Below are 72,089 nucleotides of genomic sequence, written 5' to 3' on the forward strand. Positions count from 1 at the left end.
ACAGTCTAGCTGATACACACAGACACATCGTGGTGGATCTGGACAGAGAAAAGTCTTGCTGATACACACAGACACATCGTGGTGGAACTGGACAGAGAACAGTCTAGCTGATACACACAGACACATCGTGGTGGAACTGGACAGAGAACAGTCTAGTTGATACACACAGACACATCATGGTGGAACTGGACAGAGAACAGTCTAGCTGATACACACAGACACATCGTGGTGGAACTGGACAGAGAACAGTCTAGCTGATACACACAGACACATCGTGGTTGGAATTGCGTGTGTGTGTGTGTGTGTGTGTGTGTGTGTGTGTGTGTGTGTGTGTGTGTGTGTGTGTGTGTGTGTGTGTGTCAAATCAAACTTTATTAGTCAAAGGGGCCGAATACAACAGGTTTAGACCTTACAGTGTAATGTTTACTTACGAGACACTAGCCAAGAATGCAGTTTCAAAAAATATGGATAAGAGATAAAAGTAACAAGTAATTAAAGAGCGTCAGCGTGTGTGTGTGTGTGTATCTGTCAGCGCGTGTGTGTGTGTGTCTGTCAGCGTTCAGTTGCAAACCGTAGTCTGGCTTTTTTATGGCGGTTTTGGAGCAGTGGCTTCTTCCTTGCTGAGCGGCCTTTCAGTTTATGTCGATATAGGACTCGTTTTACTGTGGATATAGATACTTTTGTACCTGTTTCCTCCAGCATCTTCACAAGGTCCTTTGCTGTTGTTCTGGGATTGATTTGCACTTTTCGCACCAAAGTACGTTAATCTCTAGAAGAAAGAACGTGTCTCCTTCCTGAGCGGTATGACGGCTGTGTGGTCCCATGGTGTTTATACTTGCATACTATTGTTTGTTCAGATGAACGTGGTACCTTCAGGTATTTGGAAATTTCTCCCAAGGATGAACCAGACTTGTGGAGGTCTACAATTTTTTTTCTGAGGTCTTGGCTGATTTCTTTAGACTTTCCCATGATGGCAAGCAAAGAGGCACTGAGTTTGAAGGCCTTGAAATACATCCACAGGTACACCTCCAATTGATTCAAATGATGTCAATTAGCCTATCAGATGCTTCTAAAGCCATGAAATCATTTTCTGGAATTTTCCAAGCTGTTTAAAGGCACAGTCAACTTAGTGTATGTGTCACGTCCTGACCAGCAGGTGGAGTAGGTGTATAAGTTTGAGTCAGGGCGTGGCAGAAGGAGTTGTGTTTTGTATGTTCTGTCTAGGTTTGGTTGTTCTTATGTATAGTTAATTGGGGTGGACTTCCAATTGAAGGCAGGTGTGTGGTGTTGCCTTTGATTGGGAGTCCTATATTAGTTGGGTGTGTTTGTCTGTGTGTTTGTGAGCACTGCATTGATTGAGCCTGCTACACTGTCTAGTCGTGAGTACTGTTTATTGTTTTGTTCTGTAGATGCTTTACATTTTTCCATTAAAAGAATGCGTATCCACATACCCGCTGCATTTTGGTCCTCCCTTCAACACCACGACGAATCTCGTGACAGTATGCAAACTTCTGACCCACTGGAATTGTGATACAGTGAATTAAAATGAAATAATCTGTCTGTAAACAATTGTTGGAAAAATTACTTGTGTCATGCACAAAGTAGATGTCCTAACCGACCTGCCAAAGCTATATTTTGTTAACAAGAAATTTGTGGAGTGGTTGAAAAACAAGTTTTAATGACTCCAACCTAAGTGTATGTAAACCTCCGACTTCGACTGTATATAGGGAATAGTGTTCCAGTAGTGCACTAGCTATATAGTGTTCCAGTAGTGCCCTAGTGTAACCGATGTGAAATGGCTAGTTAGTTAGCGGTGGTGCGTGCTAATAGCGTTTCTATCGGGTGACGTCACTCGCTTTGAGACCTGAAGTAGGGTTTCCCCTTGCGTTGCAAGGGCCACGGCTTTTGTGGCGCGATGGGTAACGATGCTTCGTGGGTGTCAGTTGTTGATGTGTGCAGAGGGTCCCTGGTTCAAGCCCAGGTTGGGGCGAAGAGAGGGACGGAACCTACACTGTTACACTAGCTATATAGGGAATAGTGGTCCAGTATTACACTAGCTATATAGGGAACAGTGTTCCAGTATTACACTAACTATATAGTGTTCCAGTAGTGCCCTAGCTATATAGGGAACAGTGTTCCAGTGGTGCACTAGCTATATAGGGAATAGTGTTCCAGTAGTGCCCTAGCTATATAGGGAACAGTGTTCCAGTAGTGCACTAGCTATATAGGGAATAGTGTTCCAGTAGTGCACTAGCTATATAGTGTTCCAGTAGTGCCCTAGCTATATAGGGAACAGTGTTCCAGTAGTACACTAGCTATATAGGGAATAGTGTTTCAGTAGTACACTAACTATATACAGTCCAGGCTAAATGTTTTGAGAATGACACAAATATTAATTTTCACAAAGTCTGCTGCCTCAGTTTGTATGATGGCAATTTGCATATACTCCAGAATGTTATGAAGAGTGATCAGATGAATTGCAATTAATTACAAAGTCCCTATAATGAAATGAATCCCCCAAAAACATTTCCCTGCATTTCAGCCCTGCCACAAAGGACCAGCTGACATCATGTCAGTGATTCTCTCATTAACACAGGTGTGAGTGTTGACGAGAACAAGGCTGGAGATCACTCTGTCATGCTGATTGAGTTCGAATAACAGACTGGAAGCTTCAAAAGGAGGGTGGTGCTTGGAATCATTGTTCTTCCTCTGTCAACCATGGTTACCTGCAAGGAAACACGTGCCGGCATCATTGCTTTGCACAAAAAGGGTTTCACAGGCAAGGATATTGCTGCCAGTAAGATTGCACCTAAATCAACCATTTATCGGATCATCAAGAACTTCAAGAAGAGTGGTTCAATTGTTGTGAAGAAGGCTTTTAGGGCGCCCAAGAAAGTCCAGCAAGCGCCAGGACCGTCTCCTAAAGTTGATTCAGCTGCGGGATCGGGGCACCACCAGTACAGAGCTTGCTCAGGAATGGCAGCATGCAGGTGTGAGTGCATCTGCACGCACAGTGAGGCGAAGACTTTTGGAGGATGGCCTGGTGTCAAGAAGGGCAGCAAAGAAGCCACTTTTCTCCAGGAAAAACATCAGGGACAGACTGATATTCTGCAAAAGGTACAGAAATAGGACTGGTGAGGACTGGGGTAAAGTCATTTTCTCTGATGAATCCCCTTTCTGATTCTTTGGGGCATCCGGAAAAAAGCTTGTCCGGAGAAGACAAGGTGAGCGCTACCATCAGTCCTGTGTCATGCCAACAGTAAAGCATCCTGAGACCATTCATGTGTGGGGTTGCTTCTCAGCCAAGGGAGTGGGCTCACTCACAATTTTGCCTAAGAACAGAGCCATGAATAAAGAATGGTACCAACACATCATCCGAGAGCAACTTCTCCCAACCATCCAGGAACAGTTTGGTGACGAACAATGTATTTTCCAGCATGATAGAGCACCTTGCCATTAGGCAAAAGTGATAACTAAGTGGCTCGGGGAACAAAACATCGATATTTTGGGTCCATGGCCAGGAAACTCCCCAGACCTTAATCCCATTGAGAACTTGTGGTCAATCCTGAAGAGGCGGGTGGACAAACAAAAACCCACAAATTCTGACAAACTCCAAGAATTGATTATGCAAGAATGGGCAGCCATCAGTCAGGATGTGGCCCAGAAGATAATTGACAGCATGCCAGGATGGATTGCAGAGGTCTTGAAAAAGAAGGTTCAACACTGCAAATATTGACTCTTTTCATCAACTTCATGTAATTGTCAATAAAAGCCTTTGACAGTTATACTTCAGTATTACACAGTAACATCTGACAAAAATATCTAAAGACACTGAAGCTGCAAACTTTGTGAAAATGAATATTTGTGTCATTCTCAAAACTTTTGGCCATGACTGTAGTGTTCCAGTAGTGCACTAGCTATATAGGGAATAGTGTTCCAGTAGTGCACTAGCTATATAGTGTTCCAGTAGTGCCCTAGCTATATAGGGAATAGTGTTCCAGTAGTGCACTAGCTATATAGGGAATAGTGTTCCAGTAGTGCACTAGCTATATAGGGAATAGTGTTCCAGTAGTGCACTAGCTATATAGGGAATAGTGTTCCAGTAGTACACTAGCTATATAGGGAATAGTGTTCCAGTAGTACACTAGCTATATAGGGAATAGTGTTCCAGTATTACACTAGCTACATAGGGAATAGTGTTGAAGTACTACACTAGCTATATAGGGAATAGTGTTCCAGTAGTGCACTAGCTATTTAGGGAATAGTGTACCAGTAGTGCACTAGCTATATAGGGAATAGTGTACCAGTAGTGCACTAGCTATATAGGGATTAGTGTTCCAGTAGGGACACAAACAGAGTCAAGTGGCCACTCCTTCTCAAGAACACTCATCTGTAGTACAAAAGTGTTTTTGAGTGTTGAGGTCTTTCTTTCACATATAGTCCTCCTGAGTGGATTTCATCTGTATAGCTCTCCTGTGGCCTTGATGGGATGGAGAGAGAGAGAGAGAAAGAGATTAAAGGAAAACCTTGACACCTTTTCTTTGAGAAATAAAGAATGGCAGATAAAAAATGCATAACGATACAGAGAGAGAGAGAGGGAGGGAGACTGCACTTCAATTCCAACATCACTTACCATCTTAAAGGCCGACCCAGCAGTTGTTTTGGTAAACAGCTGGGCAATGGGGCTGGAGAAATGAAATGACTCTCAGAGCTATGGGCACAAGGACTGACTATGTTTCATTTATGGATAAATGGATGTAACAAACACCGGATTGCCCCTTTACGTACATTACCCAATATCCACACACACTGCAGCATTAATCTCTCATTAATAAAATAACTGCTACAAGTTCAGAGCAAAACAATTATAAATAATTATAAAATATTAATGTACATTTTGAATAATTATAAAAAATTATACTGTAAATTATAATTACAAAAATTGAGTGTAAATTGTAAGTAATTATAAAAAAATAATGTAAATTGTAAATAATTTTTATTTTTTTATTCTTCATTAGTTGTTTTTTATTTTATATAAAGGATTTATAAACAAGACCCCTTACTCTCTGGGCTCCACACATACATCTTCCAACACGACCTCTAACCTCTATGTCTCTCTGTTTAACCCTGTCGATAATGTGTTATTTCACACTTAAAAGCTACGGCCCTGAAGATCAAGGATGAGTCCTAAAAGGCACCATTTCCCTAGATACTGTATAGTGCTCTACTTTTGACCAGAGCCCTATGGGCCTTGGTCAAAAGTAGTGCACTAAATAGGGAATAGGCTGCAATTTGGAGTGTAGAACAAATCTATAGCCACAATAGTATTACATTAATAGGTTTTATTCGTCAAGGCAAGGACTGGGTAGTTTATAACGTTATCACTCTTTTAGCAGAAGAAAATAAATAATATGAGCAGTTATTGGTCAAATCAATTTAGTCAGGAGAATTACTGTTAATGGAACTAATCTCTTTCATCTATCATGTTGTTTATTCCCAGTTAGTTGTGAATAGAGACAGAGATGTGAAAACAGAGAGAGATACCGACAGAGATAGATGTTGTGAATAGAGACAGAGATGTTGTGAAAACAGAGAGAGATACCGACAGAGATAGATGTTGTGAATAGTGACAGAGATGTTGTGAAAACAGAGAGAGATACAGACAGAGATAGATGTTGTGAATAGAGACAGACAGACAGAGATGTTGTGAAAACAGAGAGAGATACAGATAGTGATAGATGTTGTGAATAGAGACAGACAGACAGAGATGTTGTGAAAACAAAGAGAGATACAGATAGAGATAGATGTTGTGAATAGAGACAGACAGACAGAGATGTTGTGAAAACAGAGAGAGATACAGACAGAGATAGATGTTGTGAATAGAGATAGACACACAAAAAAGCCGTTGTGAAAACAGAGAGAGATACAGACAGAGATAGATGTTGTGAATAGAGACAGACAGACAGAGATGTTGTGAAAACAGAGAGAGATACAGACAGATAGATGTTGTGAATAGAGATAGACACAGACAGAGCCGTTGTGAAAACAGAGAGAGATACAGACACAGACAGAGATGTTGTGAATAGAGACAGAGACGTTGTGAAAACAGAGAGAGATACAGACAGAGATAGATGTTGTGAATAGAGACAGACAGAGATGTTGTGAAAACAGAGAGAGATACAGACAGAGATAGATGTTGTAAATAGAGACAGACAGAGACAGAGATGTTGTGAAAACAGAGAGAGATACAGACAGAGATAGATGTTGTGAATAGAGACAGACACAGACAGAGCCGTTGTGAAAACAGAGAGAGATACAGACACAGACAAAGATGTTGTGAATAGAGACAGAGACGTTGTGAAAACAGAGAGAGATACAGACAGAGATAGATGTTGTGAATAGAGACAGACAGAGACAGAGATGTTGTGAAAACAGAGAGAGATACAGATAGAGACAGATGTTGTGAATAGAGACAGACAGAGATGTTGTGAAAACAGAGAGAGATACAGACAGAGATAGATGTTGTAAATAGAGACAGACAGAGACAGAGATGTTGTGAAAACAGAGAGAGATACAGACAGAGATAGATGTTGTGAATAGAGACAGACACAGACAGAGCCGTTGTGAAAACAGAGAGAGATACAGACACAGACAAAGATGTTGTGAATAGAGACAGAGACGTTGTGAAAACAGAGAGAGATACAGACAGAGATAGATGTTGTGAATAGAGACAGACAGAGACAGAGATGTTGTGAAAACAGAGAGAGATACAGATAGAGACAGATGTTGTGAATAGAGACAGACAGAGACAGAGATGTTGTGAAAACAGAGAGAGATACAGATAGAGACAGATGTTGTGAATAGAGACAGACAGAGATGTTGTGAAAACAGAGAGAGATACAGACAGAGATAGATGTTGTGAATAGAGACAGACAGAGACAGAGATGTTGTGAAAACAGAGAGAGATACAGATAGAGACAGATGTTGTGAATAGAGACAGACAGACAGATACGTTGTGAAAACAGAGAGAGATACAGATAGAGACAGATGTTGTGAATAGAGACGGACAGAGATGTTGTGAAAACAGAGAGAGATACAGACAGAGATAGATGTTGTAAATAGAGACAGACAGAGACAGAGATGTTGTGAAAACAGAGAGAGATACAGACAGAGATAGATGTTGTGAATAGAGACAGACAGAGACAGAGATGTTGTGAAAACAGAGAGAGATACAGACAGAGATAGATGTTGTGAATAGAGACAGACAGAGACAGATATGTTGTGAAACAGAGAGAGATACAGACAGAGATAGATGTTGTGAATAGAGACAGACAGAGATGTTGTGAAACAGAGAGAGATACAGACAGAGATAGATGTTGTGAATAGAGACAGACAGAGATGTTGTGAAAACAGAGAGAGATACAGACAGAGATAGATGTTGTGAAAATAGAGACAGACAGAGAAGTTGTGAAAACAGAGAGAGATACAGACAGAGATAGATGTTGTGAATAGAGACAGACAGAGACAGAGATGTTGTGAAAACTTAGAGAGATACAGATAGAGATAGATGGTGTGAATAGAGACAGACACAGACAGAGATGTGAAAACAGAGAGAGATACAGATAGAGATAGATGTTGTGAATAGAGACAGACAGACACAGATGTTGTGAAAACAGAGAGATACAGACATAGATAGATGTTGTGAATAGAGAGAGATACAGACAGAGATATGTAGTGAATAGAGAGACAGAGATATGTAGTGAATAGAGATAGACAGAGATATGTAGTGAATAGAGATAGACAGAGATATGTAGTGAATAGAGATAGACAGAGATATGTAGTGAATAGAGATAGACAGAGATATGTAGTGAATAGAGATAGACAGAGATATGTAGTGAATAGAGATACAGAGATATGTAGTGAATAGAGATAGACAGAGATATGTAGTGAATAGAGATACAGAGATATGTAGTGAATAGAGATAGACAGAGATATGTAGTGAATAGAGATACAGAGATATGTAGTGAATAGAGATAGACAGAGATGTGTAGTGAATAGAGATACAGAGATATGTAGTGAATAGAGAGAGACAGAGATATGTAGTGAATAGAGATAGACAGAGATATGTACTGTCGTGTCTTTGGGTACCATTAAACTGAAGATAGGTTTATCAATTAACTCCCTGTAATTATTATCACGCAATTAAACTGATTAATCGTTTAATTGTAATTAACTAGGAGATCGGGGCACCAAGAAAAATATTCAGATTACAAAGTTATAATTTTCCTAATATAACTTAACCTATATTATAATATAGGCCGATTATCTTCTGGTTTGAATGGCATATTTTACCTCTCGTCCAGTCTCATTCCAAACGTCGTAAATTGTTGTATCTGCACGAACCCAGTCTTTACTAAAATCATCCATACATCAATTGTCTTAAAATCATTTATTTACTACACTAAGTAATTAACAGAAAACATACAAACAGTAATTATCGTCACAAAGGATTGGTATAGTAATGTGCCCTAATGGCTAACAAGCATGGCTGGTCTGTTAGACAATGGGTCATAAACGGTCAGCTGAGAAGGTACACAGAGTTCATTAATATTAACAATTGACAATTGAAGGCTCACTCATTCGGGAACAATTGCAATCAATATATATTTACGCTCAGTGTGTCGTCGGGATCCTTGTTGAAGAGTTCTGTTCTGATGGAGAGTTTTGTCCACGTTCTCTCTCTCTCTCCCTCGGTTAGAATGGATCTTTCAGAGCGACATTCATTAATGTCGTCATAGAATGGATGTTTCGTTGGTCTTCGCGTTCGATGATATAATTTACTTAGCTGCAGACTAATAATTAATATCAAAGACTTGTTCTTATTCTGTCGGTCTCGATAGTAAAAGTTAACCACGTGGTGTAGTTCACTTTCAGTAGAGTACTTGGATGGTCAAACCTATGGGCCAACTCGCAATGGAGTGGAGGCCTGGTCTGAAGAAATGTAAATCAGGGGGTGTTTTATAGTGCCCATAGAACAGGCTTGTCAAATGACGCCTGGTCCTGTCTGTGTCCCTGGGGGCGTGCCTATGACTGAGTTAGACTTGGTTACAGAAATACAATTCTATCACATTAACATCAGTACATAGCATCTCAATGTATTACAAATAGCTTTATCCTTATTAATACATTTTATACAACCATGTGGATTCAAGTCTCATCGCTGAGGCTATTATATAAACAGTTTTATGGTAATATGGCTATATTGTCTCTAATGAGTATCACAAAATTGTACCAAGCGGACCAGTTCGTAGCTGGAGTCTTCATCAATCTTCCATATCTTCTCCAGAACACACCTGTCTCTCGGTTCTCCAATTCTATGAGTTGGAATAATTTCCTTTGTCTCTCTATGAAACATGTTGTAGTAGATTCTCCTCTTGGAATTTTTACAACCCTGGGTTGGGGGGGAAGGTAGGTTGGGTGATGGTACAAAGGGGAGGGGGTCAACTGATAGCCCTGTACCCAAAGAGGCCAACGTCATGACAGTAGTAAATAGAGATACAGACAGAGAAATGTAGTTAATAGAGAGATACAGAGAGATATGTAGTGAATAGAGATAGACAGAGATATGTAGTGAATAGAGATACAGAGATATTTAGTGAATAGAGATAGACAGAGATATGTAGTGAATAGAGATAGACAGAGATATGTAGTGAAAAGAGATACAGAGAAACGGCCAGGGAGATGCTAACAAAATGTAAAAAAGAGGAGACTGTCTCTCTCTTTCTCCATCGGTCTCTATCCCTCTTCTCTCCTTCCTCGTCTGTCTTCCCCCTCTCCTCCTGCTCTCAGTGGATGTATGTATGTCAGAGACACTACACACAGTCAAACTAATGAAGCACCATTCTCTGTCTGCAGCCCTGCCATTCAAACACCATAACACAGTCAAACTAATGACACAACACCATTCTCTGTCTGCTGCCCTGCCATTCAAACACCATAACACAGTCAAACTAATGAAACACCATTCTCTGTCTGCTGCCCTGCCATTCAAACACCATAACACAGTCAAACTAATGACACACCACCATTCTCTGTCTGCTGCCCTGCCATTCAAACACTATAACACAGTCAAACTAATGAAGCACCATTCTCTGTCTGCTGCCCTGCCATTCAAACACCATAACACAGTCAAACTAATGACACAACACCATTCTCTGTCTGCTGCCCTGCCATTCAAACACCATAACACAGTCAAACTAATGACACAACACCATTCTCTGTCTGCAGCCCTGCCATTCAAACACCATAACACAGTCAAACTAATTAAACACCATTCTCTGTCTGCTGCCCTGCCATTCAAACACCATAACACAGTCAAACTAATGAAACACCATTCTCTGTCTGCAGCCCTGCCATTCAAACACCATAACACAGTCAAACTAATGACACAACACCATTCTCTGTCTGCTGCCCTGCCATTCAAACACCATAACACAGTCAAACTAATGAAGCACCATTCTCTGTCTGCAGCCCTGCCATTCAAACACCATAACACAGTCAAACTAATGAAGCACCATTCTCTGTGTGCAGCCCTGCCATTCAAACACCATAACACAGTCAAACTAATGACACAACACCATTCTCTGTCTGCAGCCCTGCCATTCAAACACCATAACACAGTCAAACTAATGAAGCACCATTCTCTGTCTGCTGCCCTGCCATTCAAACACCATAACACAGTCAAACTAATGACACAACACCATTCTCTGTCTGCAGCCCTGCCATTCAAACACCATAACACAGTCAAACTAATGACACAACACCATTCTCTGTCTGCTGCCCTGCCATTCAAACACCATAACACAGTCAAACTAATGAAGCACCATTCTCTGTCTGCAGCCCTGCCATTCAAACACCATAACACAGTCAAACTAATGAAGCACCATTCTCTGTCTGCTGCCCTGCCATTCAAACACCATAACACAGTCAGGGGATAATCGCAACAAACAGCTGTTGATGTTTGGAAAATCAACAGGCACATTGTCTTCTTAACTCAGTCACGTTGTTGTTTTTTCAAATCCCTGATTGCCTCTTTAACCCTCCAAACAGCCCACGGCTACAGAGATTTCTGTAAACTAACCTCCACTTGCGTCATGAGAGCAGAAACATCTGGGCTATGAGTGAATGTGAGTGAGAGAATAACGAACATATCCTCGCTATTGAGAAAGGCCGCCGAAGGCAGACCTGGCTCTCAAGAGAAGACAGGCTATGTGCAACACTGCCCACAAAATGAGGTGGAAACTGAGCTGCACTTCCTAACCTCCTGCCCAATGTATGACCATATTAGAGACACATATTCCCCTCAGATTACACAGATCCACAAAGAATTTGAAAACAAATCCAATTTTGATAAACTCCCATATCTACTGGGTGAAATACTACAGTGTGACATCACAGCAGCAAGATGTGTGACCTGTTGCAACACACACGTACGTCCGTATGCACAGTTTGCCCTTTCCTGTATAGGCTTGCAGTCTGGCCTGTGTGGGAGACAAACGGCCTGTGTGTGTTTTACATGTTAGTCATTTAGCAGACGCTCTTATCCAGAGAGACTTACAGTAGTGAGTGGATACGTGTTCATACTGGTCCCTGGTCTGAGACCAGCCACCCAAACAGCTGGTGGGACCAGACACCCAAACAGCTGGTGAGACCAGCCACCCAAACAGCTGGTGAGACCAGCCACCCAAACAGCTGGTGAGACCAGCCACCAAAACAGCTGATGTGACCAGCCACCCAAACAGCTGATGAGACCAGCCACCCAAACAGCTGATGAGACCAGCCACCCAAACAGCTGATGAGACCAGCCACCCAAACCGCTGGTGAGACCAGCCACCCAAACAGCTGATGAGACCAGCCACCCAAACAGCTGATGAGACCAGCCACCCAAACAGCTGATGAGACCAGCCACCCAAACAGCTGATGAGACCAGCCACCCAAACCGCTGGTGAGACCAGCCACCCAAACAGCTGATGAGACCAGCCACCCAAACAGCTGATGAGACCAGCCACCCAAACAGCTGATGAGACCAGCCACCCAAACCGCTGGTGAGACCAGCCACCCAAACAGCTGATGAGACCAGCCACCCAAACCGCTGGTGAGACCAGCCACCCAAACAGCTGATGAGACCAGCCACCCAAACAGCTGATGAGACCAGCCACTCAAACAGCTGGTGAGACCAGCCACCCAAACAGCTGATGAGACCAGCCACCCAAACAGCTGGTGAGACCAGCCACCCAAACAGCTGATGAGACCAGCCACCCAAACCGCTGGTGAGACCAGCCACCCAAACAGCGATGAGACCAGCCACCCAAACAGCTGATGAGACCAGCCACCCAAACAGCTGATGAGACCAGCCACCCAAACCGCTGGTGAGACCAGCCACCCAAACAGCGATGAGACCAGCCACCCAAACAGCTGATGAGACCAGCCACCCAAACAGCTGATGAGACCAGCCACCCAAACCGCTGGTGAGACCAGCCACCCAAACAGCTGATGAGACCAGCCACCCAAACAGCTGATGAGACCAGCCACCCAAACCGCTGGTGAGACCAGCCACCCAAACAGCTGATGAGACCAGCCACCCAAACAGCTGATGAGACCAGCCACCCAAACAGCTGATGAGACCAGCCACCCAAACCGCTGGTGAGACCAGCCACCCAAACAGCTGATGAGACCAGCCACCCAAACCGCTGATGAGACCAGCCACCCAAACAGCTGATGAGACCAGCCACCCAAACAGCTGATGAGACCAGCCACCCAAACAGCTGATGAGACCAGCCACCCAAACAGCTGATGAGACCAGCCACCCAAACCGCTGGTGAGACCAGCCACCCAAACAGCTGATGAGACCAGCCACCCAAACAGCTGATCAGACTGTGGCTTTGCACAACCAAAGAATTTCTGCACAAACTGTCAGAGTCCATCTCGGGGAAGCTCATCTGCGTGCTCGTCATCCTTGTTACGTTCCCCAACATGAAAACCAAACATTGTTGCTCAAACAGAAAAGGGAACTAACAGAGTCACTGACCAACAACCCAAATGAAACAGGTGGGTTTTAGGAGGGGGGGGGTCCACTGAGAGTTGACTAGCAACAACAACTGGTTAAATCAGTGTGCCCAACGTGCTAACGAGCTACATGTGGGAAAGTCCAGCCTCAAAACAGAAATGGAAAAAAACTAAAGCTGTAGCATCCAGGGTCTTAACAGCATCATTACTGACTTCAGTGGACAGATGCCCTGATGGCCACTGGCTCGCTGGAGAAGACCGCTCTTCACGGATTCATCTCGGTTTCAACTGTACCGGGCAGATGGCAGATGTATGGCTGAGCAGTTTGCTGATGTGAACACAGTGCCCTGTGGTGGAAGTGGGGTTATGGTATGGGCAGGCATAAACTACAGACAACAAACACAATTTATCAACGGCACTTTGAATGCACAGAGACACCATGACAGCATCCTGAGGCCCGTTGTCGTGCCATTCATCATTTAACCTTTATTTAACTAGGCAAGTCAGTTCAGAACAAATTCTTATTTACAATGACAGCCTAGGAACAGTGGGTTTACTGTCTTATTCAGGGGCAGAATGACAGATTTTTACCTTGTCAGCTCGGGGATTCAATCTTGCAACCTTTCGGTTACTGGCCCAACGCTCTAACCACTAGGCTACCTGCCTCTCTAACCACTAGGCTACCTGCCTCTCTAACCACTAGGCTACCCGCCTCTCTAACCACTAGGCTACCTGCCTCTCTAACCACTAGGCTACCTGCCTCTCTAACCACTAGGCTACCTGCCACCCCAATGCACGGCCCCATGTCGTAAGGATCTGTGCACAATTCCTGGAAGCTGAAAATGTCCAAGTTCTTCCATGGCCTGCATACTTACAAGACATGCCACCCATTGAGCATGTTTGGGATGCTCTGGATTGACGTGTACGACAGTGTGTTCTAGTTCCCGCCAATATCCAGCAACTTCACACAGCTATTGAAGAGGAGTGGGACAACATTCCACAGGCCACAATCAACAGCCTGATCAACTCTATGTGAAGGAGATGTGTCACGCTGCATGAGGAAAATGGTGGTCACACCAGATACGGACTGGTTTGCTGATCCACACTCTTACCTTCAACATGCAATAATTTCCAACATGTTACTGAGTTACAGTTCAGGAAATCCATGTATTAGGGCCTAATGAATTTATTTCAAGTGACTGATTTCCTTATATGAACTGTAACTCAGTAAAATCTTGGAAATTGTTGCATGTTGCCTTTACATTGTGTGTGTGTCTGTCTGTCTGTCTGTCTGTCTGTCTGTCTGTCTGTCTGTCTGTCTGTCTGTCTGTCTGTCTGTCTGTCTGTCTGTGTGTGTGTGTGTGTGTGTGTGTGTGTGTGTGTGTGTGTGTGTCTTGGGTTACTGCCTTGGGTTACAGTGGGTTACTGCCTTGTTCAGGTGCAGAACGATACATTTGTACCTTGTCAGCTCGGGCATTCGATCCAGAAACCTTTCGGTTACTGGCACAAGCTCTAACCACTAGGCTACCTGCTGCTTCAAGCTATTTCATTAAAACGTCTGGAAAAAAATGTTAAATAAAACTGATACAATTCCATTGTTATTCTGACACCAGGGCCCATATTAATAAAGCATCTCAGAGCAGGAGAGCTGATCTGGGATCAGATCCCATCTGTCCATATAGTCTTATTCATTATGAACTAAAAGGCAACACTGATCCTACTCTGAACCATCTCATGGTCTATCCACACATTAATAATGTCAAATGAGAATGAGATAGAGGGATATCCTGAGGTGTAAAAATACAGTCTAGACAGCCAGCTATATAATATTTCATTACTAAACAGGTAGAGCCTTTAAAGCTGCAATATGTACCTTTTTGGGGTGACCCGACCAAACCCACATAGAAATGTGAGTTATAGATCTGTCCTTCTCATTGAAAAGCGAGTATAAGAAGTGGTAGATATTTTCTATGCGCACTATTTCTATGCCTCCTGTTAACTTTCCTTCTTGCGCGTTTTCCTTTGGGTTTTGTACACCAGCTTCAAACAGCTGAAAACACAATATTTGGGGTTATTGAAAATATATCTCACAGTGGTTTAGCTGGTACAATGATCTCTACACTCTGGCTGCTTGTTTTGTCAGATAAATGTGAAATTCGTTAGAATCTTAGAATTTTAGCATCCAGGAAATGAGGGAATCATTTCTGCATATTGCACCTTTAACTATCAGTAGACGAGCAATAAGGTGAGAGACAGCAGAAGGATAAGATATTATTGAAATGCTCTGGAGATTATGGAGATTAGTTCTTCTTGTTCTACTACGATCTGCTTTCTCTCCTCTTTCTCCCTCTCTCTACCTCACCCTTTCTCCCTCCCTCTCCCTATTTCTCTCTCTCTCCCTCTCTCCCAATCTCTTCTCTGTCTCCATGCGTTTCTTTCACTTTTAGATTTGTTTGTTTTTGGTTCAAGCAGACAAATGGAGGTAAAGTTAGAAAACCCAACTAGAAAAAAGAGTTGCGGGCAGACCGATCACGGATGACTAGAAATAGAGAGAACATTAAATAAATGAGGTTCCTTGAGAGAGAGAGAGAGGTCAGACAAGACTCTACAAAGTTTTAATGGTGAAAATGGATAAGGAAAGTGGGAAGGGACAAAGAGGACAAGGGATGAGAGTTGGTGGCAGTGATGGGAGAGGAGAGGAGAGAAAGAGCTGGGAGACACCTGTTGACTAGAAAACACTGACTGAATGACTGACTGGCTGACTGGTTGATTGACTGGCCAACTGGCTGATTGACTGGCTGACTGAATGCCTGACTGGTTGATTGACTGGCTGAATGAATGCCTGACTGGTTGATTGACTGGCTGAATGACTGGCTGAATGACTGGCTGACTGGATGGTGTGTCATGATAGAAGTAGTTGTGAACAGCTACATTCTGGTTTAGACAGAACAGGTTCACAACCTGTTGCCTGTGTCCCAATTGGCACACTATTCCCTATATACTGCACACTCCAGTGTGGTATGTCAGAGGGTTTATCCCATCCTTCGTAGTGCAGTGCATACGTATATACAGTACCAATCAAAAGTTTGGACACACCTACTCATTCAAGGGTTTTTCTTTATTTCTATTATTTTCTACATTGTAGAATAATAGGGAAGACATCAAAACCATAAAATAACACATATGGAATCATATACTGTAGTAACCAAAAAAAAGTGTTAAACAAATCAAAATATATTTTATATATTTCAAAGTAGCCACCCTTTGCCTTGATGACAGCTTTACACACTCTTGGCATTCTCTCAAATAGATTCATGAGGAATGCTTTTTCAACAGTTTTGAAGGAGTTCCCACATATGCTGAGCACTTGTTGACTGCTTTTCCTTCACTCTGCAGTCCAAGTCACCCCAAACCATCTCAATTGGGTTGAGGTCAGGTGATTTTGGAGGTCAGGTCATCTGATGCAGCACTCCATCACTCTCCTTCTTGGTCAAATAGCCCTTACACAGCCTGGAGGTGTGTTGGGTCATTGTCCTGTTGAAAAACAAATGATAGTCCCACTAAGCCCAAACCAGATGGGATGGCGTATCGCTGCAGAATGCTGTGATGGCCATGCTGGTTAAGTGTGCCTTGAATTCTAAATAAATCACCCCCACACAATCACACCTCCTCCTCCATGCTTCACGGTGGGAACCACAAGTGCGGAGATCCGTTCACCTACTCTGCGTCTCACAAAGACACGGCGGTTGGAAGCCAAAATCTCAAATTTGGAATCATCAGACCAAAGGACAGATTTCCACCAGTCTAATGTCCATTGCTCGTATTTCTTGGCCCAAGCAAATCTCTTCTTATTGGTGTCTTTTAGTAGTGGTTTCTTGGGCATCCTCTCTTCCACCTCTGCCTACGCTCTTCCTCCTCCACCTCCTCTCTTCCTCCTCCCCTTCCTCTCCTCTCCACCTCTCCACCACCTCTGCCTCCACTCTTCCTCCTCCTTTCTTCCTCCTCCACCTCCTCTCTTCCTCCTCCGCCACCTCTCTTCCTCCTCCGCTTCCTCCTCTCGTCCTCTGCCTCCTCTCGTCCTCTGCCTCCTCATCCTCTCTTCCCCCTCCTCCGCCTCCTCTCTTCCTCCTCCGCCTCCTCTCTTCCTCCTCCACCTCTTCTCTTCCTCCTCCGCTTCCTCTCCTCTCCTCTCTTCCTCTCCTCTAGTCCACTGCCTCCTCTCTTCCTCTCCTCTCGTCCTCTGCCCCCTCTTGTCCTCTGCCCCCTCTTGTCCTCTGCCTCCTCGTCTCCTCTCCTCCTCCTCTCTTCCCCCTCCTCCACCTCCTCTCCTCTCCTCCGCCTCCTCCTCCGCCTCCTCTCCTCTGCCGCCTCTCCTCTTCACAGTAAAACTATTTAATTGCTAACTTGAATGTGTGTATTTTTGGGATTTGTCTAAAATACCAAATATCCTGCCCACCATAACTTTGCTCTTATTTTATAGAATTTATTTTATATTTCACACAAAGAATAGAATTTGATACACAGATACACAGTAGCATGATAGAGGACCATGGGTCAAGCCCAGTCAGAGGCTGGTTCAGGGAGATGGAGGACCCTGGGTCAAGCCCAGTCAGAGGCTGGTTCAGGGAGATGGAGGACCCTGGGTCAAGCCCAGTCAGAGGCTGGTTCGGGGAGATGGAGGACCCTGGGTCAAGCCCAGTCAGAGGCTGGTTCGGGAAGATGGAGGACCCGGGGTCAAGCCCAGTCAGAGGCTGGTTCAGGGAGATGGAGGACACTGGGTCAAGCCCAGTCAGAGGCTGGTTTGGGGAGATGGAAGACCCTGGGTCAAGCCCAGTCAGAGGCTGGTTCAGGAAGATGGAGGACCCTGGGTCAAGCCCAGTCAGAGGCTTGTTCAGGGAGATGGAGGACCCTGGGTCAAGCCCAGTCAGAGGCTGGTTCAGGGAGGTAGCACTACATGCTAAGTTGGAACACTGACTGCAGTTATATGCGCATGTAGGCTACAGGATACACAGGTCAACGTGCAGTAGTCTGTAGAGGATACACAGGTCAACATGCAGTAGTCTGTAGAGGATACACAGGTCAACATGCAGTAGTCTGTCTGGAGGATACACAGGTCAACATGCAGTAGTCTGTAGAGGATACACAGGTCAACATGCAGTAGTCTGTAGAGGATACACAGGTCAACATGCAGTAGTCTGTCTGGAGGATACACAGGTCAACATGCAGTAGTCTGTAGAGGATACACAGGTCAACATGCAGTAGTCTGTAGAAGATACACAGGTCAACATGCAGTAGTCTGTAGAAGATACACAGGTCAAAATGCAGTAGTCTGTAGAGGATACACAGGTCAACATGCAGTAGTCTGTCTAGAGGATACACAGGTCAACATGCAGTAGTCTGTCTAGAGGATACACAGGTCAACATGCAGTAGTCTGTCTAGAGGATACACAGGTTAACATGCAGTAGGCTGTCTGGAGGATACACAGGTCAACATGCAGTAGTCTGTAGAGGATACACAGGTCAACATGCAGTAGTCTGTCTGGAGGATACACAGGTCAACATGCAGTAGTCTGTAGAGGATACACAGGTCAACATGCAGTAGTCTGTAGAGGATACACAGGTCAACATGCACTAGTCTGTAGAGGATACACAGATCAACATGCAGTAGTCTGTAGAGGATACACAGGTCAACATGCAGTAGTCTGTCTAGAGGATACACAGGTCAACATGCAGTAGTCTGTAGAGGATACACAGGTCAACACGCAATAGTCTGTAGAGGATACACAGGTCAACATGCAGTAGTCAGTAGAGGATTCACAGGTCAACATGCAGTAGTCTGTCTAGAGGATTCACAGGTCAACATGCAGTAGTCTGTAGAGGATACACAGGTCAACATGCAGTAGTCTGTCTAGAGGATTCACAGGTCAACATGCAGTAGTCTGTAGAGGATACACAGGTCAACATGTGGTAGTCTGTAGAGGATACACAGGTCAACATGCAGTAGTCTGTCTAGAGGATACACAGGTCAACATGCAGTAGTCTGTAGAGGATACACAGGTCAACATGCAGTAGTCTGTAGAGGATACATAGGTCAACATGCAGTAGTCTGTAGAGGATACACAGGTCAACATGCACTAGTCTGTAGAGGATACACAGATCAACATGCAGTAGTCTGTAGAGGATACACAGGTCAACATGCAGTAGTCTGTCTAGAGGATACACAGGTCAACATGCAGTAGTCTGTAGAGGATACACAGGTCAACACGCAATAGTCTGTAGAGGATACACAGGTCAACATGCAGTAGTCTGTAGAGGATACACAGGTCAACACGCAATAGTCTGTAGAGGATACACAGGTCAACATGCAGTAGTCAGTAGAGGATACACAGGTCAACATGCAGTAGTCTGTCTAGAGGATTCACAGGTCAACATGCAGTAGTCTGTAGAGGATACACAGGTCAACATGCAGTAGTCTGTAGAAGATACACAGGTCAACATGCAGTAGTCTGTAGAGGATACACAGGTCAACATGCAGTAGTCTGTCTAGAGGATACACAGGTCAACATGCAGTAGTCTGTCTAGAGGATACACAGGTCAACATGCAGTAGTCTGTCTAGAGGATACACAGGTTAACATGCAGTAGGCTGTCTGGAGGATACACAGGTCAACATGCAGTAGTCTGTAGAGGATACACAGGTCAACATGCAGTAGTCTGTCTGGAGGATACACAGGTCAACATGCAGTAGTCTGTAGAGGATACACAGGTCAACATGCAGTAGTCTGTAGAGGATACACAGGTCAACATACAGTAGTCTGTAGAGGATACACAGGTCAACATGCAGTAGTCTGTAGAGGATACACAGGTCAACATGCAGTAGTCTGTCTGGAGGATACACAGGTCAACATGCAGTAGTCTGTAGAGGATACACAGGTCAACACGCAATAGTCTGTAGAGGATACACAGGTCAACATGCAGTAGTCTGTCTAGAGGATTCACAGGTCAACATGCAGTAGTCTGTAGAGGATACACAGGTCAACATGCGGTAGTCTGTCTAGAGGATTCACAGGTCAACATGCAGTAGTCTGTAGAGGATACACAGGTCAACATGCGGTAGTCTGTAGAGGATACACAGGTCAACATGCAGTAGTCTGTCTAGAGGATACACAGGTCAACATGCAGTAGTCTGTAGTGGATACACAGGTCAACATGCAGTAGTCTGTAGAGGATACACAGGTCAACATGCAGTAGTCTGTCTAGAGGATACACAGGTCAACATGCAGTAGTCTGTAGAGGATACACAGGTCAACATGCAGTAGTCTGTCTAGAGGATACACAGGTCAACATGCAGTAGTCTGTAGAGGATACACAGGTCAACACGCAATAGTCTGTAGAGGATACACAGGTCAACATGCAGTAGTCAGTAGAGGATACACAGGTCAACATGCAGTAGTCTGTCTAGAGGATTCACAGGTCAACATGCAGTAGTCTGTAGAGGATACACAGGTCAACATGCAGTAGTCTGTCTAGAGGATTCACAGGTCAACATGCAGTAGTCTGTAGAGGATACACAGGTCAACATGCGGTAGTCTGTCTAGAGGATTCACAGGTCAACATGCAGTAGTCTGTAGAGGATACACAGGTCAACATGCGGTAGTCTGTAGAGGATACACAGGTCAACATGCAGTAGTCTGTCTAGAGGATACACAGGTCAACATGCAGTAGTCTGTAGTGGATACACAGGTCAACATGCAGTAGTCTGTAGAGGATACACAGGTCAACATGCAGTAGTCTGTCTAGAGGATACACAGGTCAACATGCAGTAGTCTGTAGAGGATACACAGGTCAACATGCAGTAGTCTGTAGAGGATACACAGGTCAACATACAGTAGTCTGTAGAGGATACACAGGTCAACATGCAGTAGTCTGTAGAGGATACACAGGTCAACATGCAGTAGTCTGTCTGGAGGATACACAGGTCAACATGCAGTAGTCTGTAGAGGATACACAGGTCAACACGCAATAGTCTGTAGAGGATACACAGGTCAACATGCAGTAGTCTGTCTAGAGGATTCACAGGTCAACATGCAGTAGTCTGTAGAGGATACACAGGTCAACATGCGGTAGTCTGTCTAGAGGATTCACAGGTCAACATGCAGTAGTCTGTAGAGGATACACAGGTCAACATGCGGTAGTCTGTAGAGGATACACAGGTCAACATGCAGTAGTCTGTCTAGAGGATACACAGGTCAACATGCAGTAGTCTGTAGAGGATACACAGGTCAACATGCAGTAGTCTGTAGAGGATACACAGGTCAACATGCAGTAGTCTGTCTAGAGGATACACAGGTCAACATGCAGTAGTCTGTAGAGGATACACAGGTCAACATGCAGTAGTCTGTCTAGAGGATACACAGGTCAACATGCAGTAGTCTGTAGAGGATACACAGGTCAACACGCAATAGTCTGTAGAGGATACACAGGTCAACATGCAGTAGTCAGTAGAGGATACACAGGTCAACATGCAGTAGTCTGTCTAGAGGATTCACAGGTCAACATGCAGTAGTCTGTAGAGGATACACAGGTCAACATGCAGTAGTCTGTCTAGAGGATTCACAGGTCAACATGCAGTAGTCTGTAGAGGATACACAGGTCAACACGCAATAGTCTGTAGAGGATACACAGGTCAACATGCAGTAGTCTGTAGAGGATACACAGGTCAACATGCAGTAGTCTGTCTAGAGGATTCACAGGTCAACATGCAGTAGTCTGTAGAGGATACACAGGTCAACATGCAGTAGTCTGTCTAGAGGATTCACAGGTCAACATGCAGTAGTCTGTAGAGGATACACAGGTCAACATGCAGTAGTCTGTAGAGGATACACAGGTCAACATGCGGTAGTCTGTCTAGAGGATTCACAGGTCAACATGCAGTAGTCTGTAGAGGATACACAGGTCAACATGCGGTAGTCTGTAGAGGATACACAGGTCAACATGCAGTAGTCTGTCTAGAGGATACACAGGTCAACATGCAGTAGTCTGTAGTGGATACACAGGTCAACATGCAGTAGTCTGTAGAGGATACACAGGTCAACATGCAGTAGTCTGTCTAGAGGATACACAGGTCAACATGCAGTAGTCTGTAGAGGATACACAGGTCAACATGCAGTAGTCTGTCTAGAGGATACACAGGTCAACATGCAGTAGTCTGTAGAGGATACACAGGTCAACACGCAATAGTCTGTAGAGGATACACAGGTCAACATGCAGTAGTCAGTAGAGGATACACAGGTCAACATGCAGTAGTCTGTCTAGAGGATTCACAGGTCAACATGCAGTAGTCTGTAGAGGATACACAGGTCAACATGCAGTAGTCTGTCTAGAGGATTCACAGGTCAACATGCAGTAGTCTGTAGAGGATACACAGGTCAACACGCAATAGTCTGTAGAGGATACACAGGTCAACATGCAGTAGTCTGTAGAGGATACACAGGTCAACATGCAGTAGTCTGTCTAGAGGATTCACAGGTCAACATGCAGTAGTCTGTAGAGGATACACAGGTCAACATGCAGTAGTCTGTCTAGAGGATTCACAGGTCAACATGCAGTAGTCTGTAGAGGATACACAGGTCAACATGCAGTAGTCTGTAGAAGATACACAGGTCAACATGCAGTAGTCTGTAGAGGATACACAGGTCAACATGCAGTAGTCTGTCTAGAGGATACACAGGTCAACATGCAGTAGTCTGTCTAGAGGATACACAGGTCAACATGCAGTAGTCTGTCTAGAGGATACACAGGTTAACATGCAGTAGGCTGTCTGGAGGATACACAGGTCAACATGCAGTAGTCTGTAGAGGATACACAGGTCAACATGCAGTAGTCTGTCTGGAGGATACACAGGTCAACATGCAGTAGTCTGTCTGGAGGATACACAGGTCAACATGCAGTAGTCTGTAGAGGATACACAGGTCAACATGCAGTAGTCTGTAGAGGATACACAGGTCAACATACAGTAGTCTGTAGAGGATACACAGGTCAACATGCAGTAGTCTGTAGAGGATACACAGGTCAACATGCAGTAGTCTGTCTGGAGGATACACAGGTCAACATGCAGTAGTCTGTAGAGGATACACAGGTCAACATGCAGTAGTCTGTCTAGAGGATTCACAGGTCAACATGCAGTAGTCTGTAGAGGATACACAGGTCAACATGCGGTAGTCTGTCTAGAGGATTCACAGGTCAACATGCAGTAGTCTGTAGAGGATACACAGGTCAACATGCGGTAGTCTGTAGAGGATACACAGGTCAACATGCAGTAGTCTGTCTAGAGGATACACAGGTCAACATGCAGTAGTCTGTAGTGGATACACAGGTCAACATGCAGTAGTCTGTAGAGGATACACAGGTCAACATGCAGTAGTCTGTCTAGAGGATACACAGGTCAACATGCAGTAGTCTGTAGAGGATACACAGGTCAACATGCAGTAGTCTGTCTAGAGGATACACAGGTCAACATGCAGTAGTCTGTAGAGGATACACAGGTCAACACGCAATAGTCTGTAGAGGATACACAGGTCAACATGCAGTAGTCTGTAGAGGATACACAGGTCAACATGCAGTAGTCTGTCTAGAGGATACACAGGTCAACATGCAGTAGTCTGTAGAGGATACACAGGTCAACATGCAGTAGTCTGTCTGGAGGATACACAGGTCAACAGGCAGTAGTCTGTCTGGAGGATACACAGGTCAACATGCAGTAGTCTGTAGAGGATACACAGGTCAACATGCAGTAGTCTGTAGAGGATACACAGGTCAACATGCAGTAGTCTGTAGAGGATACACAGGTCAACATGCAGTAGTCTGTAGAGGATACACAGGTCAACATGCAGTAGTCTGTCTAGAGGATACACAGGTCAACATGCAGTAGTCTGTAGAGGATACACAGGTCAACATGCAGTAGTCTGTAGAGGATACACAGGTCAACATGCAGTAGTCTGTCTAGAGGATACACAGGTCAACATGCAGTAGTCTGTCTAGAGGATACACAGGTCAACATGCAGTAGTCTGTAGAGGATACACAGGTCAACATGCAGTAGTCTGTAGAGGATACACAGGTCAACATGCAGTAGTCTGTAGAGGATACACAGGTCAACATGCAGTAGTCTGTAGAGGATACACAGGTCAACATGCAGTAGTCTGTAGAGGATACACAGGTCACCCTTGGGTCATGGCTTAATACTGGATCCTGACCCATCAGTCCTGTCTGATTTCCCTCAGGTCATGGCTTAATACTGGATCCTGACCCGGAAAATTGATCTGTGTGTTTACTTGTGGATCATAGGATGTCCCAAATGCCACCCTATTGCCTAATACTCTGGTCAGAAGTAAAGTACTACGTCAGTGGAGGCTGCTGAGGGGAGGACGGTTCATAATAGTGTCTGAGAGAGAATGGAATGGAATCAAACACATAGAAACCATGTGTTTTATACCATCACCACAAGCCCGTCCTCCCCAACTAAGATGCCACCAACCTCCTGTGCTATAAAGGGAGCATTTGTGCCATTTGGGATGCTAGGTGCTTTATGAAACACAAGGGTGGTGGGACATACAGCTAGAGGTAGTAAACCAGAGGGAGAGGAGGCTGTGTTGGTGGGACATACAGCTAGAGGTAGTAAACCAGAGGTAGAGGAGGCTCTGTTGGTGGGACATACAGCTAGAGGTAGTAAACCAGAGGTAGAGGAGGCTGTGTTGGAGTACAGGGGTGGTGGGACATACAGCTAGAGGTAGTAAACCAGAGGTAGAGGAGGCTGTGTTGGAGTACAGGGGTGGTGGGACATACAGCTAGAGGTAGTAAACCAGAGGTAGAGGAGGCTGTGTTGGAGTACAGGGGTGGTGGGACATACAGCTAGAGGTAGTAAACCAGAGGGAGAGGAGGCTGTGTTGGAGTACAGGGGTGGTGGGACATACAGCTAGAGGTAGTAAACCAGAGGTAGAGGAGGCTGTGTTGGAGTACAGGGGTGGTGGGACATACAGCTAGAGGTAGTAAACCAGAGGGAGAGGAGGCTGTGTTGGAGTACAGGGGTGGTGGGACATACAGCTAGAGGTAGTAAACCAGAGGGAGAGGAGGCTGTGTTGGAGTACAGGGGTGGTGGGACATACAGCTAGAGGTAGTAAACCAGAGGGAGAGGATGCTGTGTTGGAGTACAGGGGTGGTGGGACATACAGCTAGAGGTAGTAAACCAGAGGTAGAGGAGGCTGTGTTGGAGTACAGGGGTGGTGGGACATACAGCTAGAGGTAGTAAACCAGAGGGAGAGGAGGCTGTGTTGGAGTACAGGGGTGGTGGGACATACAGCTAGAGGTAGTAAACCAGAGGTAGAGGAGGCTGTGTTGGAGTACAGGGGTGGTGGGACATACAGCTAGAGGTAGTAAACCAGAGGTAGAGGAGGCTGTGTTGGAGTACAGGGGTGGTGGGACATACAGCTAGAGGTAGTAAACCAGAGGTAGAGGAGGCTGTGTTGGAGTACAGGGGTGGTGGGACATACAGCTAGAGGTAGTAAACCAGAGGTAGAGGAGGCTGTGTATCTAATTGAGCAGGGTGTTTCCCCCCTGGGTGCACATTTAGTTTTTAGCCCCAGCACTACACAGCTGATTCAAATGATCAAAGCTTGATGATGAATTGGTTATTTGAATCAGCTGTGTAGTGCTAGGAAAACCCCCAAAACGTGCACCCAGGAGGGGGCCCTAGGACCGAGTTCAGAAACCCTGCAATATAGGACTAACGCCTTGATCACACAGAGGGTTTTAGCGAAAAATAGTACGAAGCATCATCTAGATATGTGCGCAACAAAAGTTCAACACTCACCTTCTGCTACCATTTCTGTCAAGCCGTCCACGCATACAGTTTGACGCATACAGTTTGACGCATACGTCACCGTAACGCCACAAAGAACGCACTGCAAGGCAAACGCAACGTTCCATTGGACATGAAGGTACTTATGTTGTACCAAAATGCAATACACTGTCGGTGTGATCGAGGAAGCAAATTAAACTAAGACCCCATGCAGTATTTATTTTTAGGGATTTAAAATGTAATTGTATGCCTTGAATTTGCCCAAGTACCACGATATGCGTTTTATACGGTTGCCAGTGTAAAGAGAGTAACGTTGCTTTCAGAATAGTTTTTCTTTCAGAATCTGAAGTGGTTCCAAAACCTCTGTACTAAGTGACACGCTGCCAACCCGCTTGGCAGGCCTTGTTATTACGAAAGGAGAAGCGGAGTCCCTAGTTACGAAAGAGTGACGGGAAGTGTCATTTTTCTGAAGCTGGAGAATTTAGGTTTCGTTTTTTGCCCAATCTCACAAGGCTCAAGACGACTAAAGAGACTTTAACATCGTTTTTGAATACCTTTTAACCGGTAATCCGATCCGCGACATGCACGCACACAGGGAGATAAACGGTAATTACCCCACAGGTGGGCAGAGCCCCGGTGAAAAAGAGATGGAACCACCACCGGCAAACGCAGCAATCGCCATGTATCGTCAAAGTCCTGCGGCGTCACGGCTGTCAAGGAGTCTACTGACGCTGCCTAAAGAGTTACCGGCTTTCTGTGCGTCCACCCACCGCATGCTGGTGATGAACCCGGGGTTGCTCAATTCACGGGCCGGTTCTCCTTATTATTCGGTGACACACATCGGCAATCTTAACAATAAACGGAAGAAACATGCGATCCAAACATGGCAGCAATGCTCCGCAGGTTCCGTAACCGGTGAGTTGGTTTTGTAACAATTTTACAGCACAATCACTCAACGAGTCAGATAACATGTGTATCTACTCTTAACTATCCAAGACTAATGCTAAAGTTTGAAATGTTCTCTTACTGATTTCAAGATGGGCATCTTGTAAAGGTATAATTTAGATATTGTAGCAAATTCGGGGGGTGGCCCCGACTGGGACTCGAAACCAGGTCAAATCAAAACCGTTACGCAAACAGGTCCAAACCTTTTGACGAGGTCGCTAAGTGTTGGGTTCAAGTCACTACAATATAGTTAATTGCGCTGTTGTTGAGATAAGCCAAACTGGTAACATTTCTTTGGGCTGACACTGCTCTAAAAGCATCATTAGAAAATGCAACAATGTTATGATTCATGTCAGGGGTATTGTATCAGGGGTAATCTCGTTTAAACATTTACATTTTAGTCATTTAGCAGACGCTCTTATCCAGAGCGACTTACAGTAGTGAATGCATACATTTCATGCATTTTTTTTTTCTTCTTCTGGCCCCCCGTGGGAACCGAACCCACAACCCTGGCGTTGCACACACATACACACACATATACATAAATGCCTCCATTTATGCACGTTGGGAATGTGCATGTTTGTTCCACAAATTCCAAAAGTCATTCCAATTATTTAATTAACCACCAAAGCGCTGGCATTACTTCAAAGGCTCTCCTCCTCCTTTCAGACAGCAACTGCAGGCTTTTGCTCCAGCCCTACTCTAACACCAGGAGCTTGATTCATAGATTTGAGTCGGGTATGTTCGAGAAGGGCTGGAGAAAAAGCAGACATCCATCCAGCACAGCCTCCGATTAGAAAAGGCTACCCCTGGTTGTCTACCTCGCCTTTGCGTGTGGAGGCTTTTGCTCTGGCCCTGCGCCAACATGCCTGAACGTCATTTACATAGCTGCTGTTTCTCCAGTTCACCAGTAGGTGGCAGTAGAACCCATGTTTTCACACTGACTCATTCCAATGACCTTGTAGTGCAGCTGTTGAAAAGCACAGCGCTACCACGCTTCTCCACACACACACAGCACACGGTTACACACACATACTGGACACACACAGCACGGCAGGAGTAAGAAACGCGCACACACAGTGAATCTGCTGAGGATACAGCTGCAACGATAGCTCCAGTCTGGTAAGATAACGTTTCAACAGTAGCCTGGCTACCAGGATTCTAACCATGTTTTAAAGAACGTTTCAACAGTAGCCTGGCTACCAGGATTCTAACCATGTTTTAAAGAACGTTTCAACAGTAGCCTGGCTACCAGGATTCTAACCATGTTTTAAAAAACGTTTCAACAGTAGCCTGGCTACCAGGATTCTAACCATGTTTTAAAGAACGTTTCAACAGTAGCCTGGCTACCAGGATTCTAACCATGTTTTAAAGAACGTTTCAACAGTAGCCTGTCCACCAGGATTCTAACCATGTTTTAAAGAACGTTTCAACAGTAGCCTGGCTACCAGGATTCTAACCATGTTTTAAAGAACGTTTCAACAGTAGCCTGGCTACCAGGATTCTAACCATGTTTTAAAGAACGTTTCAACAGTAGCCTGGCTACCAGGATTCTAACCATGTTTTTGAAGTTTAACCTCTTCTACTGTTGGTCCGTTGCTCAACTCTTTCATTATCTCTATCTTTTTTCATGCGCTCTGGAATAGTTATATAATAATACCCTACTCTCAAGCAAACTGTTTTATTCTTGCTCTCTCTCTGGGGATTGTGGGTAAGATTATGTAATGTTTGATGTACATTGGCTTGTCAAAGTATTTACCCCCTTGGCATTTTTCCTATTTTGTTGCCTTATAACCTGAAATTAAAATAGATTTGTTTGGGGGGGTTTTATCATTTTAATTTACACAACATGCCTACCACTTTGAAGATGCACAATATTTTTTTTGAAGCAAACAAGAAATAAGACAAAAAAAATGAACTTGAGCAACTGATTAATTGGAATGGCCGATTTAATTAGGGCCGATTTCAAGTTTTCATAGTCGGCATTTTTGGACACCGATTATGGCCGATTACATTGCACTGCACGAGGAGACTGCGTGGCTGGCTGACTTCCTGTTACGCAAGGAGCCAAGGTAAGTTGCTAGCTAGCATTAAACTTAGAAAAAACTATCAATCTTAACATAATCACTAATTAACTACACATGGTTGATGATATTACTAGTTTATCTAACTTGTCCTGCGTTGCATATAATCGATGTGGTGCCTGTTAATTTATCATTGAATCACAGCCTACTTCGACAAACGGGTGATGATTTAACAAGCGCATTCGTGAAAAAAGCACTGTCGTTGCACCAATGTGTACCTAACCATAAACATCAATGCCTTTCTTAAAATCAATACACAAGTATATATTTTTAAACCTGCATATTTAGTTAATATTGCCTTCTAACATGAATTTCTTTTAACTAGGGAAAATGTGTCACTTCTCTTGCAAACAGAGTCAGGGTATATGCAGCATTTTGGGCCGCCTGGCTCGTTGCGAACTGTGAAGACTTTCTTCCTAACAAAGACAGCCGACTTCGCAAAACGGGGGATGATTTAACAAAAGCGCATTTGCGAAAAAAGCACAATCGTTGCACGACTGTACCTAACCATAAACATCTATGCCTTTCTTAAAATCAATACACAGAAGTATATATTTTTAAACCTGCATATTTAGCTAAAAGAAATCCAGGTTAGCAGGCAATATTAACCAGGTGAAATTGTCATTTTGCGTTCATTGCACTCAGTCAGGGTATATGCAACAGTTTGGGCCGCCTGGCTCGTTGCAAACTAATTTGCCAGAATTTTACGTAATTATGACATAACATTGAAGGTTGTGCAATGTAACAGGAATAACGTTTTGTTTTCGAGATGATAGTTTCCGGATTCGACCATATTAATGACCTAAGGCTCGTATTTCTATGTGTTATTATGTTATAATTAAGTCTATGATTTGATAGAGCAGTCTGACTGAGCGATGGTAGGCAGCAGCAGGCTCGTAAGCATTCATTCAAAATAGCACTTTCGTGCGTTTTGCCAGCAGCCCTTCGCAATGCATTGTGCCGTTTTTGACTTCAAGCCTGTCAACTCCCAAGATTAGGCTGGTGTAACCGATGTGAAATGGCTAGTTAGCCGGGTGCGCGCTAATAGCGTTTCAAACGTCACTCGCTCTGAGACTTGGAGTAGTTGTTCCCCTTGCTCTACATGGGTAACGCTGCTTCGAGGGTGGCTGTTGTCGATGTGTTCCTGGTTCGAGCCCAGGTAGGAGCGAGGAGAGGGACGGAAGCTATACTATTACACTGGCAATACTAAAGTGCCTATAAGAACATCCAATAGTCAAAGGTATATGAAATACAAATCGTATAGAGAGAAATAGTCCTATAATTCCTATAATAACTACAACCTAAAACATTTTACCTGGGAATATTAAAGACTCATGTTAAAAGGAACCACCAGCTTTCATATGTTCTCATGTTCTGAGCAAGGAACTTAAACGTTAGCTTTTTTACATGGCACATATTGCACTTTTACTTTCTTCTCCAACACTTTGTTTTTGCATTATTTAAACCAAATTGAACATGTTTCATTATTTATTTGAGGCTAAATTATTTATTTGAGGCTAAATTGATTGTATTGATGTATCATAATAAGTTAAAATAAGTGTTCATTCAGTATTGTTGTAATTGTCATTATTACAAATAAATAAATAAAAAAAAATCGCCCGATTAATCGGTATCGGCTTTTTGGGTCCTCCAATAATCGGCATCGGCGTTGAAAAATCAGAATCGGTCGACCTCTAGTCACCATGCAGGCTAAAACTCAATCCCACCTAAACAGGCTGAAATGTCACCGGTCTTTTCAAACAGCTCTATCACCAAAAGGGCATTATCATATTCACAGTATTATTCCAACCTCATATTGTGGAAATGTATATAAAACCCAGGAAAATCAGGTTTTTGACTGCACTGGGCCTTCAACAAACTTGTTGCCCTACACTTTCCTAAGAAGTGTAGGCCTGCATGTTGGTGCCAGACTCTTTCAGACCTGTGTTGTTCATGGCAGAACTCTGACAACAGTCTTGGGGGTGGGTTCCTGGATAGTGTTTAGGCCTTGGATTTAAAAGCAAGCTCATTAGAGAATCTCAATTGAAAGTGTTTTTTAGTCCGGGACTAGGCTTTGTTAGTGTCCGGGAAACGGCCCATTTTTTTAATTTAGTTTTCTAGAGACAGATAGAACCCATTAGTGGCAACACTGTTGTAGGCTCTGCCCTTTATAGTGTGGCCGACCTAACTACCTTACTTAATCATTTTAGCCACGAGCAAATCCCTTCCATGATCTAGTAGATATCTAGATCACCCAGTGGAAACGCTGTAGGCGGCTGATCTGGCAGATGTCTAGATCACCCAGTGGAAACGCTGTAGGAGGCTGATCTGGCAGATGTCTAGATCACCCAGTGGAAACGCTGTAGGATGCTGATCTGGCAGATGTCTAGATCACCCAGTGGAAACGCTGTAGGATGCTGATCTGGCAGATGTCTAGATCACCCAGTGGAAACGCTGTAGGAGGCTGATCTGGCAGATGTCTAGATCACCCAGTGGAAACGCTGTAGGGGGCTGATCTGGCAGATGTCTAGATCACCCAGTGGAAACGCTGTAGGGGGCTGATCTGGCAGATGTCTAGATCACCCAGTGGAAACGCTGTAGGAGGCTGATCTGGCAGATGTCTAGATCACCCAGTGGAAACGCTGTAGGATGCTGATCTGGCAGATGTCTAGATCACCCAGTGGAAACGCTGTAGGGGGCTGATCTGGCAGATGTCTAGATCACCCAGTGGAAACGCTGTAGGGGGCTGATCTGGCAGATGTCTAGATCACCCAGTGGAAACGCTGTAGGATGCTGATCTGGCAGATGTCTAGATCACCCAGTGGAAACGCTGTAGGATGCTGATCTGGCAGATGTCTAGATCACCCAGTGGAAACGCTGTAGGATGCTGATCTGGCAGATGTCTAGATCACCCAGTGGAAACGCTGTAGGAGGCTGATCTGGCAGATGTCTAGATCACCCAGTGGAAACGCTGTAGGAGGCTGATCTGGCAGATGTCTAGATCACCCAGTGGAAACGCTGTAGGAGGCTGATCTGGCAGATGTCTAGATCACCCAGTGGAAACGCTGTAGGAGGCTGATCTGGCAGATGTCTAGATCACCCAGTGGAAACGCTGTAGGAGGCTGATCTGGCAGATGTCTAGATCACCCAGTGGAAACGCTGTAGGAGGCTGATCTGGCAGATGTCTAGATCACCCAGTGGAAACGCTGTAGGAGGCTGATCTGGCAGATGTCTAGATCACCCAGTGGAAACGCTGTAGGAGGCTGATCTGGCAGATGTCTAGATCACCCAGTGGAAACGCTGTAGGAGGCTGATCTGGCAGATGTCTAGATCACCCAGTGGAAACGCTGTAGGAGGCTGATCTGGCAGATGTCTAGATCACCCAGTGGAAACGCTGTAGGAGGCTGATCTGGCAGATGTCTAGATCACCCAGTGGAAACGCTGATCTGGCAGATGTCTAGATCACCCAGTGGAAACGCTGTAGGGGGCTGATCTGGCAGATGTCTAGATCACCCAGTGGAAACGCTGTAGGGGGCTGATCTGGCAGATGTCTAGATCACCCAGTGGAAACGCTGATCTGGCAGATGTCTAGATCACCCAGTGGAAACGCTGTAGGGGGCTGATCTGGCAGATGTCTAGATCACCCAGTGGAAACGCTGTAGGGGGCTGATCTGGCAGATGTCTAGATCACCCAGTGGAAACGCTGTAGGGGGCTGATCTGGCAGGTGTCTAGATCACCCAGTGGAAACGCTGTAGGGGGCTGATCTGGCAGATGTCTAGATCACCCAGTGGAAACGCTGTAGGGGGCTGATCTGGCCCTTTTGTAGAACAACTAGACCAGAGGTTACAATTAAAGGTTTTGGAGACCTGCTAGCTGTGTTACTGGGCCCGTCCCTCACCGTGCTCCAGTAGAGACCTGCTAGCTGCGTTACTGGGCCCGTCCCTCACCGTGCTCCAGTAGAGCCCTGCTAGCTGTGTTACTGGGCCCGTCCCTCACCGTGCTCCAGTAGAGACCTGCTAGCTGTGTTACTGGGCCCGTCCCTCACCGTGCTCCAGTAGAGACCTGCTAGCTGCGTTACTGGGCCCGTCCCTCACCGTGCTCCAGTAGAGACCTGCTAGCTGCGTTACTGGGCCCGTCCCTCACCGTGCTCCAGTAGAGACCTGCCAGCTGTGTTACTGGGCCCGTCCCTCACCGTGCTCCAGTAGAGACCTGCCAGCTGTGTTACTGGGCCCGTCCCTCACCGTGCTCCAGTAGAGACCTGCTAGCTGTGTTACTGGGCCCGTCCCTCACCGTGCTCCAGTAGAGACCTGCTAGCTGTGTTACTGGGTTGATACCCAGCCTCCTGTTGGCTCTGGTCCTTTTTATAGAGGGCTATGTAACGGTTGAGTAATCAGAACATATTTTGGTTCCCTCCCAGTTAGTAACAGGCCTGTTCAAGCCTGCCTGTTAGCCAGAGCTAGGCGATGGCACACCATGTCTGTGTATCTGAGGCAGCTGTTGTGTAATCTAGCAGAGGATTAGTTATGTTTTAATACATCTGTAGTGGTTATGTTTTGGAAACCTGTATTGTAGAATGGAGTGCAGTGTATTTGATTTCAGAAGACATTCCCAGCAGTGCTCTATTCTGGAATTCTACAGCATAGCCGGAATGTTTGTTTTGTAGACAATGGATGGAACAGCTAAGACATCCTTCTTAGACTGACATCCTGTTCTCTGTAGGTATGAGACCTGGTGTGAGATGGACGGACCTAGTATTACCTCTAGGTTGCCGGGCCGACTGGTTGTCATGATTGTAGAGTGGATTTGGGAACTTGAGTATCTCTCACATCACGTGTCACTACAAGAAACATTGAGTTCTGTGTGGGCAGTCAAGCAGTATCAGTGTTAACCATAATTAATATGGCCAGCCAACATTTGGTCCTAAGGGTGTAGTCTAGCTATATCTAGGGCCTAGCGGTATAGATGGGTGTAGTTATATCTAGGGCCTAGCGGTATAGATGGGTGTAGTCTAGCTATATCTAGGGCCTAGTGGTATAGATGGGTGTAGTCTAGCTATATCTAGGGCCTAGCGGTATAGATGGGTGTAGTCTAGTTATCTAGGGCCTAGTGGTATAGATGGGTGTAGTCTAGCTATATCTTGGGCCTAGTGGTATAGATGGGTGTAGTCTAGCTATATCTAGGGCCTAGTGGTATAGATGGGTGTAGTCTAGCTATATCTAGGGCCTAGTGGTATAGATGGGTGTAGTCTAGTTATATCTAGGGCCTAGTGGTATAGATGGGTGTAGTCTAGCTATATCTAGGGCCTAGTGGTATAGATGGGTGTAGTCTAGCTATATCTAGGGCCTAGTGGTATAGATATATCTAGGGCCTAGCGGTATAGATGGGTGTAGTCTAGCTATATCTAGGGCCTAGTGGTATAGATATATCTAGGGCCTAGTGGTATAGATGGGTGTAGTCTAGCTATATCTAGGACCTAGTGGTATAGATGGGTGTAGTCTAGCTATATCTAGGGCCTAGTGGTATAGATATATCTAGGGCCTAGCGGTATAGATGGGTGTAGTCTAGCTATATCTAGGGTCTAGCGGTATAGATGGGTGTAGTCTAGTTATATCTAGGGCCTAGCGGTATAGATGGGTGTAGCCTAGCGGTATAGATGGGTGTAGTCTAGTTATATCTAGGGCCTAGTGGTATAGATGGGTGTAGTCTAGTTATATCTAGGGCCTAGTGATCGATGGGTGTAGTCTAGTTATATCTAGGGCCTAGTGGTATAGATGGGTGTAGTCTAGCTATATCTAGGGCCTTGCGGTATAGATGGGTGTAGTCTATATCTAGGACCTAGTGATAGATGGGTGTAGTCTAGTTATATCTAGGGCCTAGTGGTATAGATGGGTGTAGTCTAGCTATATCTAGGGCCTAGTGATCGATGTAGTCTAGTTATATCTAGGGCCTAGCGGTATAGATGGGTGTAGTCTAGTTATATCTAGGGCCTAGCGGTATAGATGGGTGTAGTCTAGTTATATCTAGGGCCTAGTGGTATAGATGGGTGTAGTCTAGCGGTATAGATGGGTGTAGTCTAGTTATATCTTGGGCCTAGCGGTATAGATGGGTGTAGTCTAGATATATCTAGGGCCTAGTGGTATAGATGGGTGTAGTCTAGCTATATCTAGGGCCTAGTGGTATAGATATATCTAGGGCCTAGCGGTATAGATGGGTGTAGTCTAGCTATATCTAGGGCCTAGTGGTATAGATGGGTGTAGTCTAGCTATATCTAGGGCCTAGCGGTATAGATGGGTGTAGTCTAGCTATATCTAGGGCCTAGCGGTATAGATGGGTGTAGTCTAGCTATATCTAGGGCCTAGTGGTATAGATATATCTAGGGCCTAGTGGTATAGATGGGTGTAGTCTAGCTATATCTAGGGCCTAGTGGTATAGATATATCTAGGGCCTAGCGGTATAGATGGGTGTAGTCTAGCTATATCTAGGGCCTAGTGGTATAGATGGGTCTAGTTATATCTAGGGCCTAGTGGTATAGATGGGTGTAGTCTAGCTATATCTAGGGCCTAGTGGTATAGATGGGTGTAGTCTAGCTATATCTAGGGCCTAGCGGTATAAATGGGTGTAGTCTAGTTATATCTAGGGCCTAGCGGTATAGATGGGTGTAGCCTAGCGGTATAGATGGGTGTAGTCTAGCTATATCTAGGGCCTAGTGGTATAGATGGGTGTAGTCTAGCTATATCTAGGGCCTAGCGGTATAAATGGGTGTAGTCTAGTTATAGCTAGGGCCTTGTGGTATAGATGGGTGTAGTCTATATCTAGGACCTAGTGATAGATGGGTGTAGTCTAGCTATATCTAGGGCCTAGTGGTATAGATGGGTGTAGTCTAGCGGTATAGATGGGGGTAGTCTAGTTATATCTAGGGCCTAGTGGTATAGATGGGTGTAGTCTAGCGGTATAGATGGGTGTAGTCTAGTTATATCTAGGGCCTGGTGGTATAGATGGGTGTAGTCTAGTTATATCTAGGGCCTAGTGATCGATGGGTGTAGTCTAGTTATATCTAGGGCATAGTGGTATAGATGGGTGTAGTCTAGTTATATCTAGGGCCTAGTGGTATAGATGGGTGTAGTCTAGCTATATCTAGGGCCTAGTGGTATAGATGGGTGTAGTCTAGCGGTATAGATGGGTGTAGTCTATATCTAGGACCTAGTGATAGATGGGTGTAGTCTAGTTATATCTAGGGCCTAGTGGTATAGATGGGTGTAGTCTAGCGGTATAGATGGGTGTAGTCTAGTTATATCTAGGGCCTAGTGGTATAGATGGGTGTAGTCTAGTTATATCTAGGGCCTAGTGGTATAGATGGGTGTAGTCTAGTTATATCTAGGGCCTAGCGGTATAGATGGGTGTAGTCTAGTTATATCTAGGGCCTAGCGGTATAGATGGGTGTAGTCTAGTTATATCTAGGGCCTAGTGGTATAGATGGGTGTAGTCTAGCGGTATAGATGGGTGTAGTCTAGTTATATCTAGGGCCTAGTGGTATAGATGGGTGTAGTCTAGTTATATCTAGGGCCTAGTGATCGATGGGTGTAGTCTAGTTATATCTAGGGCCTAGTGGTATAGATGGGTGTAGTCTAGCTATATCTAGGGCCTAGCGGTATAGATGGGTGTAGTCTAGTTATATCTAGGGCATAGTGGTATAGATGGGTGTAGTCTATATCTAGGACCTAGTGATAGATGGGTGTAGTCTAGCTATATCTAGGGCCTAGTGGTATAGATGGGTGTAGTCTAGTTATATCTAGGGCCTAGCGGTATAGATGGGTGTAGTCTAGTTATATCTAGGGCCTAGTGGTATAGATGGGTGTAGTCTAGTTATATCTAGGGCCTAGTGGTATAGATGGGTGTAGTCTAGTTATATCTAGGGCCTAGTGGTATAGATGGGTGTAGTCTAGTTATATCTAGGGCCTAGTGGTGTAGATGGGTGTAGTCTAGTTATATCTAGGGCCTAGTGGTATAGATGGGTGTAGTCTAGTTATATCTAGGGCCTAGCGGTATAGATGGGTGTAGTCTAGTTATATCTAGGGCCTAGTGGTATAGATGGGTGTAGTCTAGTTATATCTAGGGCCTAGTGGTATAGATGGGTGTAGTCTAGCTATATCTAGGGCCTTGTGGTATAGATGGGTGTAGTCTAGCGCTATAGATGGGTGTAGTCTAGCTATATCTAGGGCCTAGTGGTATAGATGTGTGTAGTCTAGCTATATCTAGGGCCTAATGGTATAGATGGGTGTAGTTTAGCTATATCTAGGGCCTAGTGGTATAGATGGGTGTAGTCTAGCTATATCTAGGGCCTAGTGGTATAGATGGGTGTAGTCTAGCGGTATAGATGGGTATAGTCTAGTTATATCTAGGGCCTAGCGGTATAGATGGGTCTAGTTATATCTAGGGTCTAGCGGTATAGATGGGTGTAGTCTAGTTATATCTAGGGCCTAGTGGTATAGATGGGTGTAGTCTAGAGCTAGTTGTATGCATGTATGTAGTCTAGGTAACTGGCAGCTTCATTAAGTAGTACCCGCAAAACACCAGTCTCAACAGTGACGAGGTGACTTCGAGATGCTGGCCTTCTTGGCAGTTGCAAAGAAAAAGACATATCTCAGACTGGCCAATAAATAGAAAAGATTAAGATGGGCAAAAAGTACACTGACACTGGACAGAGGAACTCTACCTAGAAGGCCAGGATCCCGGAGTCGCCTCTTCACTGTTGATGTTGAGACTGGTGTTTTGCGGGTACCATTTAATGAAGCTGCCAGTTGATGACTGTGTGAGGCGTCTGTTTCTCAAACTAGACACTCTAATGTACTTTTCTTCTTGCTCAGTTGTTCTCTTTCTGTTCTGGTTAGAGACAGTTTTCACTGTTCTGTGAAGGGAGTAGTACACAGCGTTATACAAGATCTTCAGGTTCTTGGCAATTTCTCGCATGGAATAGTCTTAATTTCCCAGAACAAGAATAGACTTACGAGTTTCTGAAGAAAGTTATTTTGTTTCTGGCAATTTTGAGACTGTAATCGAACCCACAAATGTTGATGCTTCAGAAACTCAACTAGTCTAAAGAAGGCCAGTTTTATTGCTTCTTTAATTAGAACAGTTTTCAGCTGTGCTAACATAATTGCAAAAAGGTTTTCTAATGATCAATTAGCCTTTTTAAAATTATAAACTTGGATTAGCTAATACAACGTGCCATTGGAACACAGGAGTGATGGTTGCTGATAATGGGCCTCTGTACGCCTATGTAGATATTCCATTACGTTCATCTGTACAAACAATAGTACGCAAGTATAAACACCATGGGACCATGCAGCCATCATACCACTCAGGAAGGAGACGCGTTCTGTCTCTTAGAGATTAACGTACTTTGGTGCGAAAAGTGCAAATCAATCCCAGAACAAAGGCAAAGGACCTTGTGAAGATGCTGGAGGAAACAGCTACAAAGGTATCTATATCCACTGTAAAACGGGTCCTATATCGACATAACCTGAAAGGCCGCACAGCAAGGAAGAAGCCACTGCTCCAAACCACCATTAAAAAAAGCCAGACTACAGTTTGCAACTGCACATGGGGACAAAGATTGTACTTTTTGGAGAAATGTCCTCTGGTCTGATGAAACAAAAATATAACTTTTTGGCCATAATGACCATCGTTATGTTTGGAGGAAAAAGGGGGATGCTTGCAAGCCGAAGAACACCATCCCAACCGTGAAGCATGGGGGTGGCAGCATCATGTTGTGGGGGTGCTTTGCTCCAGGAGGGACTGGTGCACTTCACAAAATAGATGGCATCATGAGGAAGGGAAATTGTGTGGATATATTGAAGCAACATCAAGACATCAGTCAGGAAGTTAAAGCTTGGTCGCAAATGGGTCTTCCAAATGGACAATGACCCCAAGCATACTTCCAAAGTTGTGGCAAAATGGCTTAAGGACATCAAAGTCAAGGTATTGGAGTGGCTATCACAAAGCCCTGACCTCAATCCTATTGAAAATATGTGGGCAGAACTGAAAAAGTGTGTGCGAGCAAGGAGGCCTACAAACCTGACTCAGTTACACCAGCTCGGTCAGGAGGAATGGGCCAAAATTCACCCAACTTATTGTGGGAAGCTTTGTTGAAGGCTACCTGAAACGTTTGACCCAAGTTAAACAATTTAAAGGCAATGCTACCAAATACTAATTGAGTGTATGTTAACTTCTGACCCGCTGGGAATGTGATGAAAGAAATAAAAGCTGAAATTAATCATTCTCTCTACTATTATTCTGACATTTCACATTCTTAAAATAAAGTGGTGATCCTAACTGACCTAAGACGGGGAATTCTTACTAGGATTAAATATTAGGAATTGTGAAAAACTGAGTTTAAATGTATTTGGTTAAAGTGTATGTTAACTTCCGACTTCAAGTGTATGTATATATGAGTTAATTGGTCTATTAACTTCTATATTAGGGCCAAGTGGTATAGATATGACATGAGCAGGTAAGCCAGTGGAAAATTGTCTGGCATTTGAGTGAAGGACACAGGTATGTACTCTCTCTCTCACAGGCACACACAGTACACATACACCGTCTCAGAGATGTTCACTCAGACAGTGTCACTTTATCCGTGCGTGACACATTGACATTTCCACCCTGGCAGTGTACTGTGTGTTCCATCCCCTCTGCTTCTCTGATGTAACCTTCTCACACTGTCTTCTCTGATATGCCCTTCTCTATCTGTCTGTCTACTGCTCTTATATGCCCTTCTCTATCTGTCTGTCTACTGCTCTGATATGCCCTTCTGTCTGTCTGTCTGTCTACTGCTCTGATATGCCCTTCTGTCTGTCTACTGCTCTGATATGCCCTTCTGTCTAATGCTCTGATATGCCCGTCTGTCTGTCTGTCTGTCTACTGCTCAGATTTGCCCTTCTGTCTGTCTACTGCTCAGATTTGCCCTTCTGTCTGTCTACTGCTCAGATATGCCCTTCTGTCTGTCTGTCTACTGCTCAGATATGCCCTTCTGTCTGTCTCTGTCTACTGCTCTGATAAGCCCTTCTGTCTGTCTGTCTGTCTACTGCTCTGATATGCCCTTCTGTCTGTCTACTGCTCTGATATGCCCTTCTGTCTGTCTCTGTCTACTGCTCTGATATGGCCTTCTGTCTGTCTACTGCTCTGATATGCCCTTCTGTCTGTCTGTCTGTCTGTCTGTCTACTGCTCTGATTTGCCCTTCTGTCTGTCTGTCTGTCTGTCTACTGCTCTGATATGCCCTTCTGTCTACTGCTCTGATTTGCCCTTCTGTCTGTCTGTCTACTGCTCTGATATGTCTGTCTACTTCTCTGATTTGCCCTTCTCTCCGTTAACACAACATGACATCTGAAAAACTACATCACGTAAACAAATGAACAATCCAGACAGTCATTGAAGTAGGTCAATGTGGTTGTTGGTCATATCCTGAATACAGCTGCCCAGTCCCAAATCAATCCCCAAACCAATCCCTAGCCCTATACACTCTGGGCTGGTTTCCCAGACACATATTAAGCCTAGTCCTGGACTTAAAGGCCCAATGATGCCGTTATTATCCTAATATCAAATCCTTTCTGGGTAACAATTAAGTTCCTTACTGTAATAGTTTTCTCCTAAAAGAAATGTCTCAAGCAGGAGTATTGCTAAGACTGCCTGGGAGCGTTCTGAGGGAGTGACCTAATGGGAGGGATATTTAACTTCAATACTACCTTTTTATTGGCAGAGAGGTATGGAACTCTTTGTTATTGGTCTATTAACTTGTACTGCCTGGTGATGTCACCAGACAAGCCGAAACCTGCTGTTTAGAAGGTCCTGTGTTGTATTTTCAACCAGCAACGATTTGTATTATTATTTCACCTTTATTTAACCAGGTAGGCCAGTTGAGAACAAGTTTTAATTTACAACTGTGACCTGGCCAAGATAAAGCAAAGCAGTGTGACACAAACAACAACACAGAGTTACACATGGAATAAACAAGCATATAGTCAATAACACAATGGAGAAAAAGAAAATCTATATACAGTGTATGCAAATGGCGTGAGGAGGTAAGGCAATAAATAGGCCATAGTAGAAAAGTAATTACAATTTAGCAGATTAACACTGGAGTGATAGATGAGCAGATGATGATGAGCAAGTAGAAATACTGGTGTGCAGAAAAGTAAATAAAAACAATATGGGGATGAGGTAGGTAGTTGGATGGGCTGTTTACAGATGGGCTATGTACAGCTGCAGCGATTGGTAAGCTGCTCAGATAGCTGATGTTTAAAGTTAGTGAGGGAAATATAAGTCTCCACATTCAGCGAATTTTTTTATTTTTTATTATTATTATTATTATTATTTTTTTTTTTCAGTTCGTTCCAGTCATTGGCAGCAGAGAACTGCGGCCAAAGGAGGTGCTGGCTTTGGGGATGACCAGTGAGATATACCTGCTGGAGCGCGTGCTACGGGTGGGTGTTGTTATGGTGACCAGTGAGATATACCTGCTGGAGCGCGTGCTACGGGTGGGTGGTGTTATGATGACCAGTGAGATATACCTGCTGGAGCGCGTGCTACGGGTGGGTGTTGTTATGGTGACCAGTGAGATATACCTGCTGGAGCGCGTGCTACGGGTGGGTGGTGTTATGATGACCAGTGAGATATACCTGCTGGAGCGCGTGCTACGGTGGGTGCTGCTATGGTGACCAGTGAGATATACCTGCTGGAGCGCGTGCTACGGGTGGGTGTTGTTATGGTGACCAGTGAGATATACCTGCTGGAGCGCGTGCTACGGGTGGGTGGTGTTATGATGACCAGTGAGATATACCTGCTGGAGCGCGTGCTACGGTGGGTGCTGCTATGGTGACCAGTGAGATATACCTGCTGGAGCGCGTGCTACGGGTGGGTGTTGTTATGGTGACCAGTGAGATATACCTGCTGGAGCGCGTGCTACGGGTGGGTGGTGTTATGATGACCAGTGAGATATACCTGCTGGAGCGCGTGCTACGGGTGGGTGTTGTTATGGTGACCAGTGAGATATACCTGCTGGAGCGCGTGCTACGGGTGGGTGGTGTTATGATGACCAGTGAGATATACCTGCTGGAGCGCGTGCTACGGTGGGTGCTGCTATGGTGACCAGTGAGATATACTTGCTGGAGCGCGTGCTACGGGTGGGTGTTGTTATGGTGACCAGTGAGATATACCTGCTGGAGCGCGTGCTACGGTGGGTGCTGCTATGGTGACCAGTGAGATATACCTGCTGGAGCGCGTGCTACGGGTGGGTGGTGTTATGATGACCAGTGAGATATACCTGCTGGAGCGCGTGCTACGGTGGGTGCTGCTATGGTGACCAGTGAGATATACTTGCTGGAGCGCGTGCTACGGGTGGGTGTTATGGTGACCAGTGAGATATACCTGCTGGAGCGCGTGCTACGGTGGGTGGTGTTATGGTGACCAGTGAGATATACCTGCTGGAGCGCGTGCTACGGGTGGGTGTTGTTATGGTGACCAGTGAGATATACCTGCTGGAGCGCATGCTACGGGTGGGTGTTATGATGACCAGTGAGATATACCTGCTGGAGCGCGTGCTACGGGTGGGTGTTATGATGACCAGTGAGATATACCTGCTGGAGCGCGTGCTACGGGTGGGTGTTGTTATGGTGACCAGTGAGATATACCTGCTGGAGCGCGTGCTACGGGTGGGTGGTGTTATGGTGACCAGTGAGATATACCTGCTGGAGCGCGTGCTACGGGTGGGTGTTGTTATGGTGACCAGTGAGATATACCTGCTGGAGCGCGTGCTACGGGTGGGTGTTGTTATGGTGACCAGTGAGATATACCTGCTGGAGCGCGTGCTACGGGTGGGTGGTGTTATGATGACCAGTGAGATATACCTGCTGGAGCGCGTGCTACGGTGGGTGCTGCTATGGTGACCAGTGAGATATACTTGCTGGAGCGCGTGCTACGGGTGGGTGTTGTTATGGTGACCAGTGAGAGATACCTGCTGGAGCGCGTGCTACGGGTGGGTGCTGCTATGGTGACCAGTGAGATATACCTGCTGGAGCGCGTGCTACGGGTGGGTGTTGTTATGGTGACCAGTGAGATATACCTGCTGGAGTGCGTGCTACGGGTGGGTGTTATGATGACCAGTGAGATATACCTGCTGGAGCGCGTGCTACCGGTGGGTGTTATGGTGACCAGTGAGATATACCTGCTGGAGCGCGTGCTACGGGTGGGTGTTATGATGACCAGTGAGATATACCTGCTGGAGCGCGTGCTACGGGTGGGTGTTGTTATGGTGACCATTGAGATATACCTGCTGGAGCGCGTGCTACGGGTGGGTGTTGTTATGGTGACCAGTGAGATATACCTGCTGGAGCGCGTGCTACGGGTGGGTGTTGTTATGGTGACCAGTGAGATATACCTGCTGGAGCGCGTGCTACGGGTGGGTGGTGTTATGATGACCAGTGAGATATACCTGCTGGAGCGTGTGCTACGGATGGGTGTTGTTATGGTGACCAGTGAGATATACCTGCTGGAGCGCGTGCTACGGGTGGGTGGTGTTATGATGACCAGTGAGATATACCTGCTGGAGCGCGTGCTACGGGTGGGTGTTATGGTGACCAGTGAGATATACCTGCTGGAGCGCGTGCTACGGGTGATGTTATGATGACCAGTGAGATATACCTGCTGGAGCGCGTGCTACGGGTGATGTTATGATGACCAGTGAGATATACCTGCTGGAGCGCGTGCTACGGTGGGTGGTGTTATGGTGACCAGTGAGATATACCTGCTGGAGCGCGTGCTACGGGTGGGTGTTATGGTGACCAGTGAGATATACCTGCTGGAGCGCGTGCTACGGGTGGGTGTTGTTATGGTGACCAGTGAGATATACCTGCTGGAGCGCGTGCTACGGGTGGGTGTTGTTATGGTGACCAGTGAGATATACCTGCTGGAGCGCGTGCTACGGGTGGGTGTTGTTATGGTGACCAGTGAGATATACCTGCTGGAGCGCGTGCTACTGGTGGGTGTTGTTATGGTGACCAGTGAGATATACCTGCTGGAGCGCGTGCTACGGGTGGGTGGTGTTATGATGACCAGTGAGATATACCTGCTGGAGCGCGTGCTACGGGTGGGTGTTATGATGACCAGTGAGATATACCTGCTGGAGCGCGTGCTACGGGTGGGTGGGTGTTATGATGACCAGTGAGATATACCTGCTGGAGCGCGTGCTACGGGTGGGTGTTATGATGACCAGTGAGATATACCTGCTGGAGCGCGTGCTACGGGTGGGTGTTATGATGACCAGTGAGATATACCTGCAGGAGCGCGTGTAAAGGGTGGGTGTTATGATGACCAGTGAGATATACCTGCTGGAGCGCGTGCTACGGTGGGTGTTGTTATGATGACCAGTGAGATATACCTGCTGGAGCGCGTGCTACGGTGGGTGTTGTTATTGTGGAAATAACACTGATCTCATTCTTTCAGAATTTTACAATGTTAGTTTCATCAGCTGTTGTACAATATGATACAAAACAGAGTTCTGACTGCACTGGGCCTTTTTAAAAGCACTTTGGATGAAGAATCTCCATTGAGCTTTTTAGTCTTCAAGGCCCAATGATATGGCCTTAATACGGGTCTGGGAAACCAGCCCTCTGCATTTGTGCAGACCTGTCTGTATATATTAGTCTTCAAGGCCCAATGATATGGCCTTAATACGGGTCTGGGAAACCAGCCCTCTGCATTTGTGCAGACCTGTCTGTATATATTAGTCTTCAAGGCCCAATGATATGGCCTTAATACGGGTCTGGGAAACCAGCCCTCTGCATTTGTGCAGACCTGTCTGTATATATTAGTCTTCAAGGCCCAATGATATGGCCTTAATACGGGTCTGGGAAACCAGCCCTCTGCATTTGTGCAGACCTGTCTGTATATATTAGTCTTCAAGGCCCAATGATATGGCCTTAATACGGGTCTGGGAAACCAGCCCTCTGCATTTGTGCAGACCTGTCTGTATATATTAGTCTTCAAGGCCCAATGATATGGCCTTAATACGGGTCTGGGAAACCAGCCCTCTGCATTTGTGCAGACCTGTCTGTATATATTAGTCTTCAAGGCCCAATGATATGGCCTTAATACGGGTCTGGGAAACCAGCCCTCTGCATTTGTGCAGACCTGTCTGTATATATTAGTCTTCAAGGCCCAATGATATGGCCTTAATACGGGTCTGGGAAACCAGCCCTCTGCATTTGTGCAGACCTGTCTGTATATATTAGTCTTCAAGGCCCAATGATATGGCCTTAATACGGGTCTGGGAAACCAGCCCTCTGCATTTGTGCAGACCTGTCTGTATATATTTCATTCTTCTTCCTCAATTCCTAGGAAATATTACGAGTCAGTGGAGAGTAGATCAAAACATGACTTGTTTTTAGTAACATTGATTCATTGTCACATGTAGGCATCCATATCAGAATCTCCTTGATACCATCTGGCTTGGTGAAATGGTGCTGCCGGCAATAGACAAAATAGACAGAAGAATTTACACCGTATGTACGGATACAGTAAACACAGAGGATAGGACAGTTACACAGGATAGGACAGTTACACAGGATAGGACAGTTACACAGGATAGGACAGTTACACAGGATAGGACAGTTACACAGGATAGGACAGTTACACAGGATAGGGCAGTTACACAGGATAGGGCAGTTACACAGGATAGGGCAGTTACACAGGATAGGACAGTTAAACACGATAGGACAGTTAAACACGATAGGACAGTTACACACGATAGGACAGTTACACAGGATAGGCGAGATTAGGACAGTTACACACGATAGGACAGTTACACACGATAGGACAGTTACACATGATAGGATAGGGCAGTTACACATGATAGGATAGGGCAGTTACACATGATAGGATAGGGCAGTTACACACGATAGGACAGTTACACACGATAGGGCAGGGCAGTTACACACGATAGGATAGGGCAGTTACACACGATAGGATAGGGCAGTTACACACGATAGGATAGGGCAGTTACACACGATACGATAGGGCAGTTACACACGATAGGACAGTTACACATGATAGGATAGGACAGTTACACATGATAGGATAGGGCAGTTACACACGATAGGGCAGTTACACACGATAGGGCAGTTACACACGATAGGATAGGGCAGTTACACACGATAGGATAGGGCAGTTACACACGATAGGATAGTTACACACGATAGGATAGGGCAGTTACACACGATAGGATAGGGCAGTTACACACGATAGGATAGGGCAGTTACACACGATAGGATAGGGCAGTTCCAGACGATAGGATAGGACAGTTACACACGATAGGATAGGACAGTTACACACGATAGGATAGGACAGTTACACACGATAGGATAGGGCAGTTACACACGATAGGATAGGGCAGTTACACACGATAGGATAGGGCAGTTACACACGATAGGACAGTTACACACGATAGGACAGTTACACACGATAGGACAGTTACACATGATAGGATAGGACAGTTACACATGATAGGATAGGGCAGTTACACATGATAGGATAGGGCAGTTACACATGATAGGATAGGGCAGTTACACATGATAGGATAGGGCAGTTACACATGATAGGATAGGGCAGTTACACATGATAGGATAGGGCAGTTACACATGATAGGATAGGGCAGTTACACACGATAGGATAGGACAGTTACACATGATAGGATAGGGCAGTTACACATGATAGGATAGGACAGTTACACATGATAGGATAGGGCAGTTACACATGATAGGATAGGGCAGTTACACATGATAGGATAGGGCAGTTACACACGATAGGACAGTTACACATGATAGGATAGGGCAGTTACACACGATAGGACAGTTACACATGATAGGATAGGACAGTTACACATGATAGGATAGGGCAGTTACACATGATAGGATAGGGCAGTTACACACGATAGGATAGGGCAGTTACACACGATAGGATAGGGCAGTTACACACGATAGGATAGGGCAGTTACACACGATAGGACAGTTACACATGATAGGATAGGACAGTTACACATGATAGGATAGGGCAGTTACACACGATAGGACAGTTACACATGATAGGATAGGACAGTTACACATGATAGGATAGGGCAGTTACACACGATAGGATAGGGCAGTTACACACGATAGGATAGGGCAGTTACACACGATAGGATAGGGCAGTTACACACGATAGGATAGGGCAGTTCCAGACGATAGGATAGGACAGTTACACACGATAGGATAGGACAGTTACACACGATAGGATAGGGCAGTTACACACGATAGGATAGGGCAGTTACACACGATAGGATAGGGCAGTTACACACGATAGGATAGTTACACACGATAGGATAGGGCAGTTACACACGATAGGATAGGGCAGTTACACACGATAGGATAGGGCAGTTACACACGATAGGATAGGGCAGTTCCAGACGATAGGATAGGACAGTTACACACGATAGGATAGGACAGTTACACACGATAGGATAGGACAGTTACACACGATAGGATAGGGCAGTTACACACGATAGGATAGGGCAGTTACACACGATAGGATAGGGCAGTTACACACGATAGGACAGTTACACACGATAGGACAGTTACACACGATAGGACAGTTACACATGATAGGATAGGACAGTTACACATGATAGGATAGGACAGTTACACATGATAGGATAGGGCAGTTACACATGATAGGATAGGGCAGTTACACATGATAGGATAGGGCAGTTACACATGATAGGATAGGGCAGTTACACACGATAGGATAGGACAGTTACACATGATAGGATAGGGCAGTTACACATGATAGGATAGGACAGTTACACATGATAGGATAGGGCAGTTACACATGATAGGATAGGGCAGTTACACATGATAGGATAGGGCAGTTACACACGATAGGACAGTTACACATGATAGGATAGGGCAGTTACACACGATAGGACAGTTACACATGATAGGATAGGACAGTTACACATGATAGGATAGGGCAGTTACACATGATAGGATAGGGCAGTTACACACGATAGGATAGGGCAGTTACACACGATAGGATAGGGCAGTTACACACGATAGGATAGGGCAGTTACACACGATAGGACAGTTACACATGATAGGATAGGACAGTTACACATGATAGGATAGGGCAGTTACACACGATAGGACAGTTACACATGATAGGATAGGACAGTTACACATGATAGGATAGGGCAGTTACACACGATAGGATAGGGCAGTTACACACGATAGGATAGGGCAGTTACACACGATAGGATAGGGCAGTTACACACGATAGGACAGTTACACATGATAGGATAGGACAGTTACACATGATAGGATAGGACAGTTACACATGATAGGATAGGACAGTTACACATGATAGGATAGGGCAGTTACACACGATAGGACAGTTACACATGATAGGATAGGACAGTTACACATGATAGGATAGGGCAGTTACACATGATAGGATAGGGCAGTTACACATGATAGGATAGGGCAGTTACACACGATAGGACAGTTACACACGATAGGACAGTTACACATGATAGGATAGGGCAGTTACACACGATAGGACAGTTACACATGATAGGATAGGACAGTTACACATGATAGGATAGGGCAGTTACACACGATAGGACAGTTACACACGATAGGACAGTTACACACGATAGGATAGGGCAGTTACACACGATAGGATAGGGCAGTTACACACGATAGGATAGGGCAGTTACACACGATAGGATAGGGCAGTTACACACGATAGGGCAGTTACACACGATAGGGCAGTTACACATGATAGGATAGGACAGTTACACATGATAGGATAGGACAGTTACACATGATAGGATAGGGCAGTTACACATGATAGGATAGGGCAGTTACACACGATAGGACAGTTACACACGATAGGACAGTTACACACGATAGGGCAGTTACACATGATAGGATAGGACAGTTACACACGATAGGATAGGACAGTTACACACGATAGGATAGGACAGTTACACATGATAGGATAGGGCAGTTACACATGATAGGATAGGGCAGTTACACATGATAGGATAGGGCAGTTACACATGATAGGATAGGGCAGTTACACACGATAGGGCAGTTACACACGATAGGACAGTTACACATGATAGGATAGGGCAGTTACACATGATAGGATAGGGCAGTTACACATGATAGGATAGGGCAGTTACACATGATAGGATAGGGCAGTTACACATGATAGGATAGGGCAGTTACACATGATAGGATAGGACAGTTACACACGATAGGACAGTTACACACGATAGGACAGTTACACACGATAGGGCAGTTACACACGATAGGGCAGATTAGGGCAGTTACACACGATAGGACAGTTACACACGATAGGGCAGTTACACACGATAGGGCAGTTACACACGATAGGGCAGTTACACACGATAGGGCAGTTACACACGATAGGACAGTTACACACGATAGGGCAGTTACACACGATAGGGCAGTTACACACGATAGGGCAGTTACACACGATAGGTGAGATTAGGACAGTTACACATGATAGGATAGGGCAGTTACACATGATAGGATAGGGCAGTTACACATGATAGGACAGGGCAGTTACACATGATAGGATAGGGCAGTTACACATGATAAGATAGGGCAGTTACACACGATAGGATAGGGCAGTTACACACGATAGGATAGGGCAGTTACACATGATAGGACAGATTAGGACAGTTACACATGATAGGATAGGGCAGTTACACACGATAGGATAGGGCAGTTACACACGATAGGATAGGGCAGTTACACATGATAGGACAGGGCAGTTACACACGATAGGATAGGGCAGTTACACACGATAGGATCGGGCAGTTACACACGATAGGGCAGTTACACACGATAGGGCAGTTACACACGATAGGGCAGTTACACACGATAGGGCAGTTACACACAATAGGACAGATTAGGGCAGTTACACACGATAGGACAGTTACACACAATAAGACAGTTACACATGATAGGACAGTTACACATGATAGGATAGGGCAGTTACACACGATAGGACAGTTACACATGATAGGACAGGGCAGTTACACACAATAGGATAGGGCAGTTACACATGATAGGACAGATTAGGACAGTTACACATGATAGGATAGGACAGTTACACACGATAGGATAGGACAGTTACACATGATAGGATAGGACAGTTACACATGATAGGATAGGACAGTTACACATGATAGGATAGGACAGTTACACATGATAGGATAGGACAGTTACACATGATAGGATAGGACAGTTACGCACGATAGGGCAGTTATGCACGATAGGGCAGTTATGCACGATAGGGCAGTTACGCACGATAGGGCAGTTACGCACGATAGGGCAGTTACGCACGATAGGGCAGTTACGCACGATAGGGCAGTTACGCACGATAGGGCAGTTACGCACGATAGGGCAGTTACACATGATAGGATAGTTACACATGATAGGACAGTTACACACGATAGGGCAGTTACACACGATAGGACAGATTAGGGCAGTTACACACGATAGGACAGTTACACACGATAGGTGAGATTAGGACAGTTACACACGATAGGATGGGACATGGGACCTCTGATTGCCAACAAGACTTTTGCCACCAAGTACTAAGTCATGTTTTGCAGAGGGGGTCAAATACTTATTTCCCTCATTAAAATGCAAATCATTTTATAACATTTTTGACACTTGTTTTTCTGGATTTTTTTGTTATTCTGTCTCTCACTGTTCAAATAAACCTACCATTAAAATTATAGACTGATCATTTCTTTGTAAGTGGGCAAATGTACAAAATCAGCAGGGGATCAAATACTTTTTTCCCCTCACTGTACACATGATAGGAGAGGATAGGACAGTTAGATAGGAGAGGACAGTTAGACATGATAGGACAGGATAGGACAGTTAGACAGGATAGGACAGTTAGACATGATAGGAGAGGAGAGGACAGTTAGACATGATAGGAGAGGACAGTTAGACATGATAGGAGAGGATAGGACAATTAGACATGATAGGAGAGGAGAGGACAGTTACCCAGGATAGGAGAGGAGAGGACAGTTACACAGGATAGGACAGGATAGGACAATTACACAGGATAGGACAGTTAGACATGATAGGAGAGGACAGTTACCCAGGATAGGAGAGGAGAGGACAGTTACACAGGATAGGAGAGGATAGGACAGTTAGACATGATAGGACAGTTAGACATGATAGAGAGGACAGGACAATTACACAGGATAGGACAGTTAGACATGATAGGAGAGGAGAGGACAATTACACAGGATAGGACAGTTAGACATGATAGGAGAGGACAGGACAATTACACAGGATAGGACAGTTAGACATGATAGGACAGTTAGACAGGATAGGACAGTTAGACATGATAGGACAGGATAGGACAATTACACAGGATAGGACAGTTAGACATGATAGGACAGTTAGACATGATAGGAGAGGACAGTTAGATAGGAGAGGACAGTTAGACATGATAGGACATGATAGGAGAGGACAGGACAATTACACAGGATAGGACAGTTAGACATGATAGGAGAGGAGAGGACAGTTAGATAGGAGAGGACAGTTAGACATGATAGGAGAGGACAATTACACAGGATAGGACAGGATAGGACAATTACACAGGATAGGACAGTTAGACATGATAGGAGAGGACATGACAATTACACAGGATAGGACAGTTTGACATGATACGAGAGGAGAGGACAGTTAGACATGATAGGACAGTTAGACATGATAGGAGAGGAGAGGACAGTTAGACATGATAGGACAGTTAGACATGATAGGAGAGGAGAGGACAGTTAGACATGATAGGAGAGGACAGGACAGTTACACAGGATAGGACAGTTAGACAGGATAGGACAGTTAGACATGGTAGGACAGTTAGACATGGTAGGACAGGACAGGACAGTTACACAGGATAGGACAGTTAGACATGATAGGACAGGAGAGGACAGTTAGACAGGATAGGACAGTTAGACATGGTAGGACAGTTAGACATGATAGGACAGGACAGGACAGTTACACAGGATAGGACAGTTAGACATGATAGGAGAGGATAGGACAGTTAGACAGGATAGGACAGTTAGACATGATAGGACAGGACAGGACAATTACACAGGATAGGACAGGATAGGACAGTTACACAGGAGAGGACAGTTAGACATGATAGGAGAGGAGAGGACAGTTACCCAGTATGAAGTGGAATAATTTAAATGAGGAAATGCATGAATGTGTTTTTCCTACATCATCTGTGGTCAGGAGCAGATACAACAGGTCTGGTGGCATCTGGTGACACCGTTCTATCTATGGACGTATTGAGGAACTGTGTGTGACACTGAAGTGGCTGTTTGCTAATGACTGCCATTGATTCCGTTAACTCTAGTCATGAACCAAACCACAACCCTTGCGTGTGTGTGTGTGGTGAAATAACCCTCCCTATGTGTACGTCTGTTTATACAAGAACACACCCTGTGTGTGTGAATCAGCGGTTGAGATTGTGCAGCATTATATCCTGTCCCCAAGCACATGATCTGTAGTGACGCCTCATACGGACTGCTGTCGTCACTCCCTCCTCATCTCTCCCTCCCTCCCTCCCTCTCTCCCTCCCTCTCTCCCTCTCTCCCTCCCTCCCTCCCTCCCTCCCTCCCTCTGGGTTATAAGGTGTAGTGAACATTGAGCTCACTCAGAAACACAGCGAGTACGTCTCTCACACACTTGACGAGAGACAACACATCAAGTGTTTATCAGAAGTTCAGCCACATTTACTGACCGTTCTTTCTCAAGCCTGTCAGTCAGACATACAAGGAAACAAGAGACTATAATGATGGAAACTATGGGTGAGCATGACTGTGGTATCTCTATTAAACTCTTACATTAGCAGGTTGATATTGGTCGTTGTAATGGGAAAGGCTCTCGCACTTCTGAGGTGACTTGTTGCAGATGCCTGGGAATGATCTGGCAGTAAATTGAAAGGAAAAACCAGTACACTGCGCTTGCAAGTATCACTGGTGTTTATTGAACTTATGGAGCTACTGGTTGTTGTAAGGTAATGGATGAATTCTCCTTCATATTGTTGTGTGTATCCTAGTGTTTGGGTAGAATGGGTAGTGTGATGTTGTGGTCTCATCCTTGTTTGGTTGAGGGGGGAGACGTTGGGGGAGGGGTGCCGGTGTTCTGTTTCACCCAATAAGGTCAGACTTTGCTAGGGCCCCTAGTGGGACAACACAACGTCCTTTATGTTGGTTAGGAAGCACACAGTTGTCTGTCTTGGTCACTGTTAAGGTGAAACAAGGGACTAGTATGCTAGTGACATCTCTCTGTATGTAAGCTCTGTTGTCTTTCTGTAATGAGTCTTCAGAGCTGCAACTCATTCATTTTTAGATGGAGGGAATTCATTCAGAACGAGGTGCAGTAGTGATTCAGATGTGTTTAGATAAGGAGTCAGAGATAAGGGATCCTGTTGGAAAATATCCATATGATGCATGTGGTTCATTTGTCAGCGACCAACACACACACTGAAAATGTAGACGGACGTGTAGTATTTGTTTAAGAGATAAAGCCTACCTTTATCCCATCACTGTGTCTGACCTGGTTACCATAGCTCTGGTTTACACCATGCACCTGGTCATCACACCCTGGGAAACAGCCATGTCCTGGTTACCATAGCTCTGGTTTAGACCATGCACCTGGTCATCACACCCTGGGAAACAGCCATGACCTGGTTACCATAGCTCTGGTTTAGACCATGCACCTGGTCATCACACCCTGGGAAACAGCCATGACCTGGTTACCATAGCTCTGGTTTACACCATGCACCTGGTCATCACACCCTGGGAAACAGCCATGTCCTGGTTACCATAGCTCTGGTTTAGACCATGCACCTGGTCATCACACCCTGGGAAACAGCCATGTCCTGGTTACCATAGCTCTGGTTTAGACCATGCACCTGGTCATCACACCCTGGGAAACAGCCATGTCCTGGTTACCATAGCTCTGGTTTAGACCATGCACCTGGTCATCACACCCTGGGAAACAGCCATGTCCTGGTTACCATAGCTCTGGTTTAGACCATGCACCTGGTCATCACACCCTGGGAAACAGCCATGTCCTGGTTACCATAGCTCTGGTTTACACCATGCACCTGGTCATCACACCCTGGGAAACAGCCATGTCCTGGTTACCACAGCTCTGGTTTAGACCATGCACCTGGTCATCACACCCTGGGAAACAGCCATGTCCTGGTTACCATAGCTCTGGTTTAGACCATGCACCTGGTCATCACACCCTGGGAAACAGCCATGTCCTGGTTACCATAGCTCTGGTTTACACCATGCACCTGGTCATCACACCCTGGGAAACAGCCATGTCCTGGTTACCACAGCTCTGGTTTACACCATGCACCTGGTCATCACACCCTGGGAAACAGCCATGTCCTGGTTACCATAGCTCTGGTTTAGACCATGCACCTGGTCATCACACCCTGGGAAACAGCCATGACCTGGTTACCATAGCTCTGGTTTAGACCATGCACCTGGTCATCACACCCTGGGAAACAGCCATGTCCTGGTTACCATAGCTCTGGTTTAGACCATGCACCTGGTCATCACACCCTGGGAAACAGCCATGTCCTGGTTACCACAGCTCTGGTTTAGACCATGCACCTGGTCATCACACCCTGGGAAACAGCCATGTCCTGGTCTCAGTGGTGGGTCCTCTGGACATATGGGCCAGTATGACATCGTCAGGGCATATGGGCCAGTATGACATCGTCCGGGCATATGGGCCAGTATGACATCGTCAGGGCATATGGGCCAGTATGACATCGTCAGGGCATATGGGCCAGTATGACATCGTCAGGGCATATGGGCCAGTATGACATCGTCAGGGCATATGGGCCAGTATGACATCGTCAGGGCATATGGGCCAGTATGACATCGTCAGGGCATATGGGCCAGTATGACATCGTCAGGGCATATGGGCCAGTATGACATCGTCAGGGCATATGGGCCAGTATGACATCGTCAGGGCATATGGGCCAGTATGACATCGTCAGAAATCAGGAGTTTGCAACAGAACAAACAGCAGGTAATTAAACTGCTGAACACTGACTGTTTCTGGATGGCCATTGGTCTTGTCACAGAGATGGAGTTTTAGTGGTAATGTCAACAAAAGGTCTTCTTGTTTGTTGCTTAGTAACCTACCTAATAGTTTTATGTTTTGATTTACTCATACATTATTCTTTTTTTATTTAACTTTATTTAACTAGGCAAGTCAGTTAAGAACAAACCCTGGCCAAACCCTCCCCTAAGCCGGACAACGCTGAGCCAATTGTGCGCCGCCCTATGGGACTCACGAGCGGTTGTGATACAGCCTGGGATCAAACCAGGGTCTGTAGTGACGCCTCTAGCACTGAGATGAGGAGCCTAAACACCGGTTAGGATCAGCTAACCCTTCCCCTTTTATATGGGCTGATTCACCATTCATAGATACTCAGGAGTTTCCATTAACCACAGATCCAGGATCAGATCACCCTTCCCCTGACATAACCCTTTACCTTCATGAGGTTAATAACCATACTGACCCTAGATCAGTATTGAGGTAGAGAGATACTGTCAGGGGACTAGATGAGGCTAATCCAGTTCAACTGAAGGCCATCAGAGGTTAAACTAGAATTTAGAAACAATGAAGACTAGACAGAGCTGACAGCTGGGAGAGGTAGTCCTACTATAAACTGAGCCTTACTGGTTAATGTGAGAGCTGGGAGATGTAGTCCTACTATAAACTGAGCCTGACTGGTTAATGTGAGAGCTGGGAGATGTAGTCCTACTAGAAACTGAGCCTGACTGGTTAATGTGAGAGCTGGGAGATGTAGTCCTACTAGAAACTGAGCCTGACTGGTTAATGTGAGAGCTGGGAGATGTAGTCCTACTAGAAACTGAGCCTGACTGGTTCATGTGAGAGCTGGGAGATGTAGTCCTACTAGAAACTGAGCCTGACTGGTTCATGTGAGAGCTGGGAGATGTAGTCCTACTAGAAACTGAGCCTGACTGGTTCATGTGAGAGCTGGGAGATGTAGTCCTACTAGAAACTGAGCCTGACTGGTTCATGTGTCCAGAGAGGGCAAAGAGAGGAACACAGCCAGCTGACACTGACATGTTTATCTCCCAGCACACTGCTGTCCACGCGCACACACACACACACACACACACAGTCACTACAAACTGGGCTGTAGGGTCACTGGTGCATGTGACTAGTTGAGAGAGAGGAACTGACACACTGAAAGCAGAGAAATAAATACTACACACACATTATATATATATTGACCGACTGAAAGTGGAGAGAGAGAGACGGAGCCAAAAGAACACACACACACTTTGGAGGAAGGAAACATACACTGACTGGCTGAAACCAGAGATCACACACACTCCCTCCCTCAAAGCACACAGAGCTACTGTTGTTGTCCAAGGACAAGGTAAGGCTCATCAACCAGCTTTGGCAGTCAGAACCAGCTAACAAGCAGTCTTTCTGTATCCGCACATGAACTGAACCACACACACACACAATTTGCCTTGCAAAAACACACACCGTCCGATAGTCCACCCATAGATGTCCTATTCAGATAGAAAACTATGAAAAACACGTTTTCTAGGGCAAAAAAAGAACACATTTGAGGTAGAAAACAAAAAGGCCTAGGTTGTCAATATGTTGTGTTCCAAGTCAAGTGACTAGTCAATAGGTGACCTTTACCTTCACCTGGCAACAACCCCAATCTCACCTTTGAACTTACTCCTGATTGACCATGGGGATTAGGTTAGTGTGTTTTGGTTGGTCGGATCCTCCCTGAATTGAGAGAGAAGATAAATGTCACCCTTAAGCACAGATCTAGGATCAGCTTCCCCAAATCCTTAACCATAAAGGGCTGGAGGGAAAACTGACCTAAGATCAGTGTGCAGGGAAAAGTGTCAGCTGGTGTTGCTACAGCAGTAGACATGGATCAGTACAACACTAGGCCCTGTTACAGTGTGAGGAACCAGGCACGTGGGGAGTGAGGCCCAGGGTTAGCAGGACTTCTCCCTAGAGACTGACACCTATTTCTGGGATGGAATCAACCTTGGGGTACCCTTGTTGGCCCTTTGTGTGGTTATGTTGTGGGGATCACTGAGAGTTGTGGTTAAAATAGTTTGGAACTTGGTATTGGACTAAAGTGTCCTGTAAAATATCATATGATCATGTTATTGTTGTAACACCAATGTTTTCTATCTCCCTACACCCTCTCTCTCTCTCCAGTCTGTCCAATGGGCAGTGGTGCCAGTAGACTCTACAGCTCCCTGGCCCAGACCCTAGTCAACAACAGCACCACTACCACCCCGCTGGCCCATCACCAGGACCCCCAGCAGCCCTCCCAGGGGTGTCACTCTCCCCCGGAGCACCCCGCGGAGCCCCTGGAGCTGCTGAGGGAGTGTGAGGAGGCTCTACAGGACAGGCCTCCTCGCCTCCTCAGAGCCTTCATCTGCCCCGGGGAGGGAGAGGTGGACAGGGAGGAAGTGGACAACAGTGCCACCCAGAGGACCATCAGGGTTATGCAGTGGAACATACTGGCTCAAGGTAAATGTTCTTTTTATTGAAGCCTTTCTTTAGCAAAAATAATCATGAACGTTTCATCTAATTCAGGGTTATTAAGTGGTATATTATGGCTCATTTTAATTGGCATCAAGGACAGTGAGATGGATGAATAGACTGACAGATGAATTCTCTCCCTCCAGCTCTAGGTGAAGGGATGGACAGTTTCGTCAACTGTCCCCTGGAAGCACTGAACTGGGCGGAGCGTAAATACCTCATCCTAGAAGAGATCCTCACCTACCGACCTCACATCCTGTGTCTACAGGAAGTCGACCACTACTACGACACCTTCCAGCCAATCCTGGCCAGCCTGGGTTACCGCGGCAACTTCTGCCCCAAGCCCTGGTCTCCGTGTTTGGATGTGGAGGGCAACAACGGTCCGGATGGGTGTGCTCTGTTCTATGATGAAGCCCGGTTTGACTTGGTGGATAGTGTGAATGTCCGGCTGTGTGCCGTTTTAATACCCACCAACCAGGTTTGTAAAGCTATGCTAGTTTAACTGTCCTTTCTTCTTTGAAGTAATCACTGGTCTGACCGTAATATGATTACCTCAAGGAATAAAGGATTTCAACAGGATCCTATTTCATAACAGGCAAGAGAGGTCCTCCTCCTGGACAGCTACTTTGTGTAGATTGTTAGAAATACTGACTAGACTGTAACCCTTAACTGTTTTATGCAATCGTCTTCCCTACAGGTGGCGGTCGTCACGACGCTGCGTTGCAGGGTGACAGGCCGGCGGCTGTGTGTTGCCGTGACGCACCTCAAAGCCCGGAGCGGCTGGGAACGTCTCCGTAGTGCCCAGGGTTCCGACCTTCTCCGGAACCTCGCCACCCTCACCCAATCACCAGGGGGTCCTTCGGGTCCCATAGGCATCGCCCCAGACACCCCTCTCCTTGTCTGCGGGGACTTCAACGCTGTGCCTTCCGAGGACGTCTACCAACGTTTCGCCTCGTCACCGTTGATCCTTGACTCGGCCTATAAGCGGTTAAGCCGGGACGGGCTTTCAGAACCGGCCTACACCACGTGGAAGATCCGACCGACTGGAGAATGTTGTACCACATTGGATTATATCTGGTACTCTAGAGAAGCTTTCCGTGTGGACGCCGTGTTGGAGATGCCTACAGAGGAACAGATTGGCCCTAACAGGCTTCCGTCGTACAACTACCCCTCCGATCACCTCTCGCTGGTGTGTGACTTCAGCTTTAAAAAGGATCATATGGACACTTGATTGACAATTCAAAGGATGGAGTGGCAGAACGAGGGATGGAAGGATGGAGTGGCAGAAGGAGGGATGGAGGGAACAGAACGAGGGATGGAACAGAAGCGCCACTATCCCTCCGAGTCCGAACCCATCTCTGGGGTGATGATGACTGGAGAACAGGAGGGAAAGAGGGAGGAGACTACCCTCTGGTGTGAGCTTACTTTTCAGAAGTCATGTTTTCATTGACTAAAACACTCTGAATGAAGGAGAGACCAAGAGGAATGGACAGACTGCTGAAACTAGGCTCTATGGTGCCTGTCTACAGTAGAGGTGCTGTTGTTGTACCTCTTGACACTGATGACTGCACCCTACCTGCTGTTTGTACTAGTCAACTCAATGGTACTACTTGTCCTGGGCTGCTTCAATTCAGCAGGGTAATACTACAGAGCAGGATCAAGGAGTTAGCCGGCTAACTAGCCTAAATATTCTGAAGTATACAGTGCATTCGGGAAGTATTCAGACACCTTTACTTTTTCCCACATTTTGTTACATTACAGCCTTATTCTAAAATTGATTAATTTAATGTTTCCTCAATCTTCACACAATACCCCACAATAGACAAAGAAAAAACAGGTTTTTAGAAATACCTTATTCATAGCAATACTTTGCTATGGGCCTTGAAATTGAGCTCAGGTGCATCTGGTTTCCACAACTTTATTAGAGTCCACCTGTGGTAAATTACATTGATTGTACATGATTTGGAAAGGCACACACCTGTCTATATAAAGGTCCCACAGTTGACGACAATGGAATTGTCCGTAGAGCTCCGAGACAGGATTGTGTCGTGGTTCAGATCTGGGGAAGGGTATCTAAACATTTCTGCAGCATTGAAGATCCCCAAGAACACAGGCCTCCATTCTTAAATGGAAGAAGTTTGGAACCATCAAGACTCTTCCTAGAGGTGGTCGCCCGGCCAAACTGAGCAATCGGGGGAGAAGGGCCTTGGTCAGGGAGGTGACCAAGAACCCGATGGTCAATTTGACAGAGCTCCAGAGTTCCTCTGTGGCGATTGGAGAACCTTCCAGAAGGACGATCATCTCTGCAACACTCCACCAATCAGGCGTTTATGGTAGAGTGGCCAGACGGAAGCCACTCCTCAGTAAAAGGCACATGACAGCCCGCTTGGAGTTTGTCTAAAGGACTCTGACCATGATAACCAAGATTGAACTCATGGCATGAATGACACCATCCCTATGGTAAAGCATGGTGGTGGCAGCATCATGCTGTGGGGATGTTTTTCAGCAGCAGGGACTGGGAGACTAGTCAGGATGGAGTCAAAGATTAACAGAACAAAGTACAGACTGATCCTTGATGAACCTGCTCCAGAGCACACAGGACCTCAGACTGGGGCGAAAGTTCACCTTCCAACATGACAACGACCCTAAGCACACCGCCAAGACAACGCAAGAGTTGCTTCGGGACAAGTCTCTGTCCTTGAGTGGTCCAGCCAGAGCCCGGACTTGAACCTGATCGGACATCTCTGGAGAGACTTGAAAATATCTGTGCAGCGACGCTCCCCATCCAACCTGACAGAGCTTGAGAGGATCTGCACCCCTCAGAGCCTGGTTCCTCTCTAGGTTTCTTCCTAGGTTTTGGCCTTTCTAGGGAGTTTTTCCTAGCCACCGTGCTTCTACACCTGCATTGCTGTTTTAGGCTGGGTTTCTGTACAGCACTTTGAGATATCAGCTGATGTAAGAAGGGCTATATAAATACATTTGATCTGCAGAGAAGAATGGGAGAAACTCCCCAAATACAGGTGTGCCAAGCTGGTAGCATCATACCCAAGAAGACTTGAGGCTGTAATCGCTGCCAAAGGTGCTTCAACAAAGTACTGAGTTTGAATACTTAAGTAATACATTTGCAAAAATGTCTTAAAGCAAAAACAGGTTGTCATTACAGGGTATTGTGTGTAGATTGATGTAATAAAAGTAATACAGTTTAGAATAAAAATGTAACAAAATGTGGAAAAAGTAAAGGTGTCTGAATACTTTCCAAATGCACTGTATGTGGGTATCTGTCCTTTTCTGGTCGGATACTTGTACCAGGGCCATGTTCAGTACAAAAACATTATTGAACGTTGCAGATAGAAATACCACTAAATAGAGCCAAAGTGATTCCTTATTGTATATGTCAGAGATGCATGTTTGTTCTACATAGAAATATGCTATCTGAACGTTCAGCTGGGGGTGAGCGTACCACCATGGTACATTTAATTTGTAATATAAAAAGTATCTAGATGTATTTTATCCAAAGCAAACTTACAGTAGTGTGTCTATACATTGTATGGGTGGCCCCTGTGGGAAACCATGGCTCCGGCATGGTACCACATACTACCAACACAAGACTACATGCATACTGTTATTTCCAGTCCATGAGCATCAGTCCCAGGACAGTAGTTTTATATTCAAGCTGTCAGACTATGTGCAATAAAATAATCTGCCATTCTTTTCTGTGTGGTGTTCTAGACATTATAAATCACTTTCTACCTCAGTTTAAATGCCATCCAATGCCCCCTGGTGGTAAGTTGTGGAACTAGTTAACCCTCATCACCAGCAAGTGAAACGTGGATATTAACTACGACATAGTAACGTCTAGAAGTCTGATTAAATGGTACCATGCTACTAAATGTCTGTACTCCATCTACACACTGAATTACAACTAAGTACATTGCAGTCAGGCGGGTGGTGAATAGTCAACTCTGCACCAACCAGTTGAGCCATTGAAGCCAGTCTGTTGCCACCAGGGTTTAATGGAATGGAACTGTTTAAAAACAGAATCCCTGCAACCACATTGGCCGTGTTAGAGAGAGGTGATCTACACACCACCAGGAACCCTTCTCTCTGGGACCTGTTCCTAGTTACCTAGTTCTAGTCAGCTATGTTGTATTTCACTGCATGTAGGTTGGAACAGGTCCCAGAGAGAAGGTTCCTGGTGGTGTGTAGATCACCTCTCTATGACGGTTTTGATGCTCTCTAACGCGGCCCATGTCTGAGCCAACGAGCATTTACCGCAAATGCAGGAACATCATAATTTCATTAAACAAAAGACAAAACAGAAAATAGCTTAATTCAAATGTTTTTTTTATATTTCAGTAAAATCTACTTGAATACACTTTGAAACAAGAGTACAACAAAATAGAATATACTTCAAATGTTGAATATACAAACTAGTTCAGTCCGAACAGCTTTCTCCCTCTTCATACAACTAAGAAATGTAGGGGGCAGAGCCAAGATGGCTGACGAGAAGTTCATGCTGGCGAGCTTTCGTTTTCAAAAGCTGCAGGCAGTCACCCTAGAGACAGTTACCATGGGGAAGTAGATGTAATAAGCCTGTGGTCAAGGCCTACTAGAACCAACCAGGGTTGGAGTCAATTCCATTTCTATTACAGACAATGCTATTTTGTTTTTATCATTGAAGGGAATTTCAGTCTACTTCCTGAATTGAAACGGATTTGACGCCAAACCCTGCAACCAACCCACATGCACGTACCTGGGCTTCAAACTATAATAGAAGAATGGTGTTGCCGTATTGTTTTATAACACTGTGTTGGTACAAGGTATCAAAAGGTCAAGAAACCGTAACACAAAAAAAAGCTAGATCTGCTTATCTTATAAACAATGAATGAAAAATAAAAACAAATCATTCTAAGGCTGTTTTGTTTTGAATTTAATTCCCCTAAACTGTATAATAGTTATATACATATAAAGTCCCTTTCACTTTTTATTTCCCCCTTGTAAGAGCTGATCCTAGAACAGCCCCGTCTTTCGTGTGGTTTGTTTATGCACCGGGAATCTGCACAGTGATTAGGCAAATAAAATGCTGGTTGTACACAGAAACAAAAACATTTCTATACAAACCCCCTCCATCGCTCTCCTTACCAGTTCACATTTTTTGGTTTTTATAATTAGCCTTTTTTTTAGTGTTCTCGTTTTGTCTGTTAAGTTTGCGTTTTTCGTTGTAGCTTAGTTAGCTAGTGTCTCGTCTGCCAGAAACAGAAAATGTAGTGATTTAAGTTTGACTTGGTCCCTTTTTCTGAAGGACATTCTTCCCTTTTCAAAAGTCATTGCTGGGTTCCTATGTTGGCTGGGTGTCCTACAGTATTGGACGACTCAAATGACACCCTATTCCCTACAGAAGTAGTGTACTGTATAGGGAATAGGGCGCCATTTGGGATGCACGCTGGGTCTCCATAGAGATGAGGCTGTGGTTGGAAGGTAGACCACCCCAGGGTAAATCAGAGGTGGTTGTGGGTCTTTATAGTCTCTCAGACTCATGTATAAAAAGAGGGACAAACTCCTATCTGGGCAAAAACTGTACAAACAATGTTGAGGTGTGTGTGTGTGTGTCCGTACTTGTGACCTCAACACTCCGGATCTTCTGATTTGATCTCAGGCGGGACCTCTTCTGATTGGACGACTACCGGGATGATCTCCGGTGCTTCTGGTAACGTTGTCTGGACGGGAAGGGCCTGTACCGACACCGTTTGAACTGTCAGCGTCTTCGCTTGCTGCTGCGGTTCTCTCATTGCCGTGGCAGATCTCTTGATGATGCCGCTGATGATATGGGATGCCGCCACCGGAGCGCTCTGATTGGCTGTCGTTGTCACGGTGACCACTGCTGTCCCGGTCCCGCCACCTTGCGTCGTCGTGACGATATGATGTGTCTGTTGTTGATGATGATGCAGCGTTGTGGGAACAGCCAGCCTCATCACCTTGGTCACAGGGGATACAATTTGTAATTACATAAATGAAGACAATGTTTGAATTTGTAACAAAAATAAATACAAATTAAGAAACAAAAACACATTTGAAGTCTGTGCCCAAATGCAATACTTGCATTTCAGTATCTTGTGATGTTTCAAAGTATGTGTTTTCCAATTTCTAGCTTAAAATGGCAAATTAAAAAAATTTAAAAAATGTAAGTCACCTGTGTCCCTGCAGCCATGGTAGCCATGGTAACATGAGGTGCCAGGGCTCGTACCCCCCAGGAGTTTGTCCCGCCCAGGAGAGAGATGCTGCCCGTCGGGGAGCCCCCCAGGCCAGGCTTGGTCTGCTGCTGGTACTGGGCCAGCTGGTGGGCTGGGATGGTGATGATCTTAGCCAGTTGGACCGTGATCTTGTCTCCGTTCTCCGCTGTGGCTGGAACCATGGTGGGGATGGTCTGGATCACAACCTGGAGAGAACAGGTCTACACATTCTAGATCTATACAGAGTGGTGGGGATGGTCTGGATCACAACCTGGAGAGAACAGGTCTACACATTCTAGATCTATACAGAGTGGTGGGGATGGTCTGGATCACAACCTGGAGAGAACAGGTCTACACATTCTTGATCTATACAGAGTGGGGGGGCGGTCTGATTACAACGCGGGCAAAATAATTATGATGTAGAAGGTAAAGATCTAGTCATTTTAATTTCATGAGATCAAAAGATAATATGGTTTCCAAGATTCAAGTTTTGAATCGTCGACTTGGTTAGTATGAGGCGTGCCTGCTGTCCATTCTGTCTACACTACAGAGTAGCTAGCTGACACACCAACTAGCTAACTAGCGTGGTTACCCACCTTCGGTTGGGAGTTCGCGTTGCCCGTTGCCGTGCCGATGGGAGAGGCGTTGGCCAATTGGTACGTCGTTTGGCCTCCCGATGTCCCTGGCGCCTGTTGCACGGCAACAGTTGAGATCTTCTGGCCCAGTGACGTTGTCATGACTACAGGCACTTGCATGGCAACCCGTACAGTCCTGGAGACAAAAACAAAATGGAGTCAGTGACAAAGTTTTGTAAATATAAACTTGCTAGATAGATAAACTGTTACATTCAGCATAAAACCTCCAAAGTGAATTGTATGTTTTAGGGTCAGTGTTAGGGTGTGTCTCTCTAACCTGGGTCCTGAGGCAGTGGGGATGATGGCCGTGTGAGAATGCTGCGTCTGGGTTCCATCTGGCGCCGTGGAAATGGTCACTATCCTCGGAACCCCCACTGCCGCCCCGCCCCCCGTCATCACCGCCTTGTTGCCCTTAGCAACCGGAGGATGGACTACGGTTCTAGTCACACCCCTCAGGATGGTGGGCGTCGTGGCGAGCTCGGCCACATTCAGTATCGTCTCCGACGAGGGCAGGACTCTCTCGTGGTAAGACTTCTCTGAGCCAATAAGATCGTCCGATCTGGAGTCGGCCTTGTCGTCCTCGATGACAACGATGTTCTTGGGCATCTCCTTGAACTGGTAGACCAGCCGCTGACCTTCGACCTTGGCCAGTATACCACGCTGGTAGTAGTACCTGGTAGAGAGGGAGGAGGAAGGAGAGGGAGGGAAATAGAGGAGGGAGGAGAGGGGATAGGGAGAGAGGAGGGGGAATGGTAAAGTTCAGACTGAACTGGAAGTGGTATCCAGCTGGTCATAACTGACAAAAACAAACACTAATGTTCCTTAGAGGAACTCAACCAACAGTATTCCCACAACCAACAACCTACACATCTAACTCAGCTTAAACCCTCTTTCACAGTCAATGCCAGTCCATTTCAAGTGCTAGACGGTTGTTGGGTAAGCCCTCACCTCAGAGCCCGTCCCATGGTCTCATAGTTCATGTCAGGTTTGTTCTTGTGTTTACCCCACAGCTTGGACACGGCCTTGGAGTCCACCAGCTTGAAGATGCCCTTCTCCCTCTGAGTCCACTTGATGTACCTGGGACACGTGTTCTTGTCCTGGAGTAAGTCTAACAGGAACTCCCACAGGTACGTGGTGCTGCCTGGGGGAACAGAGACAGGTCAACAGGGAGACAATATGTGTCCCTCTAAGTTTACAGGCTTAAACAACAGGTTAACTTCACAAAGAATATGGTTGATGAAAACTTGGTTGTGGGAAAATGAAGTCCAAACCCCTAGTCAACACATGAAATCCTAGGAGTTGATGGATGTGTCCTTTCTATATATTTGGTGTGTCCCACCTTTTCCTTCTCTGGGTTTCTTCTTGACGGCGAGGTCCGGTGAACCGTTGGACACAGCAGGCTGGTGAGTCTTTGGCTTCCTCCCCGCTACACAGACAAACAGACCAATAAAGTTGGTCAAACTAAATCTAATCAATTGACATTAGTCGAAGACATGAGCATTTCACTTTGCGTGCAGTCTCCCAATATGCCAATAGATGGCGCTCTGTCTACAAGATACAGTCAGTCTGACAAGTCAGTCCTATTTAACTTCAACATCCTGTCTACAAGATACAGTCAGTCTGACAAGTCAGTCTTATTTAACGTCAACATCCTGTCTACAAGATACAGTCAGTCTGACAAGTCAGTCCTATTTACCATCATTATCTTTATAGTACCTTTATCATTAAAACCATTTAGGCTCTTTAGCATTACTTTGATGTCTTAATCAACAGCCAGCATCTTAACCAACAACCAGCATCTTAACCAACAGCCAGCATCTTAACCAACAACCAGCATCTTAATCAACAGCCAGCATCTTTGGGTAGTATTATGGAAAGTTTCTTGATTTCTCAGTGGATAGCCAGTATTCTATTCTGTCTTAGAGTCATCTTAACCTTCCTGGCAGGTTGGTGGTCAGGCTCTGGTTCCTCTAGGAGGGTGACCTCCATGTCCTCATCACTAACCTTTCTACTTCCTGACAGGTTGGTGGTCAGGCTCTGGTTCCTCTAGGAGGGTGACCTCCATGTCCTCATCACTAACCTTTCTACTTCCTGGCAGGTTGGTGGTCAGGCTCTGATTCCTCTAGGAGGGTGACCTCCATGTCCTCATCACTAACCTTTCTACTTCCTGACAGGTTGGTGGTCAGGCTCTGGTTCCTCTAGGAGGGTGACCTCCATGTCCTCATCACTAACCTTCTTCCTGACAGGTTGGTGGTCAGGCTCTGATTCCTCTAGGAGGGTGACCTCCATGTCCTCATCACTAACCTTTCTACTTCCTGACAGGTTGGTGGTCAGGCTCTGGTTCCTCTAGGAGGGTGACCTCCATGTCCTCATCACTAACCTTTCTACTTCCTGACAGGTTGGTGGTCAGGCTCTGATTCCTCTAGGAGGGTGACCTCCATGTCCTCATCACTAACCTTTCTTCTTCCTGGCAGGTTGGTGGTCAGGCTCTGATTCCTCTAGGAGGGTGACCTCCATGTCCTCATCACTAACCTTTCTACTTCCTGACAGGTTGGTGGTCAGGCTCTGGTTCTTCTAGGAGGGTGACCTCCATGTCCTCATCACTAACCTTTCTTCTTCCTGACAGGTTGGTGGTCAGGCTCTGGTTCCTCTAGGAGGGTGACCTCCATGTCCTCATCACTAACCTTTCTACTTCCTGACAGGTTGGTGGTCAGGCTCTGATTCCTCTAGGAGGGTGACCTCCATGTCCTCATCACTAACCTTTCTTCTTCCTGACAGGTTGGTTGTCAGGCTCTGATTCGTCTGGTTCCTCTATGAGGGTGACCTCCATGTCCTCGTCCATACAGTCTTCCGTAGACACCTCCACCACAGTCTCGGTCATCACGTCTGGACGCATCGCAGCGTGGATGAAGTCTGGGGTGGTCACACACCCTGCCGGGATGAACACATCTAGTGGGACAAGAGGGAAAACGTTAAGAAGAGAGAAACAGTGTGTGTGTGTGTGTGTGTGTGTGTGTGTGTGTGTGTGTTCTGGTGGATATGACGTTGTGTGAACACCAACATTCGTAAGAAACCATCTGAGATCTATGACGTCTCTCTGTTCTTGTCTCTCAGCTGCTTATGGATGGAATATGGCATGGTGAATACAAATTAAAGATGTGAGTGTGTGTGTGTGTGTGTGTGTGTGTGTGTGTGTGTGTGTGTGTGTGTGTGTGAGTTACCTGGGCTGCGGTCCCCTCTCAGGCTGGTAACAGAGTCCATGTGCAGCAGAGCCTCGGCAGCCTCTATGGTCTTATCAGAACAATAGATACTGGTGCCAGACTGTTGGTAATGGACGGACGCCTCCACTGAAACACAGAAAACACACGTTAGTGAAGGTGAAACGCACCGTCGCAGGTCTGTACAGCCGGTGTAGGCACCGTTGCAGGTCTGTACAGCCGGTGGCGGCACCGTTGCAGGTCTGTACAGCCGGTGGCGGCACCGTTGCAGGTCTGTACAGCCGGTGTAGGCAGCGTTGCAGGTCTGTACAGCCGGTGTAGGCAGCGTTGCAGGTCTGTACAGCCGGTGTAGGCATTTCATTACTTGTACAGTACAGAGGGGTTCTGATGTATCCTACTGGAAATAAAAGTTGTGTTTATACCTCAGACTGTTACCACGGTTTGGTTTTTATTGTGAAAACACTGTCGACATTCCACCATTAACGGTTTACTACTAAACTAAAGTTTGAGACACTTCAATGGCTTGTTTACTACACTTCACACAGGACTTCTAAAGTCTGTCAAAGCTGACATTCTCTCTCTGGCAACCATTCCATCTCCAGTTACTATGGCATAACTGATGTAGGATCAGCTGCAAATAAAAGTCAAATTCTTTACCACTATGTCCTACAGTGTCAGACTGACCTTAAAACAGATGTTACAGAGCATCAAGTAACTAACCATACAATAAGTCTTGGTTAGAAGTCATGGTTTCCTCCTTTCATTTGGGCCCTGAGGTTTTTCCTTATAAAATGACCCAACCTGGAAAAACCTCTGGGCCTTTGTTTTCCTCATTATGGGCTATCTACAACAAGGGGTCTATAGGTTTCCTTGGGCTCATCTGGTCATGGTAAATCATTTGGGCTAGGAATTGTTACACAAAGAAAAGGAGACAAGGAAAAATGAAGCAATGTATTAGTATGGGTATGCAGTCATTCTGAGGAACTAGGAGACAGACTAAGCCCAGGGATACGTCCAAATATGGCTCCCTATTCCCTTTATAGTGCACTACTTTTGACCAGAGCCCTATGGGACCTGCTATGGGCCCTGGTCAAAAGTAGTGCACAATATAGCGGATAGGGTGCCATTTGGGACCAATCCCAGGGCACCTGTTGTTGTCCCTCTCTGGGAAGCACGTCTCTGGTTACCATCACCCCTGCCCTTGTTTGGCTACGAGGCAGGCACAGGGTAGGGGAGAGGGGTTATCTTTAGGAAGACTGCCTGCCCCCCCCCCCCCCCCCCCCCCCCCCCCCATTCAGACTCTGACACACACACTACCCATCATCCCAAGCACAAACAAACTGTAGCCCCACACACAAACAAACAGAACTACTATAGGCACCTGATAGGCCGAGCTGCACTTGAAACCAGGCAGGACTACCTAAATAAACCCACCATAGACCATAACATAGGCTGGGCACTGGATACTTTGACACAGATACATAGGCTATAAATAAACATAGCCATTTGACATACATACTAAGATGCATTTTTCTGTAAGCATATCATACATATGGGTTTAACTGTAAAAGTCTGTCTGAAATAAAATGTTATGCATTTTCATATTTCTAGGGGTTCGTTCAACAATCAGTGTTTGGTTAAGAGAGGTTGGTTATCTGAATATTCAGATGGGTACAGACTCGGGTTGAAATAGTACCGCTGCACTACCCTATTCAGTCATTGTATTTCTTAAGAAAATTAAGCAATTGAGTCTAAAAGTCAGCATATTTCAAAGTACAAAATGATTGTGAATAAATATGATTTGCATCATTACTTCTCGACAAGAAAGAATAAGCTGGTACTATTTGACCGAGCCAATAATAGCAAGTCCGACACAAAGTAGTGCTGTCCCCGATGACTTCCGTGTTTACACTCGCGTAGCCTTTCCCTCCAGATCTCTTCGAAGACGGTGAAGACGGTCTCCATCCCCACGTCACTCACTCCCCGCCCCGGACGCCATTGGATACGTCAGTAATCTACGCCCACCCATCTAGCAGCGCTCATTGGCTGGTGGGAGGATTTCGAACGCCTCACGAGCGCCGTTGGTCACCTGTACCTGTCAATCAAGCCACAACCCGCCTAGATGCATAACAATGCTTCCGCCATCGAAATTATCCAAAAATAATAGAAAAATATCGTTAAATCAAGGAAGAAAATATAACACTCTAGCCAATGTAAAAAAAATAATAACCTTTGTATGCCGAACTGAACTTAAACGAGACACGATTTGCACTTAAAAATCGCTAGCGAGTAAAACGCAAAAGCCAGCATTGAGTGCACCGTTAGCAGCCACACAGTTCACTGGATAAACCACTGGGCCCATACTTAGATAACGGTCCGAATCTGACTCAGAGAAACCGAACATGGCTGAAAATAGATGAGAAAAAAAGTCCCAAAATGACTAGAATACAGCTTTCAACTAAATGTTTACACTCACTTCCGTGTCATTCAATGTTTGAACAAACTGGCTGTATGTGTTATTCAACAAGGAAAAATATTTCGAGACTATATTTCAATACAGGGATACAATCACAACATAACTGATTCAATATAGATAGATCATATATACAGATTGTGTATTTAATGCCATGATAAATGCGGAATAAACATAAATCCACATGCCCTTCCGACTCAGACAGCGTGGCAAAGACGTAGGAAAGACAACACATCTACAACACTTCCTGGTTTCAGCGGGGCTCCCTCTCTGCCCGAATAACCAGTTATTATGATACACATGGACGAACAAACTATAAATCACGATATGCATGTGCTGCTACGTGCAGATTGCGGTCTAATCCTCCAGTGCTCAAAGCCAAACGGTAATTTGAAACATTTTAAGAACGACTGAAGAAAAGAGGACATCGCCATGCAGGTTACTAAGCAAGGTGATCACTTCCTGCTTTGCCCTCCATTATTTCACGAAACTACTTAACGGATATTGGGGCGCAGCGGTCGCTAAAATAAACACATAACGTGTCAACAAACGGTCGCCGGTAGAACGAGTTGTAAATAAATTCCGTTACCTGCTCTGATGAGCAGATCGAGTTGGTTAGCGGGCCCCTCATGAAGTGAAGTCGCCATGTTCTTCCCGTGTTGCAGATTCACATTGACTTCACACTGAAATGCAAAGGCAGCCAAAAGCTCAGATCACTCCGCCGCCACAGGAAATCTCAAATTCATCCTGGCCGCTTCACAACCCCCACACCGCGGCGGACGGGTATCCTTCCGCGCTAAACACAGGAAATCCTCCGCTCTCTCTCGAGCTCTTGCCAAAGATGGTGGATACATTTAGATGTCCCACTCAGGCCGTTAACCATTTATTTTTATTTTATTCCTGTCTGCTTAACCTCTACGGGCCACGGGGGCAGTATTGAGAATTTTGAAAAAAATATGTGGCAATTTTTAACTGCCTCCTACACCAACTCAGAAGCTAGGATATGCATATTATTAACACATTCGGATAGAAAACACTCTGAATTTTCTAAAACAGTTTGAATGGTGTCTGTAAGTATAACAAAACTCATATTGCAGGCAAAAACCTGTGAAAAATAGATAAAAAAAAAAGAGAATTTTGTGACTGTACTATTTAGTGTCATTGTTTTAAAGATACCACAGTGAGAAAGGATTCAGTTCGCAACTCCTACTGCTTCCACTAGATGTCAACAATCTTTAGAAAGTTGTTTGAAGCATCTGTGATAAATACACACCGAATTAGAAAGCTTACAAGTTGACACGTCATCACTTCATTTTTTGCGCCTGCGCATGAATCTGAGAAGAGTGCCTTTGTCATTATCGTTTATTCTAGACACTTGATAGGTTGTGTGAAAATATTACTGATGTTTACTGATGTTTCACGTTAAAAATGAAACAAAAGATTAGTGCTAAACAACGTTTGACATGTTTAAACAAACGTAAATAGATTATTTACTAGGTTTTCTTTAGTTTTTCGACGTGACTTTACACTGCCCACCTCATTTTGTGGGAGCCTACTGAACGCTAACTATTTGGACATAAATTATGAACTTTGTCAAAAGAAACCACATTTGTTCTGGACCTGGGATCTCTGGCAGCGCCTTCTGATGGAGATAATCAAAGGTAAGGGGATATTTAGAATGTTATTATCGATATTAGATGATGCTAATGCTAACGGTATAGCTTAGCTTAGCTTAGCATATAGCTTATTGTTGTTAGCATAGTACCCAGTTTATACAAAATGTGATTTCCCAGTAAAGTTATTTTGAGATCTGGCCCTTCGGTAGCAATTACGAGATGATAATATATTA

At 45.4% G+C, this 72,089-nt stretch overlaps 2 protein-coding genes across 6 annotated transcripts in view; one reads left to right on the forward strand and one right to left on the reverse strand.

Annotated features, from left to right (window-relative positions):
* The first annotated feature begins 27,584 nt into the window (after positions 1 to 27,584).
* On the forward strand, positions 27,585 to 59,005 carry LOC115182600 (nocturnin). Of its 2 annotated transcripts, none has more exons than XM_029744131.1 (4): positions 27,585 to 27,984; positions 57,355 to 57,672; positions 57,831 to 58,162; positions 58,382 to 59,005. In XM_029744131.1, exons 2-4 carry the CDS (start codon positions 57,363 to 57,365, stop codon positions 58,913 to 58,915), a joined length of 1,176 nt encoding a protein of 391 aa, XP_029599991.1. In that variant the 5' UTR covers positions 27,585 to 27,984; positions 57,355 to 57,362; the 3' UTR covers positions 58,916 to 59,005. The 2 variants fall into 2 exon arrangements, with proteins under 2 accessions (XP_029599991.1, XP_029599990.1); XM_029744130.1 differs by lacking the exon at positions 27,585 to 27,984 and adding an exon at positions 52,701 to 52,904.
* Positions 59,006 to 62,011: 3,006 nt separating this feature from the next.
* The window catches only part of LOC115182613 (ETS-related transcription factor Elf-2), a 24,865-nt gene continuing 14,787 nt past the window's right edge, over positions 62,012 to 72,089 (reverse strand). For 2 of the 4 annotated variants that reach the window (XM_029744158.1, XM_029744159.1), the window contains exons 4-11: positions 67,771 to 67,896; positions 67,310 to 67,498; positions 65,889 to 65,975; positions 65,498 to 65,690; positions 64,827 to 65,222; positions 64,511 to 64,685; positions 63,875 to 64,120; positions 62,012 to 63,659 (exon numbers count right to left, since the gene is read on the reverse strand). In XM_029744158.1, coding sequence (XP_029600018.1) covers positions 63,309 to 63,659; positions 63,875 to 64,120; positions 64,511 to 64,685; positions 64,827 to 65,222; positions 65,498 to 65,690; positions 65,889 to 65,975; positions 67,310 to 67,498; positions 67,771 to 67,896 — 1,763 coding nt within the window. In that variant the 3' untranslated portion in view covers positions 62,012 to 63,308. Of the gene's footprint in view, positions 63,660 to 63,874; positions 64,251 to 64,510; positions 64,686 to 64,826; positions 65,223 to 65,497; positions 65,691 to 65,888; positions 65,976 to 67,309; positions 67,499 to 67,770; positions 67,897 to 70,829; positions 71,088 to 72,089 lie in introns of those variants that run through there. The other 2 variants (XM_029744160.1, XM_029744161.1) reach the window with 2 other exon arrangements.

This window comes from Salmo trutta, unplaced genomic scaffold (genome assembly GCF_901001165.1).
Source record: "Salmo trutta unplaced genomic scaffold, fSalTru1.1, whole genome shotgun sequence".
Taxonomy (NCBI): domain Eukaryota; kingdom Metazoa; phylum Chordata; class Actinopteri; order Salmoniformes; family Salmonidae; genus Salmo; species Salmo trutta.

Coding starts and splice junctions, on each gene's coding strand:
- LOC115182600 (XM_029744130.1), top strand. Junction 57,673..57,830: donor GTGGAACATACTGGCTCAAG/GTAAATGTTCTT, acceptor CTCTCCCTCCAG/CTCTAGGTGAAGGGATGGAC. Junction 58,163..58,381: donor TTTTAATACCCACCAACCAG/GTTTGTAAAGCT, acceptor TCTTCCCTACAG/GTGGCGGTCGTCACGACGCT.